The sequence below is a fragment of the Mytilus californianus genome, unplaced genomic scaffold (assembly GCF_021869535.1).
Source record: "Mytilus californianus isolate M0D057914Y unplaced genomic scaffold, xbMytCali1.0.p SCAF_14, whole genome shotgun sequence".
Lineage (NCBI taxonomy): Eukaryota > Metazoa > Mollusca > Bivalvia > Mytilida > Mytilidae > Mytilus > Mytilus californianus.
In genome coordinates, this window is record NW_026262626.1 from 14,668,445 (window position 1) to 14,740,533 (window position 72,089).

The 72,089-nt window shown below is 32.0% G+C and overlaps 1 protein-coding gene across 6 annotated transcripts; it reads right to left on the reverse strand.

Annotated features, from left to right (window-relative positions):
- Positions 1–17,899: 17,899 nt before the first annotated feature.
- On the reverse strand, positions 17,900–54,353 carry LOC127724232 (uncharacterized). 6 transcript variants are annotated; one of them, XM_052231145.1, is made up of 20 exons: positions 53,489–54,352; positions 43,222–43,282; positions 41,025–41,122; positions 40,332–40,371; positions 37,676–37,767; positions 37,029–37,083; positions 35,741–35,772; positions 34,596–34,659; positions 34,158–34,249; positions 33,242–33,287; positions 31,835–31,920; positions 28,941–28,986; positions 27,099–27,175; positions 25,897–25,942; positions 24,714–24,790; positions 24,204–24,249; positions 23,124–23,200; positions 22,757–22,802; positions 19,620–19,726; positions 17,900–18,668 (listed from the first exon to the last, which is right to left on the reverse strand). In XM_052231145.1, exons 1-20 carry the CDS (start codon positions 54,095–54,097, stop codon positions 18,603–18,605), a joined length of 1,863 nt encoding a protein of 620 aa, XP_052087105.1. In that variant the 5' UTR covers positions 54,098–54,352; the 3' UTR covers positions 17,900–18,602. The 6 variants fall into 6 exon arrangements, 5 of the variants coding, with proteins under 5 accessions (XP_052087105.1, XP_052087104.1, XP_052087108.1 ...); XM_052231144.1 differs by having other exon boundaries at positions 41,010–41,122; XM_052231148.1 differs by having other exon boundaries at positions 40,332–41,122.
- Between the last annotated feature and the right edge of the window lie 17,736 nt (positions 54,354–72,089).

A 72,089-nucleotide genomic window follows, 5' to 3' on the forward strand; every position in this document is an offset into this window, starting at 1 on the left:
CGCAGGAAGACATGTCACCTTATCCTGACACATTATTCTGAATCCAAGCCGATCAGTTTTTGATCTTACTCCCTAATGTCGCGTTCTTAAGGGAGAAGTAGCAAGTACTAAATTTAATCCTTTGGGTTGACACGGCCGGTATCCGAACCTACGAATTCCTGCACTCGAGGCTAACACGCTACGACGAGGCCAGCGAGGCGGTATATGTTTTTGGATGACGATCCGTACGCCAAACGTGTGCAATATGTATGAATACGGCATACGCATATACCCTACTGCGAGTATCAGGTATTTTATTACAGTGAATGTTACGTTCAAAAATACATGAATGTTGTCATTGTAATAGCTGTTGTCCATCATCCCAAACGATCTATATTTGGCACCAGGTTTTCGTTTTGGTTCAAGCCTTTGATAGTAAAGTAACTCATGAATATTTGTGAAACTGATCACCTGCATGTACCTGTTACTGAAACTAGAAAAAAAATTATTTCCCGTACAGACGAGTTGTCAACAATAACCCTTTAATCGACAGAATAATGATTTATTTTAAATTTAACAAATAAAAGCACACACACTAAAGGGTTGTATTTCTATGTATACAGTTTGGATCATTCCTAAACTCTCTTCGAATTGTCAGAAGATATTGCCATAGCATGTTAAAATAGTAAGAATCAGTTCTATAATATGTTGTCAAAGTTAATTCATGTTATAGGGTAGAACTGTACAAATTTGTTCAGACGTTGTTTAAGGACAAAACTCAATTTTTTATGACGTCAGTTAGAGATATTCTCTGATCGTGATTCAGAAGCAGAAAACTATAGTCCTCCAAGTAATTTATGTACATTATGTCTTCATTCATGATATTGATATGCCCTCACCTGCTTAAAATAATCTTTCATGCGCAGCTGAATTTCTATATTTTTTTGATAAATATTAGACATTAAAAAAAGGTTTTGGTTATTTTAGACGTTCACATGGCAACCTGATATCATCTAAAATGTCCTTCGCTGGAACGAGTACTTTGGAGAATACACTATATGAAATGTATGTATATCTGAAACGGAACTTTTAGGTTATAATATAGGTTTAATTTTTCGTTCAAGTTACAAATGTTGAAATATTAAATTTGACATGGTTTATATTTTTAAAACAAATAAGCCTTTTTTATACATGCAGGGCCATTCAAATGTTTAATTGATTTTTGTATGTTTTACGTTACAGTTTTTGGCAGTTTTATAGAACATTGTACTAGTGTTGCATTAATTACTGATTGTTTACAGTATACAAAACAAAAAGTGTCTACTCGCTAATAAAAAGATAAACTCAAATTATAAAATTATGTTCTACCTTCACGGTGTGACAATTGAAAATAGAGCATTTGCAAATAAACATACATTTTTAAAGATTTTTCATTAAAACTAGAAAATCGAAAATCTGACAAACAGTTTAAAAGATAACACCAAGTCACATTATAAGAAATACAAAGTAAACTAACTGGTGTTGTTTTTAACGTTTGTTTAGGGCCAGCATATCCATTTTTACTAAATCATCACTTTAGTTTACATGTTAAGGACTCATTTTGAAGCGAAAATTATCTAAAAATTATCATTCTATATTTGAAAATATATGATGATGTGTAGTTTGTTTGATGATAACAACACGTTTTAAGTTCTATGTGAATGAAGAGCTGTTTTGGATATACCTTCATCAGGAACGCACAAAGCCGAATGTTAAAAACCAAAAGATGTATAAGAACTAAACACGTTGAAGAGCTACATTACCGAAAAGGACCCTAAAAAAATCGCCAAATCCATCACGGGTGAACTTTGCATGAGGAAGTTCAAACCTTAGTTTCTAATTATTTCAGAATATTGTTGATTTTTTTAGTAATCTAATATATTTGTTTTTTTTATTGTTTTTTTGTTTTTTTGGTTTTTTGTTTTTTTGTTTTTTGTTGTTGTTTTTTTTAGATATAAGAAGATGTGGTATGAGTGTCAATGAGACAACTCTCCATACAAGTCACAATGTGTAAAAGTAACCATTATAGGTCAAAGTACGGTCTTCAACACGGAGCCTTGGTTCACACCGAACAGAAAGCTATAAATGGCCCAAGAATGACTAGTGTTAAACCATTCAAACAGGAAAACCAACGGTCTAATCTATATAAAAAACGAGAAACGAGAAACACTTATGAACCACATCAACAAACGACGACCACTGAACATCAGGTTCCTGACTTAGGATAGGTGCAAACAAATGCAGCGGGTTTAAACGTTTTAATAGGTACCAACCTTCACCCTTACTTGAATCAATAGTGTAACATCACATCATAGAAAGACACACTATTAAATATCAATTGAAATGGCTTAACTCAATCAAAAGACATATTAACACAAACAAGTGAACATACATTGATCTATGACACAACGTAAATACAAAATCAATAACATAAGGGGTGAGATGTTAAACAATTTCAGAAAGACAACCATAACCTTGAACAAAATGCATACAAATAGTATAATGTACACATGTAATTGAAAATAATTTTGTTGTAAGGTATACAGTAATTGAGAACGGAAATATTTTTTACAAAATAAATGATTTTGTTGTTCATAGTCATACCAAACACTTGAGAAAGTTTAGGTTCCTATTGGTCCATATTTCAAATTAAAACATGCAAACTCTGGACTTTAAATCTTCTTAGGCAAATTAAAATTAATTGTTTTTGCTTTCAACTCCATTATTAGGTCTTTCCACTTTTCCGTTGAAAAACCTATTGTTTTTCTTCTGATTATTATTTTTTTTTCTTCCGCCTAATTTTTTTCCTTCGCTGTTTTTTTGTTTTTTTTGTTTCGCAAGATGTCGCTTAGATATTCGGAATATGATATCGAACAGTTTATACGCTTTTAAAACTGACACCCCTTAACCAAAAGAGTTATCTCCCCGAACACTATTTTTCTTGTTATCTCTAAGGCTTTGCAACCGTATAAGAAACCGACAAATTTATTTTTCCAAATTGCTCGTTATAGCTTCAGGATGTTTCGTTTAATTTTTATCGAAGCCGTATAGAGATTCCATATGAGAGTTATTTCCCCTTTTGTATTTGATATAGGTGAAATGTTCCAAATATCTAAGCGACATCTTGCGAAATAAAAAAACAGCGAAGGAAAAGTGGAAAGACCTTAGAATGGAGTTGAAAGCAAAAACAATTAATTTTAATTTGCCTAAGAAGATTTTAAGTCCAGAGTTTGCATGTTTTATTTTGAAATATGGACCAAAGGAACCTAAACTTTCTCAAGTGTTTGGTATGACTATGAACAACGAAATTATTTATTTTGTAAAAAATATTTCCGTTCTCAATTACTGTATACCTTACAACACAATTATTTTCAAGTGATAGTGGCCTAGGGTCTTTTGATTTGAAGTCCTTGGTCCATAAAAATGAAAATGAGGTCAAGGTCAAAGGTCAAGGTCATGTTCAAAATTTTGATTTTTGCTTGTTATCACTAACTTTCAGAAATCTTATAAGATATCGACAAAATGTTTTTACGGATTTGTTAGTTGCGACATGTCGTAACACGTAAATTTGAGTTGAAAGGGTACGGAGACATTTAATGGGAGTTTTACACGTATGGTGATATAACTCATTTTTTCATATATAATTAAGAACTAGGTTCTTTTGATTTTAGACCCTTATTTCATGACCTTGAAATTGGGATCAAGGTCAAAGGTTGAATCGACGTTCTATATTTTGACCTTTGCTTTTAACTCATGTGTATACATGATAAAGTCATGGGACTTTTTGCATTAGGTTGCAAGCCATTTGAACTTGAAAAAACCAACCGGAAGTGACCTTTGCTAAACCGAAAGTAGCTATTTTTTGTACTAAATTAATGTAAAAGTATATAGAACCATATATTTTTGGAATCAGTGTCAAGTAAACTATTAAACAATACCGGAAGTAACAATTTCAAACCGGAAGTAAAAAATTATCTCCCTTAATTATATTTTTTTGTATAGAAACCATATATTTTTGGAATCAGCGTACAATAAGCTGTTATTTGACGCTGGAATTGACATTCAAAACCAAATCTGAATATTTTCATATGAAAATAGAGTCTTACAGGTGGAAAGACCTTCGGTTTTTAATTTAAATTTGGTGATCTTTTAAAATTACTCATGTGAAGAAGCTGAATGGTATGGACATTTGATATCAAGGTTGATGAATGTTGTTTCATTAATAAATGCATTAAAAATAATTGAGGTAGCTTTCCAGAACTACATAAATCCTACGATACGTGGTCAAATAAAAAAAAAATTGTAGGTTTCAATAAACACTGGTGTATATGAAGCTACTGCTATAGAGTTTAATGGTTTTTGTGGCTGATACTTTTATTATAACTAGAAGATTCCCCCAAAATCGCTGTATAATTGAGCAAGTGTTGAAACAAAGAGTGTGGACACAGTAATAAGGTGGACACAGTAAGGATTCGGACACGGTTAATGCATTTAATTCTATTTCTTTAAAGAGATGAAAATGAAGAACAAAATGCAAAAGACCACATTCAATTCGGTTGGAAAATAAAAAAAATATTAAACACCCTAAGAAAATTGTGATTTTCAGTAGTGTTTTACCCTTTTAACTCAATAATCGTATGAGCTACGTAAAATCCGTTGACATTACCGAAAGGGATCAAAATGAGTAACACAATGGAAAAAATTGACTCAGCATGCGAAAAAGCGTGTAACATACGGATCGATAACGGTTGTCGAATTTGGATAATATTTTCTGAAAAATTGGCGTTTTCTGTGGAAAAAGATTGTTTCAAAGACAAATTTAGGAAGTACAAAACACTACATTTATACGTCATATCACAAATATATCCGACTTTGTATGGTTTCAGAGGAGTTGTAGCTCCATGAAATCGATCACTTCGTTTAGCAGTATAGATATCGTCCATGCGTTCCATTAAATATCTATTCATCATAGTAATTAATATTCAGAATTTTTGATAGGAATAGAAATATTTTTACAGTCGTCGAAATAGTAGTTATGTACAAAAAGATATCTATTTTACAATCTTCATCAACTTGCATTTGCATCATACCTGAATCGTGTAAAATATCAACTAGCTATGTTTCAATATATGAGAAAAAATAAACGTTATAACCACGTGAAAACACCAATATTTTGCTGAAAAATAAAAGATCATTACTTTTGATTAGTTGTATATTATCATGTTCACCAGTACGCCATTAGATATTTAAAACTAATGTTTTTATCTTAGTCATTTGAAATCTGGTTGATAATTGTCTCATTCCACATCGTCTTGTTTTTATATTGCAGAGCTTTCGACAACAATCAGATTACTACATTGAAAAGGAATGACTTTAGTAATTACACAGTTTTGCGCGTTTTGTAAGTATTCACATATGTTTGTAACTTTACTGTTATATGCAAGCAAATTCTTTTTCTAACAATCTTAGATTCCATATTCCTTGCGAACACTGTTTTCCTTAACATTTCATTATCAGAATCATCCAAAGACAATGAATAGTTCATTTATATGTTTTGGAGTTTAGTGTGACGTCAATTTTCTCTGTACATCTTTGTTTAGGGGCCAGCTGAAGCCCGCTTTCGGATGCGGAATTTTCTCGCTGTGTTGAAGAGCCTTTGGTCGCCTTGTGCTGTTGTTTGCTCTTTGGTTGGGTTGTTGTCTCTTTGAAACATTATCCGTTTCCATTCTAAAATTTACCTAAAGTATAGTTAACTCAAGACAATGAAATATATCTTTGCATGATGGACATATTCCTTCAATTGAAGTTATTTCTGAAATCCAAAAAAATAAAATATATGTGTTTTCCTGTCTGCCCAACTTACTAGTACCAGTTATTTTTTTTTTTTTAAAGATCTGATATACCCATTGTTAGTTTTCCTCCTGAAGTCATCAGAAATGTGTTGTTGCCAATAACAGAGAGGCGAAAGATAACAGAGGGTTATTCAAACTCTTAAGTCGAAAACAAATTGACAACGCAGTAGTTAAAAAAAGAAAAAAAGACAAACAGACAAACAATAGTACAATAAACACAACATAGAAAACTAAAGACTGAGCAACATAAACCCCAACAAAAACTGGATGTGATCGCAGGTGCTCCAGAAGGGTAAGCAGATCTTGCTCCACATGTGACACGATAAACACTCGTACTTATTTCTACGATCATGAATAATTTGAATCCAAATTGTTGCATAGTTGTGAATGTTTATGTTGTTAATGCACCAGCCCTCAATATATTTGGACTCAATGCAACTGCAGTTGGTACCCTCAGCTGTCTATTATATCAAACTGAATAGTATATTACCTATTGATTGCACTTTATATTTTTAATATCACCAACGCATAATTATTAGAGAAGGTAAACAACAGAAAGTGAAAACAATCTGTCAATTGTAATATTAAGATATTTAATTATGTTACCACCCTTGATTAAGAATAAAATGCATGAATTGTTACACTACTGAAAGTCAAAGTTTAACTCTAAAATCAAAAAACGATTAAAATCAAACATTGGAAATTATCCAGATTCGTTCAGTTTGATTTTACTCAGACTGATAACTTGAAGTAATATACAACTACATCACACTTAGCGTTCCATATTAAATTTCATAAGAACTATCTTTCATGTGCTGTGCAATTAGTATAGTTAATGTTATTATGACGACCGCTATTAGTGAACTGTAATTCTCTCTGGGTATCACCAATTCAGGAGCAAGAACGTCGGTACAGGCATAAACATAAATATATTGTTCTAATTAAATGTGCTGACATACAGCTTATTGATAATTGAAAAATGTATTTCTCTCATGCCTAGCTCCGATTCCTTTTCTGGATTTGGTTTTACTTTTACCTTTACTGCTTTTTGTCAGCTCTTCAAAGTTTCGGGTTTTAAACTTTCAAATATTTGGCCTCAAGCTTCACTAAAGAGATAGTATTGGTCGAGACTGTCGAAGCAAGAAAAATAAACATTTTCACACGAGATAGAGCTAATATGACATGAATGAGTCAGCAAGGTTTTATGTTGAAGCTGTAATGTTGGTATGTCAACGTTTATCTGTTCTACCTATGCAAACTTTGCCATAAATAATGCCATCATATATGTTCCTGTTGGGACATATATTCCTTAACATTTATTCCGTTCGAAACAAATAATGTTCCAGTGGAAATGATATTCCATAATATTTCTTCAATTTTGGTAATTATATTATGAGGAACTACAATCATGAGGAACTTATATTTTGAGGAAATTAAATTATGAGGAACTTTTATTATGCGGCACTTATAGATATTACATGACAGATAGAGGTCAAGATAAGTTCAGATGCGTTTAAGAATAAGAAACTTAGAAATCAAAACTTCGATAAAGTCCTGTCACTATTCAGAATGCTATGTTTATCAGTAAAAAGTCAATTAACAAAAAAATAACTAACTTAGAGGAAAATTCTAAACGGAAAGTCCCTTATCAAATGGCAAAATCAGAAGGTCAAACACATCAAACGAATGATTACCCACTATCATATTCCTGGCTTGATAGTGGCATTTTCTTATGTAGAAAATGGTGGATTAAAACTGGTTTTATAGCTAACTAAACCTCTCACTTGTATGACAGTCGCATAAAATTCCATTATAATGACAACAATGTGTGAACAAAACAAACAGATACTGGCAATATTGTGTCATTTGTTACAAATCCAACATCATAACTATATTTGAAAAAAATATTTTATTCAGTAAATTCTGTTTTTATAATTAAGATCACTCAGCAAGAACCAAATAACAACTATAGAAATGGGTGCTTTGCCTTCTACTGGAAGTCTTGAAGTTTTGTAAGTAAAAATATCCGCAATTACGCAATGTTAAATAATCAATTGAAATATAATTGTGCTCCTAAATCTTGCGCATTGTTTTCTGTAAAGAAGAATACATGTTTTAAAGAATAGGCTTGAATTTGATAATTTCAGTGATTGATCTGTTTTAGTGTTTGCTGTTTCGTAGCATCCCGAAATTATAATTGAACGTGTTGAAAAGAAAACAAATTGCCATGAAAATAACCACTGATCTGCGGCAGGAAAACTGACTCTCCTAATTAAGAACGATTGTCGAGTCTAGCGCACCTGCAACATGCAGGATTCGAACTCATAACATATGATCGGAGATTGATACAGAGTTTGAAAAACCTAGATATTTCGACTATCAAGATCCTTCGATCATTTGAAAAACTTAGATATTTCGACTATCAAGACCCTTCGATCATTTGAAAAAAAGTAACGAAGAGTTCATATTTTTTTTATTTTTTTTACTTATTACTTTTTCGACCTGGTAATTTTTCTGTACTTGTCAATATATTCTTCACTCGATTTGAAAGTAGGCTTGTATGCCTGATAAAATTACATTTCAATCATTTCATGTATTATGTGTTGTGTATTTTTTAAAGAAATTGCCGATTATTTAGCTTGCTAAAGTTTTACCAGAGCGGTGATTTCATTTGTTATAATATATAAACCAGATGATGTTAAACAATATTTTGCAGGGATATTGGGAACAATTTACTTGATTCCGATAGTCTTTGCTATCTCAAGGATTTGACTATAGTGTGGGAAAATGTGTCCATCGTGGCTGAGAGTATGGCTGACGGAAACGTTGTTCCGATTGACAATTACCAACAGTGTTCAGACGGTATATGTAATGCATAACCAATAATGTTATATCCCATGTTTTGTATTGTAATGTCTGGAGAAGCTAGGATAGTCGCCTAATTGTAACTTTACTTATTGTGTTTTTATTCCATTTTGTGACAGTTTGAGTGAGACTTAATTCCAATGGCGGGTGATACATACATAGCAGCGTTTCCTGTCAACGCACCCTGTATCGCTGTTTGTAGTTGAAGCTTTTCTTATCATATTTTGTTTATGTTAGTTGGATGTGTATCGAACGTAGTTCTGGCTCTGTTGAGTTACAACTTTTCTCTTTTCACAGACAACAATGTATTCAAGTGAAATGATGGTTTATGTTCTGATAAAGTAAGATGTAGTTTCTGAAAATAGTATGCATGTAGCATGTCTTCTAGAATTTCATTCATTTTTATATAAGAACTTATCATGTAATTATGAAAATAATAAAATACTGTAAATCAGAAATTATTGCTTATAGATATAAGAAGATGTGGTATGAGTGCCAATGAGACAACTCTCCATCCAAGTCACAATTTGTAAAAGTAAACCATTATAGGTCAAAGTACGGTCTTCAACACGGCTCACATCTGCATTTATCATTACGAATTTTGAAGAATAGACAAAAATGCAAGATTAATTATTGCGATTTTAAGAAAATCTGCCCACAGCCATATGTGTCAAATAACAAAATGTAAGTTCTTATTATTGCGATACTCAACCAGTCGCATTAATTAAATCCTCGCAATACATTCTGAATTTACAGTATTGAATTGCTATTGCATTCTTTGGGAAGTATCAATCAGAAACAAGTTCTGTCGTGTTTCTCTCCACAACACCAGTAGTGCAATTTAATTGGTATCGTTGCCTTAGACAAATCAATTGATTTAACATTTCATGTCCTATATCAATTGTCTCCGAAGCGCTTTTTTATTTACTAATTGTAATTTTTTTATTTACTAATTGTAATTTTTAATTCTTAAGCTAGGGGTGTATAAATACGTAGAAACATTAGAAGCTACAAGATCAAAATGAACCTACAAAAATATTAAACATATTCTTAGGGCAACTTTGCTCGAAAAAGTTGAAACCTAAGTTCCTTATTATATTCCTGTGTTACAAACTTAAATAAAAAATATGTTATCAACCATGTCAGTACCGAAGTTTTAACTAACTAACTAACTATTAATAAATGATGTTTATTTTTTCATGTTATTGTTAGATATATTTGTCTAAAAAATGTCACTTTGTGAATACATTTTACAATGCACTGTGTCTAATGTAACCATGTGATTGTCTTTTAGGCACAGCAGTCAATGACAAAATTCCCACAACAATGCCAAGAGCTGCAATTACAGGTAATCTATAGCAAACCCAAAATTATTCCCTTGCATTATTAAATAACTCATGGAATATGTTACTATTCCCCATGGTTATATAGTAAAAATATAGAAGCAATAATGAAATGTGAAACACATGTTGAACATTCATTTTTGATCAACATGAAATAGTCCATTCTCATTTTTAACGGACAACTAGTATATGTTCCGGACGGTATTATCCCCGTGCATTATTAACTCGTGGAATATGTTACTATTCTCCATGGTTATAAAGTAAAATATAAAAGCAATAATGAAATGTGAAAAAAATGTTGAACATTCTTTTTTGATCAGCATGAATAAGTCCATACTCCTTTTATATGGACTACTAGTATATGTTCTGGACAGTATCATCTGCTATGTTTCCACGGGGTCAGTTTTTGTTTGATATTTTTATCTGTTTTTTTAAGGGCTATTGTTTACAAATACCACAAATTCAACCTTGCAGGTGCATTTGACAACAACTGTACTGATCTTTAGATTTACAGTATGATTTTGGACTACTGTTTTAGAATAAACATTCTACTAATGCACTTTATTTTATTGAAAGATGTTTTGAAGCATGCATGAGTTCATGCGATTCTCTCGGTTTTTGATTGTTACGTTTATTATCTCTTCCTAGTCGAATAACGAGATGTGAACATTGGTAAACTATATGTTCTGTCACCTTAATTGTAAACATGACCGTTGTCAAATGTTTTGCACTCAAAAGGAACAACTTTCGTAAGAATGAGTATTTTTCTTATCTGTATTTTTTTTTTATTTCTAAAAAAGAGCAGTTTATTCAAAAAAGCCATATCATTTTCTTTAAGCAAAAATGTTTCTGATTACTACGTGAAATTATATCAAGACAAGTTGCTTAGTTCTGGCCAATGTTTTGCCCAATACTCTTGTTAACGGATTGTGCTTCTGATGAATAGGATATATACAAAAATGAACTCGATTGATACCGAATGAACAACATAAGACGCTGATATAAATAGGAAGATGTGGTATGAGTACCAATGAGACAACTGTCCATCCGAGTCACAATTTATAAAAAATTATAGGTCAAAGTATGGCATTCAATACGGAGCCTTGGTTTACACCCAACTGTAAGCTTTAAAGGGTCAAAAAAAGGACAAGTGTAAAAATTCAAAGAGGAAAACCAACGGTTTTATCTATATAAAAAACAAGAAATTCTTATAATTTCAGGCGTTCAAATAATAATGTGTATAATTGGCTGCATATCTGGAATAGTTTCTGCTATTACTACCATAGCTTACATAACGAAAATGTTTGGTAATGGAAGAGTAGAAGCCCAGGAAATTGAAATAACGGAGGTAAACATCTGTCATTTAAATGGTACAAAATATGTTTACTGCAAACAATTATTACATCAAGGTGGAAAGATTCCAAATGAGATGTCTACCCAAAAAACCATGTTTAAAAAATTTGCATCTAGAAAACACTATATGACATACAATAATTACCAAATTATCAGACAATTCAGTTTGTTATTGAACTGAACATATCTTCATTGACTGCAAGCGAATTGTCTGATCAATACTGAATTTACTCAGTGGATAAGTCTGAAAATTGACCAATAGTCTAAACATGACTTTATAATTTGTATTACGGACTTTTTCAAGATTGTTAGATTCAAATAACTATTAGAGACCAACAATCATTCATTATTATTTATTTTTTACCGACTTATTCTTCAAATCCTAAATAGAACAACGGCGACCATTGCTGAATAGGCACAGAAACAGTTGGCGGGGACAATGTTCTAAGTAATTAGTCAAACGATCTTGTGAATCGTTGCAAAAGAAAATATGTTGTTATGAATTTTATTTAGTTAATTATTATGATTATTGAAATAAACGTCTGTTGACACTTTTAATTATTGATATTCCTTCTAGCATGTTCCTTAATTGTTACTTTGAATTATATATCAATACATTTTAGAAATTAATACCCTTTTTTTGAAATGTTAATTAAGAAAACGAGCACAAGCGTGTCTTTATTTTGTTAATTTGATCTAATGTACATGGTTTCTAAAATTATTAAAATGAAGCAAAATAAGACATTGTTTTGAATACGCGAGGCTAATATTATATAAATATATTGGAGCGGTAGTGGCAGTTAATAGTCAAATACATTTTTGTATATGTGGCATTTCATATAATTGTAAAACACCTTACATTGAGTGCGACAACTAAACACGATACAAAATACCACAATGTAAAATCACAAAATCATTACCATATTTTGCAACAAATTGTTTATATTAATGTGTATTATCCTTATTAAAAAAAAAGTAACCATTCTATACATTTTTGTCAAAGGTTGCAATGGAAATTGGACGAGGATTTAAAGACAAAACCGTTTTCATGTTCGACTTTGGAGATGTAAACAGGGGATCTGTTTTCAAAAACATACCTCCTTTGGACCACCACGACCTTTAGCATTATTTACAAAGAGACTTACTACTCATTTCTATCTTCTCGTACATTTTCGTTTACATTTTGAATATCTGTAAACTATGGTCGGCTATATTTATTGTATTATGTATATATAGATATTCATATGATGAAGACATAATCTTTCAATCAGTTTAATTGAAGTCTGGAGCTGGCATGTCAGTTAACTGCTAGTACTCTGTTGTTATTTATGTATTATTGTCATTTTGTTTATTTTCTTTGGTTACATCTTCTGACATCAGACTCGGACTTCTCTTGAACTGAATTTTAATGTGCGTATTGTTATGCGTTTACTTTTCTACATTGGCTAGAGGTATAGGGGGAGGGTAGAGATCTCATAAACATGTTTAACCCCGCCGCATTTTTGCGCCTGTCCCAAGTCAGGAGCCTCTAGCCTTTGTTAGTCTTGTATTATTTTTAATTTTAGTTTCTTGTGTACAATTTGGAGTTTAGTATGGCGTTCATTATCACTGAACTAGTATATATATTTGTTTAGGGGCCAGCTGAAGGACGCCTCCGGGTGCGGGAATTTCTCGCTGCATTGAAGACCTGTTGGTGACCTTCTGCTGTTGTCTGTTCTATGGTCGGGTTGTTGTCTCTTTGACACATTCCCCATTTCCATTCTCAATTTTATAGATGAAAGACTACGTGGTGGATTGTTTTATGTATATTTTTTTTTCTTACTTGAACATGACTTTGCTAATACTATTCTGATCATAAAAATAGCTGTAACATAATATATACTTTGTCCGTCATTTTTTATGTGATTAAAATATTTACAACTACATCTTGATCATTTAAAATATGATATCTCAAAAAGAGCATTGATTAAATAAAATTGACTTTACAGCGGTAATTGTTTTGTTAAAATAGTTAAACCTTTCAAAGTGATATTTTACACACACGCGGTGTCCAACTAAAGTGTATCAATAATTCCTATAAGTAACTCCAAGGAGAAAAAACAACAGAATTTGAGACATGCAATTGTAATTTAGACTGAAATTATTTGTTAAAATGATCTGAATGATGTTTTTTCTAGCGGTGTTTTGTTCTAATGCATTTCCTGACTTAATATGTTGCCTTCTTTATCGGACTCGGACACTAGGCATTATGAATGGTTTTACCTTGGAAGCAGAGTATTGTTATAAATCAGGATTTTTGAAAAACATGTATATTCTTGCAATTAATTGTTCTTTTCAAGTGCTATACTAGTTGTAACACAAGTCTTTGCCAATACAAGCTCCTGGTTAATGTATATAAAATAAGGAGATGAGGAATAATTGTCAATAAAACAACTATCCACCAAAGTTAAAATAAAGTCGATGTAAGCAATTATTGGCAACCGTACGGCCTACAACAATGAGAAAAACTCATACCGAATAGTCGGCTATAACCTAGTAGACCTAGTAGACAAATGTGACCTACAGAATTAGACTATTTATCCGCTATGTAATAACATGAACACGACGGGTGTCACATGTAGAGCAGGTACTGCTTACCCTTCCGGAGCACCTGAAATCAACCCCAGTTTTTGGTGGGGTTCGTGGGGTTGTTCACGCATCGTTGTCAATATAATAGAATTTGATCCTTCTGTCGTACAAGTGAGAGGTTTAGCGCTATAAAACCAGGTTCAATCCACCATTTTCTACATTTGAAAATGCCTGTACCAAGTCAGGAATATGACAGTTGTTGTCCATTCGTGTGATGTGTTTTATCATTTGATTTTGCCATTTGATTAGGGACTTTCCGTTTTGAATTTTCCTCGGAGTTCAGTATTTTTGTGATTTTACTTTTTTCTAGTAGTTTACATTGCAAGGTATGACGTTAGTTCAGAGTAACGAAGAGTAGAAATGTGATGTTCAATGATTCGTTGCCTTAAAAGTTTTAAGATTAAACAAGACAACGACGAGGGGAGTTTTTAACGACCCTAACTACCCATGAGGAGCTTGCTCGCTCTGCCTTGGCTTACGCCTTTCTTTTTGAAACAAGAGCAAATGTTCATATAACACCATACACCACTAACGCTATCACATTTCCAAGTTCAGTAAAGCGCGATCTTTTACACCCAAACCTTCATGTGTTATATTGTTAAACGATTAACATTAAATCAAAACGCATACACATTTAAGGCTGATAGTTTTATGGTTACATGTTACTACCTTTATCCAAATGTATACCTCATATATTTCTATCTTCCATGGAACTAAAAATTATGGTTATTGCCCCAAGTTGGCCAAAAATAGTTGCTCCGCAACATGAACATGTTTCTTTCTATTTCTTTAGAAGCATATACAACGAACATTTAAATTGTTAGCATTACAAATATATGTAATACCTTAAAGGTAGATTTACTGTATACCTCCATCTGGGATTGTACAACAGCAGTCCACAGTCGGTCTAGTTCTTTGTCTAAATCTGCACATTTTGAGACAGTTTTCAATTTATGTGTAAGACTTTTTACTTGTATAAAGAAAAAATAAGTGGTTTATCGCCTTATCCAAAATGTTTTAACAAATACCAAATATTTGTGTTTTTTAGAATATTTTTTTTTAACTTAGCAATTTAAGGAGAGATAACTCTTATGATAAAATTTTTAATACTGGAATGATAGTGATATGTTCATAATTTACTTGTAGCAAAAAAAAAACAAATTTCGGTGACACCATTTTTTATTTTTATCGTCTTAAAGCATTTATAAATCCTATCTTCTCATATTTTATTTCAAATTCCATCCCATAGATTTCTTTTTGTTCACCAAAATGTGCTTTTAATGAACAATCTATGCAAATTTGGGCAATTTTGCAGGACTTTTAGCTTAAAAAATAGCACGTTGACCCATACTTTTTATTGAATTATTGAAAAGAGCATAGTTAAACATTCATTTTGGAAAAGTATAAGAAAATTTTATCTGACGAAATATATACTGATGATCCATCTTAATTCAGACTTGATGAATTGTATGATAAATATATATACTCATACTTCATAATAAATTATTATACAAGAAGTCAACATATATTCATATGACGTAATTTTAGATTGTGTCAAGGGCCCTTCACAACTCGACTACCCTTAGGCTATATATATATTTATATAAACAAGTTTAAATTGAAAACAACGTTCAAACCTATGATTGCGTTGGATAAAAACCGCAATTTTTATACGTGTGCATGCAAAACAAATTTCTCGGTAGAGGGGTCTAATTACAGCACAAACAACATTTTCGAAAAGACCAAAAAAAAGTGAAAGGTATATTTTAACAAAACGCATTTGACTAGCAGGTCGAACAACGGATGTTCTCAAACCCTGCTGACTGCCATTGCGATTTCCAAGTAAACGGATCACCAGATATAACAAAATGGATCTTATTATTAATTTAATACCAAACAGAAAACAATAAACTTCCGGAAAAGATGGTATACCGCAAACATTAGGTGCAAAAATTTGAACACCATATCCGGATTTCGACAATTAATGTCTCTTCAGTGATGTTAGGAATCGAAACGGTATTTGGAAGGCCATATAATTTACCTCAATTTAGGATAGACTCTTGAATTTTGAAAGAGTCGAAATAGGATGAACGGATCATATAAACCCGAAGGCAAATATAATACAACCCCAAACGAAAAAATATAGACAAGTCTAAATTGAAAACAACGTTCAAACCTATGATTACGTTGGATAAAAACCGCAATTTTTATACGTGTGCATGCAAAACAAATTTCTGGGTAGAGGGGTCTAAATACAGCACAAACAACATTTTCCAAAAGACCAAAAAAAGTGAAAAAGTATATCTTAACAAAACGCATTTGACTAGCAGGTCGAACATCTGATGTTCTTAAACCCTGCTGACTGCCATTGGCGATTGCCAAATCAACGGATCGCCAGATGTAACAAAATGGATCTTATTATTAATTTAATACAAAACAGAAAACAAAACACTTTCGGAAAAGATGGTATACCGCAAACATTAGGTGCAAAAATTTGAACACCATATCCGGATTTCGACAATTAATGGTTCTTCAGTGATGTTAGGAATTGAAAGGGTATTTGGAAGGCCATAAAATTTACCTCAATTTAGAATAGACTCTTGAATTTTGAAAGAGTCGAAATAGGATGAACGAATCATATAAACCCGAAGGCAAATATAATACAAGCTCAAACTAAAAAATATAAACAAGTCTAAATTGAAAACAACGTTCAAACCTATGATTGCGTTGGATAAAAACCGCAATTTATATACGTGTGCATGCAAAAAATATTTCTAGGTAAATACAGCACAAACAACATTTTCCAAAAGACAAAAAAAAAATGAAAAAGTATATTTTAACAAAATGCATTTGACTAGCAGGTCGAACAACTGATGTTCTTAAACCCTGCTGACTGCCATTGGCGATTGCCAAATCAACGGATCACTAGATGTAACAAAATGGATCTTATTACTAATTTATTTATTTATATATATATTTCTCTAATTCTTCGTCAATTTATCCCTTTCTGCACCCATTGTATAAAAAAATTTAATCAACGTGTGGTTCGTTTGATCTCAGTTCTTCATTGGTTAAAATCCGATTATGACGTCGAATTTCTTTGTTTTCCTCTGAATTTTCTATGGTGACGGCATGACAAAAGGCGACCATGCCTGATGACGTCACATAGAAAGAACACATCTTTTTGCAGATCATTCGAAAAGAAGTAATAAGTTTGCCTGCATATAGTTAGAAAATCATTAGAGAAACAGATTCCACCACCAAATCTCGTGTAATACGATATGTATCCACTCTCGACAATTAAATTTTAAATATATTTAAAACGCTCGGCGAGTCTCGCGTTTTAGATTTGAAAATGTAACTTACTCGGTTGGATAAATATCGTATCACACTCGATGCAGTGGTAGAATGTTTACTTATACCATGTATATGTTGATATAAAAAGTGTGCATCGTCCATGCAATTGTTGACTTTTAATGAAACTTCAAATGTCTCAAAATATTGCCAAACATATCAATTGTTCTTACACGCTATGCACAATTCATTACTTGTAGAAAATAACATTTAAATTGTTTTAAATTGTAAATGGTGCAACTATGAAAGACTGGCTTAATTCTCCTCGAATTGGTAAATGTATAACAATATGCGCTGATACGACTATTTTTTATCATCATTAAAAATGTAATGTCTTATTGAAGCGATATAGCAACGTCGTCTAAAACCAAACCCCATATCCATCTCCTTATCATTGGGATATGGATGCTTATATCCTGTCAAATGTATTGGAGAATTGTCCGAGATTGATTTCACTCCAGTAGAATATAATTTAAAAGACACTAATTTGATAACTTGCAGATTTCACTTTTTTCACCTAGACAGGTGTATTCTGAAATGGAATTTATCTTATTTTATATAAACTGTTAATTGATTGCATTTGGAAATTGACCAACGTGATCATATTGTAATTTCGAAAATCGAAAGTCAATGCATATAAACAAAATTAAAAATGTTTAAATATACAACTTCTGCTTGAACTATTGAATATGTTGTCTAAACTAAATGAATACCAGTACTCATTATTGTATATGAACGGATGACAGCTTTCATATTTTCATATATTTGAATAGTGATGATATTTTGATAAATATTGGCGTACACAATTGCTATTTTCTTAAATTATGCTTTTGTTTCTCTGTATAATAATCTTCTATTTAAAACTACACGACTGAGATTGAATCTTTCTTCAGTCAAGTATTGTGAAAAAGAGATGACCCCATTAGCTAGCATTATTGAGGTGGCCTATGAAAACAACGATTTATTAGTTTGAAAATATTATACATGTTATACAGACATTTATTATTTTCCTGAACAGTTCATCTTTCACACTTGGTCACGTTTATTATCCGCTATATCTTATCTAAAGTGTATTGCCGTTTAATGACACTGTCGAAAACCTCCCTCGCGTTTTTTCCAAACCATAGATAATCCATAGTTATATTCAGACTCTAGCTGACGTGTTATTTAATAAGATTTTACTTCTGTACTACACTTCACAATCCTCAATTAAGTCTTTGTCGACTGCATCAGAAAATTTTTCTTCGAATTCGACCTGGAAGAAAATTGACAATTATAGAATATTAAGATGCATTAGTACACCAATACTGATAATTTTCCCCCAGTATAGTAGCCTTCATCTGACTAAGCTTGCGATAGCTATTTTTAACGTGTTTGAGGGCTTCAAATCCAAATTTTAATGTTTTTGTGTTATATGATTCAAAACTTGTTGTCAATATGTCAAAATAAAAGCAGTTAAAAGGAATATGATAAATCCGAGAACATGAAAATAATTGTGATTTTATTTTTCGGCTGGATTTCATTCATGTGGTTCATATGCTGCATATACCCTTCTCTATTGTTTAGTCTTGACATTTCCTTTTAAAAGAGGCGAGATATACCAAAGAGGCATTCAAACTTATCAATGAAAACATACTGCCTACGCATGTTAATGCATGTTTTGCTAACGTTTTTTTTTTCTATTTGGTTCTAAGTTTTAAAGGACATCATTTGGCATGGCTTTTGAGTAATCACTCATAAATATATAAAATCAGGATTATAATTTTATCCCTTTTTTTGTTACCTCAACAACTGCTAAAATTTGCAAGTATATCATTTTTCCTCTCTTAAATACTAAACTATAAATAACAGTTCAACTTTTTCAATGAAGATTGTTATCCTGAATATACATAAAACATTTTTCAAATGACGTTATGAAAAATAATAACCAATCAATTAATCGATGACGAATGATGATTAACGTTTACATTTCATGAATTGCAAAATAAAAGTTCTGGAAATTAAAAGCATCTAAACATCTCATAATAACATCAAATTTGTTTACAATTGATACACAGTAGGATTTTTATAAAACGTTTCTTGTGCCATCATTTACAATGATTTATATTAACAGAGAATCACAAGTGTGTACTTTTTTTTAAGTTCGTCATTTCTAAAGAAATGAGGTGTAATCGTTTGATGATGTGTAATTGTTATAAAATGTTACCCAATCTGATGATGTATTAAAATCGGACGTTGCAACTTGTGCTTTGACAACATCAGGAGACTTTTCTACTTCCGGTTCTTCACAATATTCAGATGAATCTTCAATATCTAATAACACATTACATATTTCATATTCATTGTGTAAGGAAACCATTTAAGAATCATACTATAGTAGTATACAAATTTGACTTAAAAAGTGCACTAATAATAAGGTAAATATGACAAATACAGGATTTATTCAGACTCAATATACCCAGTAGTAAAAAGATGTAATTTGTGATTTTACTTCGCAGGATCAAGGACTGGGATTTGGCAACGAGACGTACAATGTAGGATAAACAGAACTTGGTCAACTGTGACCCATATATTCGATAACGATCTACTTAGGACGTCGGTGACACTTTCGATGAAATTCAAGGTTATTACATAGAAGCCGAGAGTTAAAAAAACAACGTAAAGTATCAACCTCTACTGAGGAATTCCTTATCTAAAACGCAAACTCTGCCATACCGTGTCACTTGACAATATATGGATACTGCATTATGCATGTGCTGCTTAAATATTGATACAAACAATGGGAAGTTGACAATTAACATATTGAATTCATCTCTTTCGATTTCCATGAAAATCTTAATGTCAATGTCTAAATATCGAGATGCGAGACAGTACACGACCCAGAATCAATTATATCAGTGGGAATCTTTTATTTCAGGTTTAATGAGATAAATACATGCGATTAACGTTGTCAATCTTTTATTATTTTGAAAAAGGTCATGATCAATATAGCGGAACGTGAAGTTAATGGAGATTAATAGTTTCTCTCTATGATTTGAGCTTCTTTTTTATGTTTCATACGGAAAAAATACATGGACATCAAAACATCCGGAAATATAAACTTCAGCTATATATTTGTTTAAACATGATATAAAAAAGAAGGAAAAGGAGAAAGAACAGTATATCTTTAGAAAAATGCCATCTGTACTTAGTGTCTTTTTGTTGTTGGGATGTACAAGTACCCGTCCACGTCCACTCTGTGTTTTTATTAGATGTATTTCGATTTGTATCCATCTGATGAGATAAGCCTTTTTCAACTTATTTTTATAGTTTGTTTTTATGCTGTACTGTTACACCACTGTCCCAGGTTAGGGGGAGGGTTGGGCGCCCGCTAACATGTTTAACCCCGCTACATTCTGTATGTGTCTGTCCCAAGTCAAGAGCCTGTAATTCAGTTGTTGTCGTTTTTTGCTGTGTTACATATTTGTTTTTCGTTTATTACTTTGCATATAAATTAGGCCGTTGGTTTTCTCGTTTGCATTGTTTTACATTTGTCATTTCGGGGCCTTTTATAGCTGACTATACGGTATGGGCTTTGCTCATTATTGAAAGCCGTACGGTGACCTATAGTTGTGATTTCTGTGTCAATTTTGGTTTCTTGTGGAGAGTTGTCTCATTGGCAATCATACCACATTTTCTTTATACAAAACATCAATAGTGTCAACAAAAATGCTTCCTTATCAAACTAATTTACAAGTGTTTCTGAAACTTATACTGAAAGCTTAGACAATTCTATATTATTAATTGATTACTAGCTGCTTAGCAACTGGTCGAAGTCAGATTTCTACATTGTGACAAATGTCATCCATATCAATCAAAAACGGGATTAGATCTAAATTGGTTTAAATATCATTCTTTCATCATGCTAATGTATCAGGTTTTGTTAGATGCGAGGACACATTTCTTCGACATATCAAACCTGTTTAATTTGATCTTGACCTCCTTAGAACGGTCAACTCGTGTATTTGCTGACAATTGTCCCTCTTTAAACGGTTAATATTCACTTATAATATCATTAACCAGAATTATCGGTAAATATATGAAAATGGTAAAAATACAATAGCAATGTATACAATAAAATAAAGATGTGTCACACACAGTGATAAAAAGTAAAATGACAAAAATACCGACCTTGTTGATAAATATTTGATATCAACTTCACAAATAAAAGATTATGGTCTTGAAGTATAGATTCCTGATACTAACGCTATTTATTATCTTAATTACGTGTTATAGTGTTCTTTTTATTTGTCTTTGTATGTGTTTAACGTTTACTGTTTAGTCCAATTTTGGTAATATCCTTTTGGCGTGGCTTGGTATTTATACATTCCATCATTGTGTTATTGTGCTATATAGATATAAGAAGATGTGGTATGAGTGCCAATGAGACAACTCTCCATCCAAGTCAAAATTTATAAAAGTAAACCATTATAGGTCACAGTACGGTCTTCAACACAGAGCCTTGGCTCACACCGAACAGTAAGCTATAAAGGACCCCAAAAGATTACTAGTGTAAAACCATTCAAACGTGAAAACCAACGGTCTAATCTATATAAAAAACGAGAAACGAGAAACCTGCTTTATTTTATCTGTGCCTCATGGGAACTGTCAACTCTTATATACTTCGTGTGACTGAATTTTTAATATTAATAGACTATGAAAATGTATACGAAGAAATAAACAAAGATCGATATAATTACATATCATTTCGTAACTGAAACCGAGCCAAAAGTAGATGACAATAGTCATGCAGGTATATGTTAGCTTGACTAGAGATGAACTGAAATATCGCGCTCCAAAGCAAATTCTTCAAATGGGAAAGTCCATGAGCCCCGACAAAATCAAACGTTAGAGCATATCAACAAAAACAAACGAATGTAACAAAAATGAACAATGATGAAGTCATGTTCAAAAGGTAAAAAAAACGTGTTAGTGTCACAAGAAAAATTGTGTCGCATGCTGTCACTAACAAATAAAAAGCAGAAATGACAATTTCGTGCTTTTTTGTGAGGAAAGGACCTAGAATCACATAAACTTCCTTCTAAAAGGCTGCAAATACGCACAGTGTTGCAGATGACATGGACTACAACGCTAGACAACAGACATAATCCATATACGGGTCTTCGCAGATATATTCTGCTGGGCGTCAAAAAAGTACAAGACGAAACAATGTACGTTTACCTAACTTATAAAACTTTTAACACAAATGTCTTAATTTCAGTTAGAATCAAGCAAACGTAAATCTTTTTTTTTTCATTATGTCGATTATACATTTGCCTTCACTGAAATACTAAATATACTTACTGTTTATCTCATTGGTATTTGCAGGAATGTATCCTTCAGGAAAATCCTATTAAATTTAAGAACAAAAAGCATTTGATTGAAGTCTAAATCTATGATTTATTGTTAAATTAGATTTTTGATAACTTGCATATTAAGATTGTGCCAATATTATTATGTTCTAACAGTGAGTGCATAAAATCCAACTCATCCTATCATGCTTCATTCTTTTAAGCTTTTTTCTTTTTTTCATTAATGAAACGGTGTACACTAACGTATGACTTCTACTTTTGATTTACCAAAATACCTAATACAGGTAATATTCCCCGTTCCTGCAGCCTATGAATATTCCAAAACCATAATCTTAGAAATGAACTCTTAATATATGTACCTCTTCTTGAACATCAACACTACGTTGTGTATGTCTAGGTTCTATGGGATAACAATTGCTACTTTCTAGGTTCGATTCTAGAAATAAAAATTATTCAGCGTTGAAAAAACACATTAAAATAAGATCATTCATTTCTGGTATATGAAATAGTTCTCAACAAAGCACTAAAGCAAAAGGTCACAATACTGTCAAAAAAAACAATGGAGAAAACTTTAAACTATAAATGTCAAAAGATTGTGCTTATTTCAAAAACTTTTTTATCTGGCTTTTATTTACCAAACACACCTATTATAATCATCGCTTAAAATATCTTAATTGATTTAAATTCCATTATATCATTATTTTAATGTATCAGGTTTTGTAAAATGCGAGAACACATTTCTTTAAATAATGTGTGAAATGTCAAACCTGCTTAGTTTTATCTTGACCTCCTGGGAACGGTCAACTCGTACTTCGTGTGATTGATTTTTATTATTGATAGACTATGAAAAGGTATACGAAGCCAAAAGTAGATGACAATAGTCATGATAGTCATACAGATATATGTAAGCCTGACTAGGGATTAACTAAAATATAGAGTTCCATTAAAAATTAAGGGAAAGTCCATTAGTCCCGACAAAATCAAACGTTAGAGCATATCAACCAACGTAACGAATGTATAACATATAAAATGATGAAGTCACGTTCAAAGGGTAAAAAAAACGTGTTATTGTTCCAAATAAAAAAATGTGTCGAATGCTGTTACTAATAAATTATAAAGCAGAAACTGCAATGTCATTGTTTTGTTAAGGAAAGCACCTAAAACCATTTAAACTTTCTGCAAAAAGGCCGCGGATACCCATAGTGACGCAGATGACATGGACGACAACGCTAGACAACATGTATGGGTAGTCGCAGATATATTCTGTCGGGCGTCAGAAAAGTACAAGACGAAACAATGTACGTTTATCTACATTTTCTAAGTGTATAAAACTTCTAACACAAATGTGTCCATTTCAGTTGGAATTAGCAAACGTAAATCTCTTTATTCACTTTGTCGATTATGCATTTGCCTTCACTGAAAATACTAAATCTACCTACTGTGTATCTCATTGGTACTTGCAGGAATGTATTCTTCCGGAAAATCCTATTGAATTCAAAAACAAAAAGCATTTGATCGAAGTCTATAAATCTAGGATTTATTGTTAAGTACGATTTCCTTTACAGTGCATAATGTTTGTACAGGCGGTACGAAATGTGATGGAGGCAATCTCGAAGTACCTTTGATCCTTGGTCGTGCTTTCTTAACTTGCATATTCAGCTTGTTCCAATATAATGTTGTTCTGAACAATGAGTGCACATTGTGATCACTATTAATAGGCAGTTGATACATGGTATCTAATTGCATTAGCTATCTGCAAAAAGCCAATCCATCCTACCTTGCTCCAGTCAATTAAGCTTATTTCTTTTTTCATTAATGACACGGTGTACACTTAAGTGTGACCCTACTTTTGATTTATCAAAATACCTAATATATGTAATATTCTAAGTCTTGCAGCCTATGAATATTCAAAACCTTCAATCTTAGAAATGAACTCTTAATATATGTACCTCGTCTTGAACATCAACACTACTTTGTGTTCGTCCAGGTTCTTTAAAATAACGATTGCTACTTTCTAGGTTCGATTCTAGAAATAAAAATTATTCAGCGTTAAAAGAATGCTTTAAAATACGATCCTTCATTTCTGGTACATGACATATTTCTGAACAACACTATGCACCATTCTAATGATAGCTAGATTGAGACCTGTGTTATCACTAATTGTCCAAAGGTTTTTTACAGTCTCAACTTTGTTCTAAAAAGTTGCAACAATATTTGTTTTTATATCATAAATGTTCGCCACAGCCAAGACATTGATTAACCAGGGGATAGTCAGTGCAATTACCGGACATTGTGTTTTAATTATTACAAGGGGTGATTTTTATATTTGAGTTTCGACAAAAACTGCTATGTGATATTCTTTATGGTGTTATTTTACATTCTACATCTTGTTTTTCGTTTATATATCTTTTCTTTCACTTTTTCCTGAATAATAAATAATAGTGTGCATCAATCTTAATTTCGCAACATTTTAATTTTGCATTACTTCTACTAAATCTACGCCATTTCTGATAGCTTGCAAGTTACCAAGCGTATCACTAACCAGGTTGTCATTGATTTTGTATTTCAATGTTTTCATTTCGATATTTTTGTTTGATGGTTTGTTGTCTTCTCTCATCTGTTCATTCATTTACGATCCTTATAAGCTATTTTGTCATATATGCAACTTAGTTACATTTGTATTATCTTTTTAGTTTAAAATACGTATGGTTTGTACGCTCGTGTATGGTCACCTAATACGAACATCCTTAGCAAGAGAGTGCTCCTCACACAAAAACTGCTACAACAGATATATTAGGAAGAATGAATGAAATCGACATTACATAACTTTTACAGTCATTATCATTAATTGGTTGTCCGATACGATATGGTTATGAAGACTTTTAGGTCTTTAGATACCAGTAAAGTCGTTGAATTTGTAATTTTGCCGATTGATTCCTATTATTTTGACTAAGTGTGAATTCGCAATGCCGGGTAATGCATGCATACACTTGCTTTTATCCACGTTAATATTCCTTTGTTGGATAGTTGTCTCGTGAACAATCTTTCCACATCTTCTTTTCTATATAAGGCCGACTGTGTTGATGAATGATGAATTTTAATAGTGTAATACATCTTTTAAACATTACTTACTCCTTGTTTCAATACACGTTTTATGCTCATGTTCTTCTTGATTTTCCTAAATCAATCCGATTAAACATAATTATTAGTAAATTGATTAGCACAATAAAAAACTTAATTCGTAGGCTTGATGCTATATGAAAACACATATGACAGAAAACAATAAATAATCTGAAAATCCTGCCAAAACAAATTGTTCACCATAGCTTATTAAAAGTTAAATTATGATACAATTATATATATATATATATAATTATGTTGAAATGTTAGGATAAATTGTCCATTGATACAATAACATTGTGTTTAGGGTCTTTGGCGTGTTTTATATAAATAAATACCAAGGCTGTTATCATTTTACCATTGATCAGTGAAAACAATGTTTGCTTCCGTATATGTTTATATCGAAAATATTTTTACTGCAATAAGTCACAACCACTTCAGGAAAATGTCCCAGAAATAAAACAAAAAGCCCCATAAATGCATGTTATTAGGAACTAATAGTTTGTTGCTCTCCGTTAGCTTCGTTTAAGTAGCTCCTTTAACGCTTACCGATAAGAACATTGTGTCGTCATCATTTTAATTAGATGAATCTAGTAAACTTTGATTAAGCTTATATAAACTAAATATATCTGCGCAATTTAGTTAAACATAATCGGATCTTATCCTTGTAAAACTAAAGATTTAAGTTACCAGTTGCAAATTCTTTAAAAACATATGTAACCAGCTGAAAATGTACTGATTCAAAACAATGAAATGTTACGGGACGGGTCCTTAAATGTTCATTTAATCTTAATTTGGGAGGGGTTGTTACCAAGGGAACGTGCACTACGTAACAATGGTCTATTAATAGTCGTCATTATTAACACTACATGTCAGAAAAATAACATTGAATCAAGATAAATATTCCCGTTACTAAACCATGACTTCGGGTCGAAACCTTGAATTTTCCTGGAACTGTAATGTGTGATTGCTAATGTTATTGCTTTTAATGCGTAAATAGTAAATACTTATTGTTTTCTTTTCTAAACCGGTGTATAATTCGAACTTTCAATCAACAGAGCATTACCATATTTATTTATGAATTTAAAGAAATACAAATGTTCCTTTTATTTTAGACTTAGTAATCAATCCATATCTCCTTATTTTCTTATGAAAAATCAAAACGTACAATCTTTATAATGAACTCGATTTATATATTTTATCTTATAATGTACCTCATCTGGGTCGTCTGCAAGTCTGTTGGTGGGTCTAGATTCTAAAGAATAGAGATTGTCCCTTTCCAGGTTCGATTCTGGAAATAAAATTTAATATTCAAGACAGCATCGTGTATCATTTTTGGTATATTCAATAGTTCTCACAAACACTCAGCAATAAAAGAATGATACAGGAGGAAATATTTTACCGATTTAAGCCCAAATAGAATAGCAAAGTAATTGAAACCTTCAATAGTTACAACTTAAGTTTTTAACCAGTGTAAAACATAGCTTATTGGAGAACAATAAATACATTCCCCCCGACTATGTGTTTTAATCATTACAAAGTGTGCTTGTTATATTTCATTGTCATCAACTGCTTAATTCTATCCTTTAATATGTTTATTGTGTTACTTTGACCTTCTTCATTTTCTCTTTTGACATATAACTCACTTAAATTTGAATTTAGAATGTGTATGTGTGCTCTACTTTTATCTACTAGGTGTATGGCTTTGTGATTGACTACAATTCCTTAAGGTTAGCATTAGTCGTATACCCAGTTATTGTGCACTTGCATGCTAATACATGTATACTTTGGTGTAGATATTTGATTGTTTCTCATCAATTTTATACCCTATCACTACACTTTTTTTTATCATGTATCCAACTAATCTAACACATGAATTTTGTTGCTGAAGTGGTTTTCAAGAATGACGTTGTGGGGATGTGAGCTAACTAAATTTATCACCTGTCTATGTCAGTAGTATTGCAGCTCGTCATGACTTTGTTTATTGTTAAAACGTGCATATGTTGCACATAAATTATCTAATAAAGGCCGACGTCGCAATGCCACGTTTAACTGGACATTTAATTAGGAAGACCTATTCTAGTTTTTCAGATTTTATCCGCATCTTCGTAGTACCCATAGCGGAAAAAATTAGTAACGCTTTGACACTGAGTGAGAAAAAGTAAGATATTGCCGCAATTGTGCTGTGAACAACTTTTGATGAGTATCATTTTATGTTTTAATGCACCAAAGACTTTTTAAACTTTTTTCTTAACTCACAGAAACTAATTCTATTTGTATGCCCCACCTAGGGGCATTATGTTTTTCGGTCTGTGCGTTTGTTCGTTCATCCGTTCGTCCGTCTGTCCCGCTTCAGGTTGAAATTTTTGGTCAAGGTAGTTGATGAAGTTGAAGTCCAATCAACTTGAAACTAAGTACACGTGTTGCCTATGATATGATCTATTTAAATGTAATGCCAAATTAGAATTTTGACCCCAATTTCACGGTCCACTGAACATAGAAAATGATAGTGAGAGTTGGGCATCCGTGTACTATGGACACATTCTTGTTGATTTATACTTTATTGTTAACATAAAGATATCCGCTTTCTCGATAAGTAAATATTAATTGCTCATCCGATAAGTGGAGTGTTCTGAAGTAAACGGATGTACATACCTGTACAGAACAGAACAGCAGTCTATATTCAGAATGCATATTAAATTATGTCAACACTAAATACAATTAAACTGAAAAGAGACTAAACGATTCAGGATTGATTTGAAGTCAAATGTGTAAACATAAAAGATATATACTTTTTTATGTTCAGACATTTTTTATGACTTTGAAATCGAAATATCCTTTTCATAATAAAATTGAATTACGTTTTATTTTGTCCAAAACGTCACTTGTAATCAATGACATAATTTGTCTATGGTATACAGTCGATTGTATTGACTGTAGTAGGTGAATGGTAATGTAACCTTATGGTTTCCATTACCCCTTTAGTTAGTATTTTCTCTATCTTTTGTTTTGTTTATATTGTGTTAGATATGTACATATATTTAACATTAACTTACTTTTCGTTTCAATATTCCTTACATGCTCGTGTTCGTCGTGCAATTCCTTCAAAAATCCGTTAAACATAATTATTAGTAAATTGTTTTACGCATCAAATGCAATTTATGGTTTAAGGTTACTTGTAAACAAATATGACAAACAACTAATAACCAACAAAACCTGCAAACAACCAATTGCTATAACGCTTTAAAGAAATTAATCATTTTTTAAACCCTTCAGATACTATAGTTGAAAATTTGCCACCTTTAGAAAGAAACATGGCGGTTTCCATAACATATCAAGAAAATGTTGCGAACTTTTCGATGACAAAATGATATAAATGTTAAATAAATGTATATATGTAGGACTCGGAGAAGCGATGGGGACGCTGAAGTGCGATGGTCACGCTGAAGTGCGATGGTCTTCGCCGAAGTGCGATGGTCCTTTCGCTGATGTGCGATGGTCTCTAAGACGCGCGATGGATATATTTAAAATCTACAGATGTTTAATTAAAAAAATTTATTTCATATCGGTTAGTTTAAACAGTATTTATTAATGAAAAATTACAAGAATAAAATATTACAATACAATGTTAGATAAAGTTCAAATATTGGATTCGGAAACAAGTTTGGAAAAACTTATATAAAGCCGTCTTCCAAAAAAAAAAAACACCTATTTAACAAACAATATTACGTGCCAACAGTATATTCAGTTTAAGGTAGCATATGATAAATTGAATAAATACACACACAAAAAAAAAATAAATAAAAAAAAATACAACTTACAAATAAAATAAATTAAAAGAAAGAAAATGTGAAACAAAACAAAAAATGAAACAGTCAACTCTACTTTACTTTCTTGATAGACAGTCACTGGAACCAACACACATGTCCGATTATAGTCATTTACGACGGACAATCCACTCGATTTTACATCGTTTTTATTTATATATATATATACAAGATCAACTTTCAAAACGTTTTGTTTTATTTATGTATGCAGAAACTTTATGAAATATTTGCATATTGTCCTCGTCAGACTTTAAACTGTCCCCATATAAGATAATCTTAAGATTAAAACAAGAGACCGTCCCGATAGTATCCCTTCGAATTTCATTATATTTTGGACATTTGAGGACGTAATGAGTGGTAGTTTCTACACGACCACAGGAACAGAGTTCGTTTTCGATAAGATTTTTTTTTAATAGATGGTCCCTTAGAACACTGCTCTGGAGTCTGAGTCTTGCTAAACATATCTGTTCTCTTCTACAGCCTAAGTGAAAATATAAAGGTATTTTATTAATATTTTGAGAGAGATACGTCTTAAAACCCGATTTTGATTGATTTAAACGAATGTCGTCTGGAATATCATTCCAAAGGTTTATAACGGCTGGTAGAAATGACTTTTGGTAATAGCCTGTTCTGCAAAATATAGTTTGTAAAATATCGGTTAAGAATTAGCTTCTCTTATTGGAAAACAAGGGGCCAAATGACATTCGTTATTCTTCAGTGAAAAATCCCATCGGTCTTTAACAGAAAAAAAAACGGACCAGAAAACCAGTCGTTAACGGACTTTTACATGTTAATGACGTAGTTTTTCTGTTTAGAGTGATGTCCCTTTAATAAAACGCAATCGCGATTCGTCAATTATAAAATTATAGAAAACTTTATTTTGTTTTCATATACTGAAAAATTGCACTTAAATGAATGGCAGTGACTTATAGTTATCACTATGACTGGTCTTCATTCTTTCCTATAGAAATCGTACAATAACTCGAGTTTTCTTTAAACAATTTGAATTTATGAGAATTTTAAAAACATGGTTCCTCAATGACATAAACATAATAGTTATTGAAGAACTGGTCACTATCGTGATACATGGACTGCCCGTAGGACATTGGTATTGACTGCAACAGCGATAATGACCTCCCCTAAGGCTCAGTCATTATCGCTTTCTTAGTCAATACCACTGTCCTGTAGGCAGTCCATATATCACGATAATGACCAGTTTTTCAATAACTGTTATGTAATTTATGTAACGTATATAGCGGTCAATATCTAAAGGATTGTATGAACTATAATAAATAATTGCTTTTTTGTCTGAATATATTTACAAAGTACACTACAACGTTACAGTTAGGATTGAAAAGGCAATGACTATTTATCATAACTGTTTTGGTTAAACAGGTTATACTCCCGATATTTTACATTAAAAAACTGAAAAGCTACTTCCAACAAACAATTGACTTTAACATTTACATGTGAACATTGGTTTATGTAATCCATCGCACTTCAGCGTTACCACCATCGGACTTCGTTGTAGCTTTCAAGAAGATAGCGTCACAATCCCAACATCGCACTTCAGTGTGATCAAAAACGCACTTCAGCGGCAAACCATCGCACTTCAGCGTGACCATCGCGGTTCGGAGTACCATCGCGGTTCAGAGTCCTACATATATATATAAATATATGATAAACGCAAGAATTGATAACACCGGTTTCAATGAAACATGACTGCCTCTGATAATGAAAAAATAGTTATCCACATGAAAATCTAAAATTCCTGCAGCTGCTTGATTGGTATCAAACTTTTATGAAATGATAAGTGCAATCTTCACACAAATTATTGAGAATAACCCAAACTGATAAATGAGATTATCAAAATGTTTACTATATATAAATGTTTGAGTAAGTTCATTCCTTTTCATAACTTATAAATAAAGCCGATTGGACAGTGGTCACTACCAAGAGGTTTAACACATAAGGAAATGAAAGAATATGATATTTCTCAATCAAAAATGTTTCGATTTAGCATAATAAAGAATAGACAATTCTCTGGCAGCCTACATGTATTAATTATCAAAATATCCAATCATTTGTATGAACACTAAATATGTTCATTTTTTTTAATGTACCTCTTCTTGAATGTCGACACGTCTACTAGTACGTCTAGATTCTATCGCATTACGATCGTTTCTCTCAACATGCTCAATGTTAGAATCTGGAATTAAAATTCAATATACATGTTATACTTAAGGAACCCCACCAGGTCAAAGTATATTACGTTCGTGGAGAACTCTGTTACTCAGTGGCTCTAAGGTGCCTGTGCTGCTCACTTCGGTATATGTGCATCTTCAACAACGGAAACTCTCATACATCATGTACATTGTGGACTAGAATATAATGCATGACACAAATCTTTTTTGTGTTTATCTTGTATTGCTGATTATTTTTTCTATCTACAGTTTCTCTCTATCTTCTTTATTTTTGCCAAAAACATAACAAAAGGAACAACAAATCGTCATCAAAGGGCGATCATTTCTATAAAGTGTCAAAACATTAACTGGTTTGTAGATTTTGTCTCGCTGATCATGCTTGCATTGAAAGTATCTATCTATATTTTATAGTTGTCTAGATAAGAGGCAACAAAACCAGTTTTTTTTTTTCAAAAAGGTATAGCTAGTTCCAAACATTGATCAACTAACATCTGTTTAAGTCTTTTTCAAAATTATCAGTAACAGCTACGAACTTTTCAAATTATTCAAATAGTATCAAACTAACTTAGTCTGGGAAAATCTATTTATAAGTTGCCATTGTGCTTTGAAGTAGCTGTCAGTAACTTTTAGTACTCTTAAATTTTGTATTTTGTCATATTTATCTGATGATCATTTAAATACAAACAAATTATAATGGTATGATGTTACATCATAATTGTCCTGGAAAAGGAAGAGTGTTATGTTCTCAATAATAACATTATTGTACCTCTACGAAACGAACAACTTGTAGTCCTGTGATTGTCGTTATTTGCCGTCTGTCATTTAAAATCAAGCCCTTAATTTTCTTCTTGAAATTGTTTTACATTTTGTTATCTTGTGTCCTTTGACAGCTTATTTCACTGTGAGGGTTTTTTCATTGTTGAGGTTTACTTTCTTGACCTTTGGTAAATATTTGTCTCATTTGCAATCAAACCACTTTGTTTACATTAACTGATTCAGAAGTCTCTGTCTAGTCCCGGATTGAAAACAAGTAAAATGTAAAACAGTATCGCATTCATCGATAGCACTGGCTTAAATTTTTTCTTTGTTCAGACAACTTAGCTGATGTTGATGATGATGACGATGGATGTCTGCTTATAGTCCAGCAGTAGTTGATGTTGATATCGAAATGGACATTAAAGAAAAAAATATAATTTTTGAATTTTTTTTCTCCAAAAGTTTCATGTAATCAATGAAGTAATTCTTCTTGTATCAAAATGTCGAGATTATGTTGGGTGTTGTTAACGAATGTGCATAGTGATAGAAAGCTATGTAATAATTACGTACTTTTCATATCTTTATTCCTTTTTGACTCGAATTTTTCTTTATATTTCTATGAAAATTACAGATAGATTAAAATATAACACATCAAAATATTTTCATGTCATATTAAGATTATTTGCATTAATGAAATCAAAGAGCAATCAAAAAGTACAAATCGAAGAAATAAATTATAAATGAATCACTTGCTCCTATCATGGAAGCTCAAAAAAAGATAACCCTTCTTAACTCAGCGCCTGGTGGCCTGGTTTGTATCAATTTTCTACCGTTTCAAAAAATTTCTTCTTGTAATTTCAACTAAGATTTTTTTTATAGCCAGTCAGAAAGTAACATCTGGCGATCGAAATTAGATGAGAATCATATGTGGAATACTTTTAATACAGCATTCATGACAATCCAAAACTGACTAAGCTATTTTAGAGATTTTTTTATGTTTAGAATAGCTAATTTAAAGCAATTCATCAATATATAACCTTGTTTGCAGCCTATACATCTTATGTTTAGATGAATATCGTCTAAACGTGTTTGATAAGCACTTTAAGGTAATGATATATTCAGTTTTATAGATAATTGAAATTCAGTTTGTTATGTCTTACTATTCTAAAGAAGGAGGTTCAGTAAGGATCTTTTTATCAAAGATAATGCATTTTCTGTTAATTATGACGTCATAAACAGAAATCTAATACGTAAATTTTCAAATAAGAAATACATATTTTGTATCTAGTTATTATTTGAGGAATGATACAATGTGATATTGGCCATATAAGTGTAATTTAAGAATTAAGCTAGAACAAGCTGTAATGATTGGGTCTACCGATTATATTCCTATATTATAAAGTAAAAGGAAAAGATCGATTTGTCCCGATAATATATATCATCATGACCGGTTACTTTACACAAACTTTGATTCTACATGTACTACCTCTTGATCTTTCTCTTCTGAAACGTCGTGGTCTCTGTTGTTTTTATCCTTAATTACCGTAGAATAAGGAGGCGGTCTCTCACTGTTCGATTCTTGAGTTGGAAAAAAGATGTTACAAATAAAATAACACGTTACAAGTAAAGGAAAATAATTTTCGTGTTTGATAATTTTTTCATAGATATTCCCGGTTCTCCTGATTAGGACAAGGTAACGTAGGTACACTCTAAAGTCCAGGTTGAAATAAAATCCCAGCAATTAATAAGATGCACGATTAACCTGCAATGAAACCATCTTTATTTCTCCTCTTAAATACATTCTAATATATTGAAATAAAAAAAAAAACATGAGTTAGAAGTTATTTCTTTTGTATAATTAAGACATCTTATAAATTATTTGAAGTCAGTATTCGAAATCCAGAAATATAAAAAAAAAACTTACGTTTGTAAAATTCAGTGTTGTCTGTTTTTCTTTGTTCAAACTCATCATCATGATCATACGAATCCTAACACAAAACGTTAATGAAAAAAAAAAATATACATATACAATGTATGTATTACTTCAAAATGGCCAGTGTATGAACGCCGGTGCTACAAAAGATGCTGCCTTAACTTTTACAAATCTGGCAATTTATAGATTTAATCAATGATCCCGTTAACTTATAAGTGATCTCAAACATTATGGATAGATGAGACTCAAGTCTTAATCCTTTTCCGATTACATACTGTATTTGTATTACGTTTAAAATCTATGTATCTTTGTAAAACTGTGGTATATTCACACAAAAATGTATTTAGAAGTCAAGTAAACTTCTACCTTTAACTTGCTAGTAATCATATTCAATGATCTTTCTTGAGGCACCAACAGTGAAAAAAGCTAGTGTCCAATACTAGCAAACTTAAGGAAGCGAAAAGCTTATTGTGGTAATTATGTGTTTTGCATGATATGCTGAATGATGTTGTCCATGGATGTCTGTATAAGTATATGGCGGACAATTCTTACTTGAGATTTCTTATAGGTCGTAAATATATAAATACTATTTCACAGCAATTACCTTCATGTTTCCTCTCTTTAACAACAAACGCGTCGGTACAACATACATGGCTTCATCAAATGAAGGACACATATTTAGGAATTTTTAAAGTTTAAATATCTTGTGAAATATTATGGAACTTCTATGTACTAATTTGCAGTGCATAGTATATCTTAATCTGGCTTGTGAAATCAGTTTCTTAGTAAAAACAGAACAGAGAAGACATATGTAAATTGATTTTTTCGTATCATATTTTTAGTATTCGCAAAGGGGAGAATAGCGGTCACGCTATAATGTTCAACAATATGAATGGATCTGCTGCAGTTTAGCTAATATAAAATCAGGTTTAATCCACCATTTTCTACATAGGGAAATGCCTGTACCAAGTCAGGAATATGACAGTTGCTTTCCATTCGTTTGATGTGTTTGCATTTTTTATTTTGCCTTTTGATAAAGGACTTTCCGTTTTGAATTTTCCTGGCAGTTCGGTATTTTTGTAAGTTTATTTTTTTTATTATAATTAGTATTTTTGATTCTACCAGATTCAACGTACCGAAAACTTTTGCGGAATGCCATCGTGTGGACCTGCAACAGAAGTGTTTATCAAAAGACAATGTAGACATGTTTTCAAAAAGATTTTTACAGGAATGAAAAACAAAACATTAGACACTAATATATAATTTTCAAAGCAGATAATCAGACAAATAGTAACTGTGATATAAAAATCTTTTTTTTTTCTCACGCAGTGCACCAATTGTCACCGCTTTAAAACTTTACACTTTATATAACAAGCTCTTAGATAAGCCTTTTGTTTGTCTATTTAGGCTTTTAAAGTTGTACAGTTCTTTGTCGTACAATAAATGAAATAATTGAATAGATATTTCACTAAACTTACAAGTAATTTATTGATTGCTCATAAGGTAATCAGTAGTAAAATTAACCTAAATTCAACATAAAAGACTTATTTTTATGCTGAAAAGTATGATAGTTATGGTTCATCGTTGAAGTAGCTTCAGCAACAATACAGAATGATGAAATCTGCTAGACGTATTAGTATAATCTAGACATAGTATAACAAAACTTGTTTTTGACATGCGTCTCTGTGTACAATTGATTGAATTTTCAAACAGTCGGCAAACAGGAAGAAGCTGCATGGCAGGTCTGAATTACGTGCTATAACTCCACATTATCAAGCTTCAGACTAAATATGAAATCCTTTCTTGTCATGGAAGCCACGAAAAGTTTGAAGATTTTTCCCAAGATCTTTCAGACAGACAGAATGACGATCGGAGTCATGCGGTTACTTGACCTGGTTTCGCCGTTGGCGTCGCAGGTAAAAATGGAGATGTGGCATGATTGTAAATGAGTCAACTATTGATAAAAAAAACAGGGATTGACAAAATTAAGGTCACAGTACGACAATAAGCAATGATCAAATTCCATACCGTATAGAACGATATTAAAACCAGTAGATGACACAATATAATAAGATTCAAACGAGAAAACATAAAGCCGGATGTATCATGAGAACAAAAACTTTGCTATTTAATATGATATATAAATGCCAAAGAACACAACTTTCATAGAACAAAATTCGAACGAACAAGTTACAGTTTAATTATCATAGTAGTGGCAGTATTCCACATTACCATGTGTGAGTTAAAAAGCAAACAGTTACATATATAATATATGTGTCCTTTGTCTTTATTCTAAATTAAAACTGATTAGACTTAAAATATTGACTTTGCTTTATACACTTTTTATTTTTGCGTCGAACCTGAAATCAGCCTCCATATAGTGAAAAGAACTAGACAGTAAATATTGTGTAGATATTTTCTTACCTCTTCCTCTATCAAATAGATCTTGACTGTCTGTATGCATTCCTTGGTACGATGACTACACGGGTTAAACAAAAAACGAAATAGCGTGTATAGTTTTAAGAAAAGAATACATATCTTGTAAAAAAAAGTATTAAAAACTAAAAATTGTTCAATAAATTACTGTCAGTTATTTACATAATTTGGTCTATTGGGGAACTGTATTATTTGCGTTCATGTACATGTTTGAATTATAACGCCCAAACACTGAAATTTATTTGTGTGCACACTATTATATATTAAGGTTTTTGTTTTTTGTATTTTCAAAAACACTGATTTATACATTAAATCACTAATACAAAAAGTTTTGCTACCATACTTTTCACATGCTTTAACAGACTGTTGCATTTTAACTAATAACCTAAATTTCTCGCTCTCTCTCTCTTTCTCTATATTCTAAAATAAAATTATTCTAAGATCTAATTAAATATAGTTTTTAAGATTCCTTGAAGTTTGTTTTCTTCCAATATAAATCTAGATGGCCAATTCTATATATGTAATAGCAAACTCCTAATTATGTGCAGTATTGATATAATTTCGTTGAGTGTGTACTTTGGTTTTATTAATGTATAGAAGTGAATATATACGTGTTGTCTACATAAAACTTGTACCGTTTGCTGTAGACGGTTGTCTTTCATTGATCTTCTATCCACATTTTCACATCCCTGTAAGGTATGAGGTGGGTGCATTTCAAACTTTTGCTCTGAAATGATTAACTAAATTAAAGATGTATTCCAACAGATTTTGGACTTAAACTAAACTCAAATCTATTCTGTCCAACAAATTTTCTGACAAGTAATCATGGTATATATCAAACGAGTTTTAAAAAAATCTTTCGGGATGCATAATTACACATGTACTCGCTAAGGTACATAATAATGTAATAACTATGCATTTGACTTGAAGTTGGCCTTCTACTGTACACATTTGTTTGCCTATAGTCATCGTGGTAACTAATGTTGTATTGTGAGCGTACACACGTCTGGAAATTATATTCATCTCGTCTAAATGTTTAGCATAAGACAAATATGCAGGTTTTTAAGACACTTTATTAAAATACTTTAAAAAGCATGATTGTCATGCGATGTTAATCAATACTATGGCCAAGCTTATGTGAACCTTTCAGGTGGTGTATATGATTGATTTGAAATGTTGCTGTGGGAATAGTTCCACCCGTACCAATCTCAATTCATTTTATACTGGCTGTATACGTCACTTTCACAAGGCAATCTTTTTAATTTTTTTTTCAAATTTCAAATGTTACTTATTACATGTAGTATAGAAATTAACTCATTTTGCACTCATCAATACAGCATTTCAGAAGGACTTTGTCTTTTTCACTATGTAGATGATTTTGAACTTTAGGTGGTGAAGGCTACTTTTACTTAATTGTTATGGCAAACAATGTTATTATTAAAATCATACTTTCTTTGCCAACTAACTGTTAAGTTATGAATGTTTATACTCTTCCAGGGCAGTTATTAAAAAATGTATTAATAAACAATCCATGTGTATCTGTCCACATGTATGTCAACAAATATTCTGCCGTCCATAATTCAACAATGTTCCTTTAATTTTGTAAACTTGATATGTAATGCTACCTTCTTTAGTCATTTCTAATAATAATAAAAGATGAAAATGACACGTTACAAATAATATACCTTATTTCTCTATTTTTTTCATTTACTGAGGATATTATTCAAGATACTGGGAAAAAAACAACAAAGACAAAACAATTAATAAAAAAATGACTGTCGTATTCCTGTTCTAATACAGACGTTTTCTACGAAAGAATAGTAAATTAAATTCCAGTTATACTATTTGTGGCAAAATATTTCATCAACCACCAAAATAAAAACAAGTCAATAAGCATATCAAAGCATAATCACACAACAATTAAAAGAGGTCAAAGTCAATAAAGATTTTTTTTTAAATCTTAAAATAAACTTGTCGTCATGCATATGATAATACCAATTTGATACGGAATGACAATGTTTTATTACTACATGCCCTTGCTACGCTGAAATCAATGTAGTTAAATACAAATAAGACACACAAAAAAAAACACATTTAAAATTAATAAATCTTGTATCAATAACAAGAACATGAAACGAATCCGCTCCTTTGTCGTAGTTTTTGCAGTCATTACATTTGAGGTCAGAACATATGTCTCTATTATGTTGTTTTTTTCTACATGTCTTTGTTAGATGTAACAAATCACGTTTGTTTCGTGTTAACATTAATACAGTACTTGCTTAAATGACAACAAGGATATTTAGTTACAACGAAGTGATTTTATCATTTAACTTATTGACCTTTAAAAGTCTTAAATTGCAATTATCTTAATAGAAAATATTAGCCTACTGCATGGGGTATCATGGTAAGATAGCAGGGGCGGATTATGCCCCCCCCCCTCTCTTTCACCTTATGGAGCTACATAAATGGTAACTTCATAGACTTTTTACACGTCCCAATAATTACGTTGTCTTTGTGAGACCCTCTTTTTCAGGCCATGCTGTCATAAAATTTTCGAGCATGATTTTCATACTCAGACTCAGAAAACAACAAATTAAAATATTGAATTTGGTGTTTCGAGCAGACAATTGTTAAGCCAAGTACATACATTTTTATGACCGAGAGCCCTGGATTCGAGACTGAATAGTTTCATTTGGTTAGAACAGTGACTCCGAGAAAAGTGTTGCGAAATTCAATTTCACCGTCAATTTATAACAGGAATATATTACGAAGTCCATAAGATCATTCAGGATCACCATAAATATTACAATCGTCATTGATAATCATTTCAGAAGGTATCAATATGTAATCGGTTACATACATGACTAAATGTTTCTAAAATCATAGATAATTGTTTGTAAAGTAAAATCTTAATAAATGAAATATATTTCAAACATTTAAGGTGTCTCTCATTCAAACGAGAATATTTTCCTTGTCAACAAGAGATTAAACATTATTTTACACATTATTCTACAAAATACCGACACGGCAATTATGTGCGGCACGAAAATTACAATATGCTAATAATGAACATCTGCCCCAGAATAATGCAACACCATGTCGGGCGGTGTTTAGTATTGCCGGATATCTTCAAATGTACAATTCTAACAAGAGTTTGACAAATTATAACCTAAAAGTTTCGTTTTTTTTTTATATGTTAGGAAGCTCTTTTAAGATGCACAGTTACCTTTCCCCGTTAATATACATTTAACAATAATTATCATAATAATAATGTATTTTGTGAGTTCTTACCTTTCACTTTCTCGTGTACTTCGTGAATTACTCTGTGTGACTATAAGTGAATTATGAAACATAAAATCATTTATGATTTTTTTCTAATCAATTTTTACAACAACAAATCAGGAATTCAATTCCACCTTGGCCCCTCTTTAAACCACATACATCGTAAAATATGAGTGAGTAAGAACAATTTCCAATTTCTTACTACCGCCCTATATGCAAAGGCAATATTTTGCAGTTTCTGGATGAGCAAAAGTAATTAAAATTTATCTTAATATTAAAAAAATGTAAATATATATTTACTTGTTTTGGGGTATAAACCTTTTTTGCTCTTTCATTTTCGCTTCGGTATATGAATGAAATATGTAATTCTTATGAAAAGTAATAAATTAAAATATAAATTCACATTTTGCTTACAACTTACAGTACTTGAACTTATAACCTAATTGTTTACTTTTCTGAGAATCACGCAATATAGTTTTCTTAGAAATAATTAAATCGATATCCACATTTTTTGTTTTCTATTTAAATTTGAATAACAAATACACCCTTTTTCATCAAAATTATTCTACAATAAATAAATCTTTTCTCAAGAATTTTGTAGTTTATAGACGTAAGCATATGCTAAAGTATTTACCTACCATTTTCTGTTTTTAAACATTTGCAGATCAATATCTATTTGCTGTTTACATAATTTATATCTACCGATTTCTGCTGATAATCTGTTTCTCTATTTGACCTTCTGTTAACACTAGTGTCAGATAACGAAACAGTCTTAGGTGGCAGTCTTTCCAAATCTGGTCCTGAAATAAATATTCTAAATAATTTTAATTGCATTTAATTTAACAAACACCGAATAACGTTTGATGAAGCTTATTTAATTCTCTCTTAGAAACTTTCTGTAGAGAAAAATGCGGTGTGTTGTGTAAACTTGCTTTTAGACAATAATATATCTGAACGTATATTTTAACATACTTCTTCATCATTTGTAGATGCTGATGGGCTTAGCATTCTATTTGGCTATGTGAAAATAATAGCCAAGGTTTAAGTTATAATTATCGAAGACCCAAAGAGGAGTTCATTTTATCTTCAATCGAGACTACGAATTTGCTGTAAAATGCAAAGCCCCATGAAACTCTTAATTTTATCGTACTGATTCATAAACCAGTATGAATTAAATGTAATTTCAAATATCTCTTATTTATATCAGTGCATGAACCGTATTAAAATTTTTCATTCCGTAATTACTTCGTACGTTAGTTTTTGTTATAACTTTACGATGACAATTTTATCATCCGATTGTCATGCCAGTTCATGTATTCCTTTCACTTTTGCGCTCATGATCAGTGCAGCTTACTCTCATGAAAATAACATTAAATGACTGGTCGAACGAATTATATTTTCAGCAACTTACTATATTGCCGCCTACTAGCAAGAACATATTACTTTTGATTGACCGGCCAAACGCATACTATGCAGCAACAGTAATGACTACCCCCGAAAAGGTTCACTTAAATATTATGACAAAAATGAAGAATTTAAATTATTAGATAACATTCTAACAGATATGTATGAAAGAAATACGACGTTAAAATCAAGAATGTCAGACAGCAAAAGTCAAATGTTGCGAACATCTCGGGGAAAAAGTCTCTCATAATCTTTTCATAGCGATCAAGTATGCTATTGAAAACCAAATCAATATGTTATGTTTTGCATGTACGTCAATTTTCATTGAAATCTTGTCAACGAAGAAAATACTTTTTTCGAAACTAATATCATTTGATTTATATTGTATTTTTGTCCATTCTGTAGATGCCCAACATATAGGGATAATAGTACCAGTTAAGAGTTAAAACGTATGGTTCATGTATCGGAAAGCAATCCTATATTTTCCTTTGAAATAGCTTGTTCCCACTACGAGTTTTTATTTCATGTGTAATTGGGCTTCAATTAAAAGACAATGAACCATGTGTTTATACGACCCTGAAAGATCGTATTTCTCCTGAATACCCCTAAGATCAAAACAACTAAATGGCTAAGTAACTTTAAAATTATGTAATTGATCTGTTACTACAGCAATAAAAATTGACTTCTTATTTTATATTTATTTTTTTTTTATTTCGCCATGTGAAAAAGAGTAACGATCACTTATATATGAAAATGTTTTCAATGATATAAATTACATATGAATAAAGTATAAACAAAAGGTTTAAGTCAATGAGATAGCAACCAAACCACGTAAAAAATATTGCCCACGACGCTACAACCCAACGACACAAAAAAAGACATCTATCGATCAACAATAGACAAATACGACAGCTGTAAATCACATCGAGTTTTAAAGAAGTAGATCAGAGTCTCAGGCCGAAAAAATTTGTTCTGATTGATTAATGCCCAATGAGAGTTTATACAATTAAAAGTTCTTTAATTGTGTTAATATTAAATAGTTTCCTTTTTTTCAATATCATTGTATCCATTATCTAGATAACTTATCCCCTGGTTTCGTGATAGCGTGCATTAAACCGAAAACAGCCATCACATGTTCATGTCACGTGTCTTTCCATATTAAGAAACCATGTCATTGGTTGTGTGGTTGTCTTATATTTTATGGTTTTACTTTGTATATAAATCATGTATATAAATATATATATTGATTTTTTTTATTGACTTTTCTATCTTTCATTAATTTTTTTTTGTAATTCGGAGATCGGGTTTGAATTATTCTCGACTATTGGAGATTTTAAACTCTATTTTTTGTACAAACGTCTATCTGTTGTTAAATAATATTGTATCCTGTAAATGTCTTCTAGTTTGTTTGTTTTTGTCGTTCAGTTGCTGTCTCATTAACATGTCCTTTTTATCACAAGTAAAAGCATTATACTTGGTATATTACACATTTTACCTTCCCATGACACGCTTTCTTCTCTATAATCATCAATACGATGCATAGCATTCGATCCATCCTGTTAAATGCACAAAAATAAAACAACTGATAAATAGTTTAAGTCAATATTAAGGTCAAGACGAAAAACGCCTCTCGTTAAAATTTCTATCGATCGTTAATAATTGATATTTTCGGAAGGTTCGGTGACAAATACTTGAAGCACATTCAGGAGGATTCTATATTAGGCGCATTTTTGAAACATGTGGAAATAGCACATTTCCAGTAATTTCATGTCGAAAGGACAAATCGAGAGTTGGATGTTCGAAACACTATCGCAATTCAACATGACAAACAATAAATTAATTCGCACGGAAATCAAGGTTGCCATGTTTTAACAAAATAAAACCGAGATTCCTTTTCAACTTTGATTGATAATGAAACATAGAGGTAATCACTTATTTTTATATTTTAACTTTAACTTCGTGCTTCATTTGGCCTGTTGAACTCTTTTGATTTGAGCTCTTTCAAAAATTTAATTCAAAAAGTTTACTTTGCAAATTTGAAAAAAAAAAAAACTGTTTTCCTCTTTTCCAACACCTCTTCTTATTTCATTCATTAATATTTGATCGTAGAAATAATTGGTGGTTGTTATGCTATTTCGGAACTGGGCTGATATGCATGAAAAGAAGATAACAAAAATACCGAACTCCAAGGAAAATTCAAATCGGGAGGTCCATTATCAAATGGAAAAATCAAAAGCTCAAACACATCAAACGAATGGAAAACAATGTCATATTCCTGACTTGGTACAAGCATTTCATTATGTAAAAAATTGTGGATTAAACCTGGTTTTATAGCTAGCTTAATTTCTCACAAGTTAAAGGTCAGGACTGATATGCATAAAACCACTTAAGTTAAGTTATCCAATCGTAGTACAAATTTATCGCAGGACAAAAAGAAAAATCCGTCCGTTCGGAACAAATTTTAACTTAAGTAGTTTTATGCATATCAGCCCTGACCTCTATCTTCAATAATGATGTGCTAATAGATGCCTTTATCTTAATCATTTTCGGTCAACATGTATTAATTGATTACTAGTTCTTTATTATCATTAAATTGTGTAAATATATATTAGTACCGTACATGTATACCATGTTTAACCTCATACTTCATATTATGCGATACCATATTTCTAAAAATCATTATTCACTTGCATCGTTCCTATATTTCAGCAACAAAAAGAGGGTTGAAAAGATGGCGGCACTCACAGGCACTCGTCTCTGAAATTGTTTTACCTATATACTTTTATATCAATAAGGTAATTTGGTTCAGAGACAAGTGCCTGTGTCGGCACTGTGCATTATTGGAACTAAAAGATAAGACCGCGACTGTCAACTTTGCATAAACTACTTATATAAAGTTTAATAAGAAGGTATAAAGGTACAACGCAATTGACCCCTAAGGGTGACTGGGAATAGAAATATGATTACTTTTGTCTTTTTCCGACAGGCAGTAAAACTATTTTCAGATTAAGGTGTACGGGATGTAAAAGTACGTAGCAACGTTCGCGATCAGAATGTGGACGTTAAATCCATGCCACTTGTAGAGAGAATATTTCGCTCCCTGCACATTAAGGACCCTTGCAACAACTCGTTGAGGGGTCTGTAGGTGGCCTTTTGAAAGGTTAAATTCTATCCCTATATAATATTCTCTCATTTTCTACAAAAGTGGCAGTCCTTCTTCCCGAACTGCCTCTATTACAGGACCTAACTATTGTAAATATTGTTAATGTGTTCTCGTCCTGAACATACATGAAATATTTGTCACTGGACGTTAAGCAACCAACAATCAATCAATATAATGCATGCGTGTGAGAATAGAAATGGAATAACATTTCATCTCATTCCATTAGTTTATGATAAGATTATTTGATCAAAGATAATAGAATCAGACAAAAGTGTTGCAAACTGAAAAAGACGACTGTTATACACAATGATAATAACAGTATTATTATAAATAATCGTGTATATATACTAGTCAACAAAAGTAACGATACACAAGTTTGAACTCCAATTTATCATAACACATAATAAATAGGAAAAATTATTATACCTCAGTATGTTTTTTCTATGTAAAAAAGAATTAAATAGTTGTGCTATTTCATTCCACAGACTATTTTCCAGTCAATAGTTTCAAAGACTATTACCCCGGTTAATAGTTTAATAAACATATTTCCCGTACTTTTTCATACTAATTTTTCATTGGACAACATTGACGTCATAGACTATTTTTCTTGGATTTGTGTGCTTGTCAACGTTAAACAACTCTGAAATATCGTAAACGGTATAATCTGTATGTGTCTGTCGTCGTTATTTCAAATTTTCAAATTAATATATTACTTACCAGAAGCAATTAAAAAGAAAAAAAAATCTACATGACATATTTTAAGAACTAAAACATAACAAATATATGGTATGGGTCTGTCGTCGTCTTCATAATCTGAGATTGCTTTGGTGTATTTTAGCTAACGTGTATTATATGCACGGGAATTTTTACACAAGGATTCCTGATCTTGATTAAAGTAAATAAAATATTGACAAATACCACACGGGCAAAAAAAAACCCGATAGTTCATCTTGTGCATGTTTATGTGACTATTTGGGGTTTTTTTTCAAGTGGTGTATGTAGTCTTTTGAAAGTTGTTTTGTTCGGTATAATAAAACACTTAATGACTGGTTATGAGGGTAATAGCAAGTCTGTTGTCCCTTTGATACCAACTATTGCCATCGGCTTCGCCTCGAGCAATAGTTGGTATCTCAGGGACAACAAACTTGCTATTACCCTCATAACCAGTCAATAGGTGTATACTGTTAAATTATCCAATGAAAAACATCCATTTGCAAAGCAAATGCATATGATTAAAAGAATCTGACCAAACTGGAAAGTGAGAAAATACCGTGATATTGAACACAGGGGTCAAATTTATTTTGCAGAAAATGATGACAAAAGTCGTCACTTAATTTCGAAGATGAGAATTAAGTATTCAAATATCTGCAAAGGAAAATTTTAAGCAGACCATGTCTAAGTTTAAAGTTTTAAGTTCTTATATCGATTTTTGAATTTTTTGGTGAAAATACGATTTTTGAAATAACAAAAATTGCAAAAATATTTGCGTATTTGCCTTAAATCAATGGTTTTGATAAGAAAATAACACTCTGTAAATATTAGACCAATTGGGCAATTATTTACCTTGGTACAGCGTATCCAATTTCATTATATATGGAAAATACATTGCCTTGTATCGTTTCTTTTGTTGACAAGTATAGAAGAACTTAAAGCAAACTTATGTGTTGACATTTTTAAAAAAAAGGAAGTTGTAACTAAGGTAACAACCATTGATTTGTGTTGTTATCTTTAATCCTATTACATATCGTTATCAATAAATTGTTTGATTATTAAACAAATAAGTTTCAGAAGGAAAAAGAAAATAGTTTGTATGTATAAAAATTATTAAATAAAATCAACTTTGTTATAGATAAATCTTGATCCTAAATATTATTCAAAAAAATATTATCTTTTTTATTAAATTTGAAGAAGAAAAAATGTTTTGTCCGGATTCAAAAGTTAAACGCTTGTCCCCCAACACATTAATGGACGATGCCTTACATGTAATACCTTACTGTCGAATGTATTTTGTATATCTTATTGGACATAATTTATATATTTATATACCTTTATGACTCATTGACTTTTATCCTGTATTTCTATAGACGTATTTACACTTGTATGCAAATTTGTCCGCCATTACGTAAAATCACACAGGTTCCCGTAAACTTTGACATCATAATTTAAAACATTTGACGTCACAATTAAAAAGTGATTGTTGCCTGACGTCAAAAGGTGATTCGGATTAGATCTAAGGTCATTCGGAGGCAAAATATAGCTAAATACCGAAAGTGTAAATACGTTTATGTATTGATAACGTTATTCTTGTGCATAATCATGCAATCAATATTCAAAGAATAATCCTTCAATGCCGGTTAAAATAAACATGCCTTGTTTTGTATATGACCACAACACGATCTACCTCACAAAGTAACAAGCAAATGATAAGATATGTTACTGTACCCGGAATCATCACTTGGTTACGACAAAAACCCTAATATGAAATAATGAGATGTGGTATGATTGTCAATAAGACAACTAGCCACAAAGGCATGACGCAGATGTTAGCGAGTATAGATCATTGTACGGCCTTCAAAATGACATAGCAAGTTGAAAAGGCTCCTGACTTGGGACATGCGCAAACAGAATGCGGTGGGGTTAGACATGTTTGCGGACGCCCAACCCACCCCTAACGATGGACAATGGTTTAATAGCAGAACATATGGAAAAAATAGGAAAATCAGTGAGCTTGACTTCTCAGATCGATACAAAGCATAAAAACAACTAACAAAAATTCTAAGGACACAAAGTACCGATCTGAGAGTACTCGCAGTTACTGAAAGCTAGTTCTAAGCCAATAACAACTAAAACAAAAATCATGATCCAAGACAAGATATCAGTTAGTACACATCCAAACGATTTAGTGTAAAGATGTCATAAACAGTCGAAGACTTGGAGATCATCTAAATGTTATTGTAATTTTTGTTTATCATACGAATGAATAAAAGCAGGAGGATGACACAAAAATCACAAAGTGCCAGGTATTAATTTAATACCAGTAGAATTGTGTAGAAATATCTTATTATTACATGTTTTAAATACAATATTGAATTAGTGTTTTGAAATAGGCAAACTTCCCTCTGTATGGAGTAAGGGGTTAATAAAGTCTATACCTAAGTGATCTACATCGAACCCAAGATATCCATTGTCTTACAAGGGCATAATAACATATACTTCAAAAAAAAGTAAAATCACAAAAATACTGAACTCCGAGGAAAATTCAATCGGAAAGTCCCTAATCACATGGCACATTCAAATGATAAGCGTGATCACTTATGGCATGGTATTGGTTGCAAAAATTTGATATTTTTCATTTAAATGCAATATTTTTCATTTAATTGGTATATTTTTTCATTTATATGCAATATTTTTTCATTTATATGCAATATTTTTTCATTTGTATGGTATATTTTTTCATTTAAATGGTATATTTTTTCATTTATATGCAATATTTTTTATTTTAATGGTATAATTTTTCATTTATATGGTATATTTTTTCATTTAAATGCAATATTTTTTATTCAAATGGTATAATTTTTCATTCAAATGGTATAATTTTTCATTCAAATGGTATAATTTTTCATTCAAATGGTATAATTTTCATTCAAATGCAATAGTTTTTATTCAATTGGTATAAAATGTCATTTGAATGCAATATTTTTTATTCAATTGGTATAGTAGTTTTTTATTTATATGCAATAATTGCATTATGGGAAATTCTTTGACGTCATAAGGTCAAATTTGCAACAACGTTTGTGATTGGTCGGACATTGTTTGGATGTCTCCCCTTTCTTTCAAAACATGGGTGACCAAGAATTAAAAAACGCGTCAGAATATCGCCCCTCTAACTAAATCTAACGTTCGTGCGAGTCCTGCACTGGCTGTTAATGCAAATAATGGCCAGGACGAGCAAAAAATGCGAGTGACAAGTAATAATAATTAATTTGACACACAACTTGTTCATGGATAGCGCTGAAACAGATGCCTGCGTGCATGGCAAAAACACCTCCAATGAAAACCTTTTCTGAAGAAACTCTCCTACAGTCTACACATTGAAATAAAAAAAAATACATAGCTAGCTCCCCTCCCCCTTCTAAGTCCAGATACATGTAACCATGACGTTCTTTAGTGCTATATCATTTTTGACTTTTCTTGATCCTCAGAGACGTTGCAGGAAGGCACATGAAAAAAGAATAAAAAGCATCCAGGACGTTACAATTATTTGGACTAAGCCCCCTCTTTTTTACTACATGTAGAAAAAAAATCACCTTATTACGACAGCAGAACTAGAAACCCACAAGTAGAGACATAAGCTGTTATACTCCGGAACTAATTCTTTAATAAAGACAATTCAGGATAAATTGGAACCAGTTACTAACCCATGTTACAACAATAGTCCTATGACATAGGACTTCACTATATGAGGCGTGAACTTCATATTTAATACTATCTATGATATGTGCTCTCATGTCTTATGCTGCAAATCATTTTACATTTAGGATTCGTTGCTGAGCTTTTTTTTACTGTTCTCGCCTCTGAATCCCTTAAATAGATTTTTTTTCAAGCCCCACAGTAGTTCAATAATTACTATATGTCTTTGCATAAATAAGTATGCAGGGCATATTTCAAAACATATTTTATCTTCAGGACTTTTAAATGATTTACTTTTCAATACTGCATTGGGAAGGGGGGTATACAAGTTTATTTTGTGACACATTATATAATATAATTAGGTATCAACAAATTATATGATTGTACGTTTAGCTATTATCTAGACCCGTACACAATGTATAAAATTAGACACATTTAACAGGGGCGGATCCAAAACCTCGGTGTCTAGAAAGGGGGGGGGGGGGGGGGGGGGGGGGGGGGGGGGGGGGGGGAGTAGGTTCAAATTTAGATATTTGTATAGAGATGTATAATATGCGAATATTGGCAGTAATGGTTATGGTGTGTGTGTGAGGGTAGGGGGTTTCAGATCAAAGATCGTTTCTATAATTCTATATCTTTTAGTTTTTACCATTTGACTCTATTCTTTATCCTTTGATCTATATCATATTTGTTCTAAACATGCGTGACATATTTGCCACTGGACATAAGGCAACCAAAAGTCAATCAACGTATTCTGTATATTTCATCATTTCTTTATTATGTTTTCTATAGGTTTGGTCCCCGCCCCTTATCTATTTTTTTTGCACATTAGGGACGACATCAAAAGTTAAATGTAGGATAAAAAAAAAAATAATTCATATAGTTTTTTTCACTGACCCCCTACCCCCAACCCCCTCTTAATTTAGTTTCTTAATTTGGGAAAAAATTGATTGACCAATAAGGATATATATAAAATCGATGTTAATTAAACAAAACTTGCAGCAATTTTGACCCCCCCCCCCCCCCCCCAACTATTTGAAGTAAGTTTTTTATCCTTCATTGATTTTCTGATGTGTCCCTTATCCTCTCTATGTAAACCCAATTCATGTCCTGATAAATGGTGACCTCATGCATAGCATCATATGTGGTTATTAAAACAAGAAACATATTCATATTATAATAATTAATGTATGCTAGGACTTATAGATAGATGTCATTAGTCCCAGGTCATGTAATAAAGTAGGTCTTATAAAAATACAATAGCATTTTAATTTTGATGATTATATATATGTTATATATTTAATAATGCCATTTTTTTTGGAAAAAAAGGTAGGGGCAAGGCGTTTTTAAAACATATCAATGGGACGCGTTTTTTTTTTTGTTCTTCGGAAGTGAGCCAGAAGAAGTCCATTTCTGTTTTTTTTTTTGGCATTGGGAAGATCTTCTGGCTCTCTTCCACCTCTTCTTTTTTGATAGGTTGACGGCAGAGGCACATAACAAACATGGCGTCGTTTAGTCTAAATGAAATTAATAAATTTATGAATGCAGATATATTAGAATGTGAGCTGTTTTATAAACGTTTTATGGTATGACAGCCTTAGTAGGACATCCCTGTAGGACGATAAGCTGGATAAATATAAGAACTACACGGACAATAACAGTTAAGGGACGATTATTTGATATTCTAGGGAAGGGATTTTGATTGATTGGTGTTTTACACTACTTTCAACACTATTGGGCTATTCCGTGGTGGTCAGTTTAAATTTATAGATGAAGGATGGGGAAGGGGAGAGGGGGCATTATTATTTATTTCAATCTGTCGCTAATCATGCCTATTTTTCAGCTCTTACCAGGCAACCATATTCATATATGAAATCCTTCTGTCCCCCGACCCAACAAATAAATAAATATCAAATGGGTTTCCTCTAATTTAACACAAGTTTAAATTGATTGCTTGTTTGTTGCTAATTTTAACGCCTAGTGAAAATTATGTCATGCTTGTTCAGGAAAACACGAGTTTAGAAGTCACGTATATAATATAAAAATGAAGATATGGAATATGATTGCTAATAAGGCAACTATCCACCGGAGTTCAAATATGAAGTGGATGTAAGCAATTATAGATAAGATAAGATAAGAAAAATTTATTTTAATTCGGGTTACATGAAATACTACAAACATGAGCTCTGTAGAGCTTTTTGCCGTCATGTAGACAAATGATTTTTGTAGATAATCGTAAGGCCTTCAACAATGACAAAAACCTGATACTGTAAAGTCGTCTATAAAAGGCCCTACATTAAAAGTGTGACTGACAATTCAAACGAAAAAACTAACAGCCTAATTATACATAACAAAACAATTTACAAAATATCAAATATGAGTCGAGACAGGAACCAACGACAACCATTAAACTACAGGCTCCATCCCTGGGACAGGCAAATAAAGAATATGGCAGGGTGGATATAAAAACGAAGATGTGGTATGATTGCAGATGATACAACTCTCCACAAGAGATCAAATGACACAGAAATCAACAGCTATAAGTCACCGTACGGCCTTCGACAATAAGCAAAGCCTACACCGCATAGTCAGCTATAATAGGACCCGAAATCAAAAATGTAAAACAATGCAATCGAGAAAACTAACGGCCGAATTAATGTACAAAAAAATGAACGAAACACAAATATGTATAACAAAGCAACAAACGGCAACCACTGAGTTACAGGCTCCTGACTTGGGACAAGCACATACATACAGAATGTGGCGGGGTTAAACATGTTAGCGGGATCCCAATCCTCCCCCTAATCTGGGACAGCGGTGTAACAGTACAACAACATGTTTGTGAGCAACCCATCCCGAAGCTGGGACAGTGGTGTAACGGTACAATAAAATAACAACCTGCACAAATCAGCAAATTACTCAAAAGATCGGTAGGAGACACACACAAAAACTAACATTAAGACAATAGACACAAAGCACCGACATAAGAGTATTTGCAATTACTGGAAGTTTGCTCAAACCTAATTACAACTGGTACTGAAATAAATCTTGTTCTCCCAGACCGAGTTATCAATCAGTACACAACGCGCGGCAAAGGATTTATTAAAAAAAGAAAACAGTCTGAGAAACGTCTGGTTTACGTTGAATATACATATAAGAAGATGTGGTATGAGTGCCGATGAGACAACTCTCCATCAAAGTCATAATTTGTAAATGTAAACCATTAAAGGTCAACGTACGGTCTTCAACACGGAGCCTTGGCTCAAACCGAACAGCAAGCTATAAAGGGCCCCCAAAAATTAGTAGTGTAAAACCATTCAAACGGGAAAACCAACGGTGTCTAATCTATTTAAAAACCCGATATACTTGCATATAAATCCATATACAATGAAACGGTTTTTGAAAAGTGGACCGAACGTTTTGACCATCGAAATTTTGCAATAGAAATACTAGTTATGACCACAAGATTTTAACAGCCAGTGCAGGACTCGCACGAACGTTAGATTTAGTTAGAGGGGCGATATTCTGACGCGTTTTTTAATTCTTGGTCACCCATGTTTAGAAAGAAAGGGGAGAAATCCAAACAATTTCCGACCAATCACAAACGTTGTTGCAAATTTGACCTTATGACGTCAAAGAATTTCCCATAATGCAATTATTGCATATAAATAAAAAACTACTATACCAATTGAATAAAAAATATTGCATTCAAATGACATTTTATACCAATTGAATAAAAACTATTGCATTTGAATGAAAATTATACCATTTGAATGAAAAATTATACCATTTGAATGAAAAATTATACCATTTGAATAAAAAATATTGCATTTAAATGAAAAAATATACCATATAAATGAAAAATTATACCATTAAAATAAAAAATATTGCATATAAATGAAAAAATATACCATTTAAATGAAAAAATATACAATACACATGAAAAAATATTGCATATAAATGAAAAATATTGCATATAAATGAAAAAATATACCAATTAAAATGAAAAATATTGCATTTAAATGAAAATATCAAATTTTTGCAACCAATACCATGCCATAATCACTCTGGTCGTAGACGTTGTCTATTATACATTTAAAAAGGACTTTTAAAGATCATCATCAACATTAAGTTTTCATACTAATGATTATACTATTCATATGTTTGTTTTAAAATCACGTATCCTTACCTCTGGTATTTCAAACGCTGGATTATTTTCACTTGAACGATACTTATCGCTTCTTTCCTCGTCGGAACAGCAGTTTTTAATTAACACAATTACATTCAGTGCCACATCGGTACATAACACCGCCGTAGCCGCGATAGTAAATGCTGTTAATTTCCAATCTGATAAAATGAAACTATAAAGCAACACCGCAATGTCGAAAATAACATCCAGACATTTATACACCATCATGAACTTTTGATATTTTGAGACTTTATATTCAGCTTTAGAGTTGTCCACAATACTTGAAAATCTTGAAATTCTGTATACTAGTGAAAAAGTTATAAAGGCATAAAAACACACTGCAAAAATTACGATTGAACAAAATAACAGGAATCCGCCTTCCCCTTCGTCTTTAGTTTTTCTGTTGACAAAACAAACAATAAGAAAGCATGCTATGTTGATCAAATATCCAATCCCTAGCCGAAGTAGTAAGATCCTTACTTTTTTTATTAATATGTCCGTTTCTTTTTTATGTTTTGTTCCTACATAATTTGCAAAACTGTCGTAGTTATTGAGCATGAACGAACATAACAAATCTATATAAAATACACACGTAAACCTGCAGCACATCTTCACTTTCAAATAGAACAGATCTCAAACTAAATAGTATACATGTACACGTATAACACAACACTTTGAACACGTTTTTAAAAATCGTCAAAAATTAAAAGAATACAGTAATTCTAATAGCAATAGATAAATTTAAAACATGAATTTTTTAAGGAAATTCCAGATCTGACTCCAAAAAAATAAATATTTCTATTCTAATCTGATTTGATCTGAAGCGTTAGTTCCACGTCAGGAATTTGTAAATAAACACCACCACTGTTGCAGTTTAGTGGACATCAATATTGTTTCAGTCCATTTAAATTCAATGAAGTAAGTTTAGAACGTATGAAATTAGCCAATTTAAATTATATAACACGCAAGAATTCGTTATGAATTACACCTACTGAGATATTTTGAAAATAGTACAAGTAGTAGTATTGTGCTCAGTTAAATGCATGAGTGATCATAACAAAAACCAGTTTTCTTGGTAGCATATGGACTGTGGTTTTTCCTGTTATTAGAAACAAAGATTACAAAACGTTAATTTTAATTGTATTACACTCGAAATCATATGTTGTAGAAAAACATTGAATTCTAACTCAAAATCTGTCAAGACTTTATTTTAAAATGTGTTTTTCTGAAGATTTTTTGGATATTTCGTGTGCCATTCTTCTTGCGTTATATGAAATCCTAAAGTCTCCAAAGGATAAAATAGAAGAGAAGAAGTTAAAAGTTCTAATGATCCGCACTGCAATGTGATTATTGATCAATGTATGTGGATTTCTATTAATATGTGGAATAAACCGAACTGGCTATAGAGAGAGTGGATTATCCGTTACGATGTTCAGTATAATTTTATTGTATAATGTCTTTTTCTACGATGTAATGACATTTGCTTTATTGAAAGGATTTTCCTCCATAAGTACAAGAGAAGATTGGCCTGGATATTTCAAACGCTTTATTACTGTTTACCGCATAATGGACATAATTTTCGACACACTGCTGTTTGTATACAACCTGTTTACTGACCGTTGGAGATTCGAATTAACAACAATTTTGATGATCCCCGTTATTGTTTTTGATATTGTCTTAAATGTTACTTCTTTCGTAATTTTTTTGAGAAAAACTAAAAATCCAAGGCATAATGAATGACGTTGTTTGTTAGACATACTCTCATTAATTTCTTTTATATTTTGATGTCTTTTTTATATTTTTATATTTATATTTTTTAAAGGAATGCTTAACGAACTAATAGACATGAATATCATTATTTTTATAAATTATTAAAGATATACTCACAACAATTTTTTAAAACATAACTTCTCAATATTTTGTTTAGGAAATATTTATTAAAATAACAATAATATTATTATAATTATTATTTACATGACAATTATTATTATTATTATTAATATTATTATTATTATTATTATTAATATTGACGTAGCAAAATATGTAATTATGACACCAATTTTCGTGCGCACGTGGTAGCGTTCTGAGTTCAATATCTGCCCGGGTCAAACCGAGGACTTGAAAATTGGTATGTTATGCTACTTCGCTACATCACGCGGTATTTAGCAGTATCATGATCATCTAACGTAACGGCTGTTAGTTCAGAATAATATGAACAGATAGAGTGACATATTATTGATTGTGAAGTGTTGCCTTGTGAACATTGTCGACTTATATGGATCTTACATGTGAATTATAAAACAGATCACATGAATAATTTGCTGATTTAACCCTACAGTTATTCCATTCACATTCTGTATGTGCTTGTACAAAGTCAGAAGCCTGTAGTTCTGTGGTTTTTCGTTAGTTTCTGTATATATATTTTTTTTTGGGGATCATTGTTTTGCACATAAATTAGGCGATTAGTTTTCTCGTTTAAACTGTTTAACATTTGTCATGTCGGGTCTTTTATAGCTTACTATGCGGTATGGGTTTTGCTCAACGTTTCAGGCCGTACGGTTATCTATAGTTGCTAACTACGATATGTACGTCATTTGGTCTCTGGCGTAGAGTTTTCTCATTGGAAATCATACCACATCTTTTTATTTTTATACAGATGTAGTGTTCGACATTTAGCAAAAGATTCCGTTCAGAACATCTATACCGCTTCCACAGACCTAAGAAATTTAAAAGTTTAATTTACCAACATTTAGAAAAACACAAACACAATATTAAATTTATAGAATTCCGTCCACTTCCTAGGTCTAACGACAATATCATGGGCCAAGGGAACATATCTTAAACTTCCTCTGATATTATGACTATTGTTGATTAAAAAAAATACACAACGCAATCATAGGTCTCATTGCAATCGCATTAACCGCAATCAACGAAATAAACTTCGTGCTAATTTTACACTTGATGATTTTGAAATATTAGATGGTGAAATTACCAGTAGCGAAGTGTATAATGTAGTGAAAATATCAAAATGTGGCAAATCTCCTGGCGTTTTTTCTCAAAAAGGACCCAAATATCGTCCACCGTCGAAAATGAATTGGGAAGAGTATCGTCAGGCTATTAAAGATGTTCTTTCATCCTAATGTAAAAAATGGTGTAAACGGGAGAAATCTGACAAAAAATCACTTGATTTCTATTTAAATAAATGTCTGAATATTGTTGATTTTCGCATATCACATTTCGAAAACAATTTAGAAATAAATAAAAGAGTAAGTTATACGCCGATTTCTAGGATTAAAAACACAATTCAAGCGCTCGCAAAGCGTTTTGTGTTCGTACCGATTGACAAAGCAGCCAACAATGTGGTGGTGGCATGGCGTAAATACTGCAGGGCATTCGATCAGAATAATAATTATACATTAAACTACATAAAAGGCCATACGCTTCACAGAGAGTCATATTTTAAATGATCATGTCCCTATCACAGCTCAGCTTAAGGCCTTCTCTGAACATTTGAATGTCCCCAATATGTATTGGTAACATAAACTAAAAAAAAAAACAACGTAAAATATTGTTTAATCTCGGCCTCTTGTAAGTGTTCTACTACTAATCTTTCAGAGCTTTTAACGAGTTCCTTAACTATTACCAAAGCGCTTATCACTAATGTTTGTAATATTACATATAAAAATAGTGGAATTAACCGTTTTTAAAATGTAAATAATGCTTTGGATGTTTTAGATAAATTACTTGTTTTTGGTGGTCCTTTTGACTCGTTTGAGCTTTGACCTTTCCACTCTTTATATTACACTTTTACACAATCTTATCAAACAAAAAATTTGATATTTGATTAAATGGTCGTTTGATAAATCTGATTGCAAAATAATTTTATGGAACTCATTTAAAGCCTTGTTCTCAAATGAGAAAGGTAAATATGCTAATTATGCTTATTAGAGTTGTGATGAGATGATTAAAAATGTAACTGTTCTCCTTGACAACATCTATGTACGTTTCGGCAATGAAGTTTATCGATAGGTCGTAGGTATTCCTATGGACATTAAGTGTGCCCTTTAATAGCAGACTGGTCACTGTACTGTTAGGAATCACATTTTAAGGCAAAACAAAGAAAAAAAACCCCGTATAAATTCCATTTAATTGAAAAATTAAACAACACTTACCGTTATCTTAATGATATGTTTTCGTTAAATAATCAAGAACTCTGTAAGTATATTGCAAAACTTTAGCCACATGAACTAACTTTAAATAAATAGAATATTTACAGCAATAACTGTCCTTTCCTAGATTTAGATATTTCAGTTTTACACCTGAAACTCAACACAAATCATTACGACAAAAAGGGGGATTTTTCTTTTGCAATTGTTCATTTTTCTTTTTGGGCTGTGAGATTCCTTTGGCACCGTCTCACTGTGTTTATATATCAAAACTTGTTCACTATGCCCGTGTCTGTAGTTACGTTTAGATTTCAATGAGCGTAATATATGTATTACTAGTATATTATCAAGTCAGAGATTTCGTTACCACAAATTACTTTAGACCTTTACTAACTTCTTCCATAGATACAAAGATTTGGCTTTTAAGTTTGACTGTACCTGTAGAAAACTTAATTCAAACGGAATAGCACATCCTAAATTTACTGTGATGTTGTTTACCGAGCCCGGAAATTTAGATACGATCCGGGCAAACTTATCAGTCCTTGAAATAAACTTATTCTAAAAGGTATACACATATGCACTTTCACGGTAATGCAATCTGTCGATACCTATATTTTGGCATTGCACAAGGTCGTGTTTTTCTCTTACTAGTAATGACGTCTTTACACTAAATCCATTGGATCTGAAAATGTATTAATTGATATTTTAGTCTTAGATACATTTTTTATTAGTTGTATTTGGCTTTGAACTAGCTGTCAGAAACTTTGAGTACTCTCAGATCTGTATCTTTTTTGTTGTTAGGGATATATAAATACCCTGCCACGTCCGGTTTGTGTTTTTGTAAGATGTGTTTCTGCCTGGTATCGATCAGATTAGTTAAGCCTTGTTTAACTGATTTTTATAGTTTGTTATTATGGTGTGCTGTAACACCACTGTCCCATGGTAGGGGGAGATTTTAGCGTCTACTAACATGTTTAACCCCGCCACATTCTTTATGTGTCTGTCCTAAGTTCAGAAACCTGTATTCCAGTAGTTGTCGTTGGTTCATGTCTGTCATAATTTGTATTTTTTAAATTGTTTTATTATTATAGATTAGGCCGTTAGTTTCTCAATTGAATTGTTTCATATTTTTCACATCGGGCCTTTTATAGCCAACTTTGCGGTATGGGTTTTTCTCATTGTTGAAGGTCGTACGGTTGCCTATAATTGCTTACACTTACTTCATTTGAACTTGGTAGATAGTTGTCTCGTTGATAATCATACCACATCTTCATAGTTTTATAACTCATACCATTATGTCAATTTATGATATAAGGTATTACGTTTATCATAATGTTGTTTTTAAACTCATTGCGACTTATTCTGCATGAGAATTAACGAGGATAACATCATTGACCTAAAATGATTTGAACATATAGAGTACGTATACGTCACCATATGTGTACACATAATTATTTTGAATAAAACAATCGGTATAATATAGAATTTTTCGAAATTGCAAGTCACCTGCTGTACATCATAAACTATTAATTAAGCCGTATTTTCGGGCATCAAATATGACATTATCCTCGATCAATCAAAGAAACGATTGTTAACAACACCCATGCTGTTTCCATAAGTGAGCATCTTTGAGGTCAAAGATTTAAAAACAAACATTTTATAGAAAAACAATGCACCAGAAAAGCTGAACTTAACTTCGTCCTCGGTTAAGGGAGAGTTGAGCGCACAGAAACATGTTGAACTCCGCCACATTCTGTATGTGCATGTCCCAAATCAGGAGCCTGTAGTTCTGTGGTTTTTGGTGATTCATGTCTATCATATTTGTTTGTCGTAAATTAGTTTGCTATAATATAGATCATTAGTTTGTTCGTTTGAATTGTTTCACATTTTCATGTTGGGGCCTTTAGTCATGCTAATAGTTGACTATATGGTATTGGTTTTTTTTCTCATTGTTGAAAGTCATACGGTGATACGGAAGCCTATAAGGGTCATTCGAAAAAAATAATTGATGTCGTAATACATGTAACAACAACGCTATGTCGTAATAACGACATCGCTATGTTGTAATTACGAAATAGTTTTATCGTTACCGCGTACGATTTGACGTTGTCACGTGCATATTGACTTCCGGAAATGGCAGACAGTACAAAGAAGAAAGGTATGTTTAGAAATGCTCATTGTAAATAGCAAAAGATAGCCACGTTAATGGTCAGTAGACACAAATTTGTTCTTTTTTTCAAATTCTAGAAAAGAGAATGGACACGAGTAGGGGGGGGGGGGGGGGGGGGGGGGGGGGGGGGGTTACAAAGAGCAACCCTACCAAAGTAAATGATTACAAGACTAAGTTTGGCAAGAGGTTTTGGCGTGGACAGGCGCCCGGGGTATACTGTTGCGACGGGTTTAAGATCACTCACATTATCGAGTTAATTTAATAATTTTTTCGAGAAATGTCAGGATAACCTTTATTACGGTATAATTTCCCATATTTTTTGTTCATCTCCGTATTTTGAAACTCTAGACTTCAATGGAAGAGCAGTTTAAATTTGGTTGTTAGGCATTCGTTGCTACAGTCTTAATTTATACGGCATTCGGTACTTTAAGGGTAGATATTATACCCCATAATAATATAATTTTGGTAACGTTTAATTTGATTGTTTACTCGATCACCATATAATATAACCCGAATATATACTATATATATTAAGCCTCGATTACTCCTTTAAATGTGGAATGAACACGTTTAAGTAATATTCTTTCAAAGAATCAGACAAACTTTAAGGGTGGAATATCGACTATTTGATTTTGAAATGTTTTCTGCTGAATTATATATACGTTACAACTAGAAAATATCTTAATAAGAAGCATGAATACGCATGACACTTAAGATATGAATGCGCACGCGAAACCAAAGACTGGGTGTTTCCTATCTGTTTGTCCTGTTGATATGTTGTATATATATACTAGTTATATAGTATATCAGTGAATAGAAATTATATATTTATATGTGTTAATTTATTTTAATTGACTTTAAATTGGACACAAAAGGACATATAAATTACGTATCAAATACGGGGCCTCAAAAAGTGAAAATGAAATTAATAATGATTACTAATCTCCGTCTAATTTTCAATTTCAGAAATGGATATGGATAGAACATGTATCTGTAAATTCTATTTTCGTTTGGGATTTGAGTACAAATACATCTTAAGGTTCCTTCCTGAACAAAATGGGATTGTCATTAGTATGAGAACCTTTAAGAGGACCCTAAAAGGGGCCGGATTAATGCCACGAAGTCAAAGACAGATATATTGGAAGCAGCGCTCTTCGTAAAACAAGATTTCGAGTGGTGCTGATTACGGATACCGCTGGATGCACCTTCAGTGCACCCAGAGCGGACTAAACGTTCCTCGTGATACAGTTGAATTGACGATGAAACTACTTGACCCTGTTGGCGTTGAGATGCGCTCACAGAAAAGATTAAGACGAAGGCAATATTTTGCAAGGGGCCTGATTTCGTGTGGCATCTGGATTCGTATGATAAATTAAAACGGTATGGACTCTGCATAAATGGCTGCCTTGATGGATTCTCGAAACAGATTATTTGGCTAAATACATAGTACAACCAGTAGTAATCCAAGAATCATTACAGGCTATAATATGGAGGCTATTAGCAAGATAAAAGGTTGTCCTCCTCGAGTACGAGGAGACCATGGAACAGAAAACGGTCATTAAGCAGCTTTCTGTTCTAATTACATTTCATCATTTTTTTCAACAAAATTGAACCTCTGTTTGTAGGGTTATTGAGAACACCAAACCTTAAAACAATTGTCATTAGACATTTGAGTTTTTTCTCTCAAGATATTGTTTGTGCGTAACGATTGTATTTTATTATTCAGCTGGATAATGGTAGGTCACCAGACAAATTTTCGAGATATTTTGACTCAAAGTATGCATACATTATAATGTATTATATAAGGAAATCACGATTAAATCCATAAAATTTGCAATTAAGAAAAAAAAAAAATAAGTACAATTCCTATCTTATTTTATAAAAATGTAGGAGATTGGAAGTGTCTTTTGGCATAATAATTAGACAATATACGTAAATTGTCAAAAATATATAATTTATTTACGCGAGCTTTAGAAACAGGAAGATTTTCGAGCCTTGTCGAGCATTTTTCAACTGTTTCGAAGCGAGCGTAAAGTAATACAATATTTTTGACAGCATATGTATATTGTCTTTATACTGAAACCTATATCACGTAAACCGCCAAAAAGTCCCGTTCATTTAAGGAATGACTGTACTATTTTTTTCTGTCAAATAGATTCGAATTAACATTAAAAAATGTAGCAGGTTATCACATGTTAGATGTTATTTCGATAGACAGAAAAATATTACTGTCAGTCCTTATAAATTAATACTGAATTCAATTTTTAAGAAGTAAATCATGAAAAAACGTTGATGACACATTTCAAAATTATGTCTATGACCTGATAGACAAAAACCTTTCAGTCAATCAGAAAACGTGTTGCATCCAAAATTAAATTATTTCCCCGTGCTCATCATTCCATTTGTACCAGGCAAGCTTTATATGTCTATGTACGTACAAAGCTAATCTTTAAACGAATATCTTTTATCAGACAGAAAATGGGCTGATTGTAGCATAAAGAAAATTACGGGTCACCAGCTTTACGAGCACTGTAGCATGTGTATATTATTTCTGGCGAGGCCGAATCAGCAGGCTGTCCAGTTTCATATACCGGTGATATATGTTGGGGAGGAATATTGTTGCAACGTCGTTGTCAGGGGCGGAGTTTATAGTCATGAAAGGTCCGAAATAACTCATATTAAATGTTATTATTCAACACCGCGCTGAAGTACGTCCATTAATCATCTTTCATTATTCAAAATTCAATAATGAATAATGAAATAGTTTATTATTCACTATGCAACGTTAAGTGATATGAATAATGAATAATGAAATAGTTTATATTTCAGTATTCAAGTTGAAAAGTGAATAATGAAATAGAAAATTTATTTTTTGACTGTGACACTATATCCCGTATTTCTGAATTCTACATTTTGGTGATATTTAACAAATATTCAATTAATATAAGAACAAATAAATCAAAACACTCCGTAGTTGAAATTTTATCTTTATTAATTTATTTAGTTTCGGAGGATAAACTAGTGGGTTTCCCCAACTATTTTTAACAGAAATTCCTTATTTTAATGTATAGACGACGTGAATACCAAAACATATATTAAAATTAAAATACTATTTGTATTTTTTTTTATTTCCACTGGATCTTTCTATTCTTCATCCCCTGATTATAGATATAACTTGTCGATTGTGCCGCAATGCCCATTAGAGGGGTTACGGAGGACCTAAATGCCAAAATACGCGTGAAAATTAAGAAATAGCCAATTTTGAATAATGGAATGGATGTTTTGAATAATGGAATGGACTGCTGCGACCCTTTAACCCCTGATTTCAGATATACCGTATACGTCATTCGAAAGCTTATTAATAGAGGAACAAAAAGTATCAAGTCAATATGTTCCGCAACGCCTATTAGAGGAGTTACGGAGGACTTAAATGTCGAAATACGCGTGAACATCAAGAAATAGCTTATTTTGAATAATGGAATGGACTGCTGCGACCCTTTAGCCCCTAATTACAGATAAACCTTATACACCATTCGAAAGCTTATCAATAGAGGAACAAAATGGTTATAATCAATATGTGCCGCAATGCCCATTAGAGGAGTTACGGAGGACCTAAATGCCAAAATACGCGTGAAAATTAAGAAATAGCTAATTTTGAATAATGGAATGGATATTTTGAATAATGGAATGGACTGCTGCAACCCTTTAACCCCTAATTTCAAAATACCTTATACGTCATTCGAAAGCTTATTAATAGAGGAACAAAAGGTATATAGTCAATATGTTCTGCTATTAGAGGAGTTGCAGAGGACCTAAATGTCTAAATACGCGTGAACATTAAGAAAAAGCTTATTTTGAATAATGGAATGGACTGCTGCGACACTTTATCCCCTAATTACAGATAAACCTTTTACACCATTCGAAAGCTTATCAATAGAGGAACAAAATGATTATAATCAATATGTGCCGTAATGCCCATTAGAGGGATTACGGAGGACCTAAATGCCAAAATACGCGTGAAAATTATAAAATAGCTAATTTTGAATAATGGAATGGATATTTTGAATAATGGAATGGACTGCTGCGACCCTTTAACCCCTAATTACAGATATACCTTATACCTCATTCGAAAGCTTATTAATAGAGGAACAAAAGGTATATAGTCAATATGTTCCGCAACGCCTATTGGAGGAGTTACAGACGACCTAAATGTCGAAATACGCGTGAACATTAAGAAATAGCTTATTTTGAATAATGGAATGGACTGTTGCGAGCCTTTAGTCTCTTAATACAGATAAACCTTATACACCATTCGAAAGCTTATCAATGGAGAAACAAAATGGTTATAATCAATCTGTGCCTCAATGCCCATTAGAGGGGTTACGGAGGACCTAAATGCCAAAATACGCGTGAAAATTAAGAAATAGCCAATTTTGAATAATGGAATGGATATTTTGAATAATGGAATGGACTGCTGCGACCCTTTAACCCCTAATTAGAGATATACCTTATACGTCATTCGAAAGCTTATTACTAGAGGAACAAAAGGTATATAGTCAATATATTCCGCAACGCCTATTAGAGGAGTTACGGATGACCTAAATGTCGAAATACGCGTGAACATTAAGAAATAGTTTATTTTGAATAATGGAATGGACTGCTGCGACCCTTTAGCCCCTAATTACAGATAAACCTTATACACCATTCGGAAGCTTATTAATAGAGGAACAAAATGGTTATAATCAAAATGTGCCGCATTGCCCATTAGAGGGGTTACGGAGGACCTAAATGCCAAAATACGCGTGATAATTAAGAAATAGCCAATTTTGAATAATGGAATGGATATTTTGAATAATGGAATGAACTGCTGCGACCCTTTAACCCCTAATTACAGATATACCTTATACGTCATTCGAAAGCTTATCAATAGAGGAACAAAAGGTATATAGTCAATATGTTCTGTAACGCCTATTAGAGAAGTTACGGAGGACCTAAATGTCGAAATACGCGTGAACATTAAGAAATAGCCCATATTAATGATATAACCAATGAAAACAATCTTTAAACATTTTACTACTGTGGTAAATTTATAACCTTAAAAGATAAGTTTGTTGATATGATCAATTAGTTTACATTAATCGTATCTATTTTTACGGGCTTTATAAACAACATCGCCATTATAATTAGGGTGTGATATTCCACTTTTGATAAGAACTCTACAGAATACAGCCAGACTTTTAAACTAAATATTTGTATCTATGAAAGAATTTAGAAAAGGTTTTAATTAATTTTTGGTAACGAAATCCTTGGCTTAATAATATATTAGTTATACATGAATTACGTTCATTGAAATCTAAAACATGACTACATACATTTACAAAGTGAACATATTGTGAAATATACACACCGTTAGAAGGGGCGAAAGGAAAACCACCATCCTGAAGGCGAAATTAACAATTGGGAAAGAAGAAAAATCGTCTCTTTTGTCGTAAATTTTTGTATAGAGTTTCCCGTGTTGAAACTGAAATATCCGAATCTAGATAAAGAAAAATATTGTTGTATGTATTAAATTTATTAAAACTAATTACCTTTCGGTGAATTCGATCAGTAAAATTGGAAAATTATGGATTATATAAAGCAAAAATATCAGCAATCAGAGGCAGAATTAGGGGGGGGGGGGGGGGGGGGGGCAGGGGCCCGTCCCCCTTTTTGTTGGAAAAATTTGGTTGATTATATAGGGAATCACTGAAGCATGACTGGAGCGGGCTCCCTCTTAGGCAGTCAGTGGGCCCCCACTTATGAAAATTTCTGGATCCGCTACTGCCAATCACTGTAAATGTTTAAAATTTATCAATTAAATGCAATTCAAACGGATCTTTACTGAGTTTGGTCATAAACTGTGATTCATTACAGTACAACAACAAGTCTTAAAGGGGCGCAATTGTGCCCATCGGAATACCTACATAATTTCGGTAACCTTTATTGCCGAAACGTACATATGTGTTGTCAAGAAGACAGTTTAAAGCTTTAATCATCTCATCACATCATTTCAGTAAGCATATATAATAGAAAAGCAAAGAATATGGGGTATCCATCCATGACACAATGTCAGTACATGCATAGCAAAAAAAAAAAAAAAAACAAACACACAAAAAACAAAGGAACAGTGCTTTCATTGATGTTCTTAATCCCTAAATCATAGTGAAGCCTTCTACACGGAGTAGCATATTTCCCGTTTTCATTACAGAAGAACCTTTGTATGATTTGAAGCAATTTAATCTGCGACCATATGGTTATATAGTGTATAGAGTCGAAAATATCATAACTTTCAACCGAATTAAACGGACCATCAAAAGCACGGAATTTATCCAAAACATTCAAATAGTTTATGACACTCCAAAAAAAAATTAATTGCATTATTTTCATATGCTTTATTACAAAAATTAATAACAAGTTTTGTAACATAAATAAGGGGACAAATTAACAGCCAACAAAGATCAGAAATAGAACATTTACTAGAATCCGAGAGGAAACAAAATATGAACTCTCTTTTTTGTGTGTAGCTTAGGATGTCAATACATAGTAGGGACTTTCAAATATCAGAGGAGTCCTCTAGCTGTGCGGTGGTAGTGACATGGTTATTTACTATTTGACTGTGTATGGAGTGTACGGTCTTGAATATATTTGAATGAGTAATTTCATTTTTAAGGACTTCCGTGACGTATTTACGTCATACCACCACCACATCGTTGGCTGCTTTGTCGGCAAGTACGAAAACAAAATGCTTTGCGATTATTTAAATTTTGTTTTTAGTCCTAGAATTGGAAGTATTACTTACTTTTGTTTATTTCTTAATTAATTTCAAAATGTGATATGTGGATATCTACAATATTTAGACATTTTAATATTGAAATATGAATCAAGTCACTTTTTGTCAGATTTATCTTGTTTACACCAATTTTTACAATAGGATGAAAAAGAATCTTTAATGACCTGACGACACACTTTCAAATTCATTTTCGACGGAAAACAAAATTTTATCTCTTTTTTTTCCGAATGTTTATAACTTATAGGAGCATTAATTTCTATACTGACGTCTTATGTAACTGACGCATAATTAAAAATTAAACTTGTACTGGATTTTTGTATACGTATAGGAAATTATAGGTGGTTCTTAATTATCAAAATATGGAGGTATAATGTTATGAACGGTAGAGTCATTAAAAATACTAGAAAAAATAATGTAAATGTATTTTATTCTAAGAAAATACCTTGTATGATCTTTGTTTATTCGAGGGAATAGTCTATGGTGACAAACAGCTGTAATGATACATGAAAACATGTATATTAGACTAAAACACGATTTTTTTTCAAACTCGTTATAAATATTATGTAATTAACTAATTGGCATTTGAACCAGTTTGCACAATAATTGATGTCTACCATTGTTCTTAAATATATTATATAATATAAATAAGTCAAAATTGAAAACAACGTTCAAACCTATGATTGCGTTGGATAAAAACCGCATTTTTTATAAGTGTGCATGGTACATTCTTGGTAGAGGGGTCTAAATACAGCACAAACAACATTTTCCAAAAGACCAAAAATGTGAAAAGGTATATTTAAAAAAATTGCATTTCACTAACAGGTCAAACAACGGATGTTCTTAAACCCTGCTGACTGCCATTGGCGTTTACCAAATAAACGGATCACAAGATGTTACAAAATGGATCTTTATTATTAACTTAATACCAAACGGAAAACAATAAACTTGCGGAAAAGATGGTATACCTCAAACATGACGTGCAAAAATTTGTACACCATATCCGGATTTCGACAATTAATGTCTCTTCAGTGATGTTAGGATAGGAATCGAAACGGTATTTGGAAGGCCATATAGTTTACCTCAATTTAGGATAGACTCTTGAATTTTGAAGAGTCGAAATAGGATGAACGGATCATATAAACACGAAGGAAAATATAATACAAGCCCAAACAAAAAAATATATACAAGTCTAAATTGAAAACAACGTTCAAACCTATGTTTGCGTTGGATAAAAACCGCAATTTTTATACGTGTGCATGTAAAACAAATTTCTAGGTAGAGGGGTCTAAATACAGCACAAACAACATTTTCCAAAAGACCAAAAAAGTAAAAAAATATTTTTAACAAAACGCATTTGACTAACAGGTAGAACAACATATGTCCTTATACCCTGCTGACTGCCATTGGCGATTGCCAAATAAATTGATCACCAGATGTAACAAAATGGATCTTAATATTAATTTTATACCAAACAGAAAACAATAAACTTGCGGAAGAGATGGTATACCACAAACATGAGGTGCAAAAATTTGTACACCACGTCCGGATTTTGACAATTAAATGTCTCTTTAGTGATGTTAGAGATCGAAACGGTACTTGGAAGGCCATATAATTTACCTCAATTTAGGATAGACTCTTGAATTTTGAGGAGTCGAAATAGGATGAACGGATCAAATAAACCCGAAGGAAAATATAATACAAGCCCAAACAAAAATATAAACAAGTCTTAATTGAAAACAACGTTCAAACCTATGTTTGCGTTGGATAAAAACCGCAATTTTTATACGTGTGCATGTAAAACAAATTTCTAGGTACAGGGGCCTAAAAACAGCACAAACAACATTTTCCAAAAGACCAAAAAAAGTGAAAAAATATTTTTAACAAAACGCATTTGACCAACCGGTAGAACAACATATGTTCTTAAACCCTGCTGACTGCCATTGGCGATTGTCAAATAAATTGATCACCAGATGTAAGAAAATGGATCTTAATATTTATTTAATACCAAACAGAAAACAATAAACTTGCGGAAAGATGGTATACCACAAACATGAGGTGCAAAAATTTGTACACCATATCCGGATTTCGACAATTGATGTCTCTTCAGTGATGTTAGGGATCGAAACGGTACTTCAAAGGCCATATAATTTACCTCAATTCAGGATAGACTATTGAATTTTGAGGAGTCGAAATAGGATGAACGGATCATATAAACTCGAAGGAAAATATAATACAAGCCCAAACAAAAAATATAAACAAGTCTGAATTGAAAACAACGTTCAAACCTATGTTTGCGTTGGATAAAAACTGCAATTTTTATACGTGTGCATGTAAGACAAATTTCTAGGTAGAGGGGTCTAAATACAGCACAAACAACATTTTCCAAAAGACCAAAAAAGTGAAAAAATATATTTTAACAAAACGCATTTGACTAACAGGTAGAACAACAGATGTTCTTAAACCCTGCTGACTGCCATTGGAGATTGCCAAATAAATTGATCACCAGATGTAACAAAATGGATCTTAATATTAATTTAATACCAAACAGAAAACAATAAACTTGCGGAAAAGATGCTATACCACAAACATGAGGTGCAACCATTTGTACACCATATCCGGATTTCGACAATTAATGTCTCTTTAGTGATGTTAGGGATCGAAACGGTACTTGGGAGGCCATAGAATTTACCTCAATTTAGAATAGACTCTTGAATTTTGAGGAGTCGAAATAGGATGAACGGATCATATAAACCCGAAGGAAAATATAATACAAGCCCAAACAAAAAAAATATAAACAAGTCTTAATTGAAAACAACGTTCAAATCTATGTTTGTGTTGGATAAAAACCGCAATTTTTATACGTGTGCATGTAAAACAAATTTCTAGGTAGAGGGATCTAAATACAGCACAAACAACATTTTCCAAAAGACCAAAAAAGTGAAAAAATATATTTTAACAAAACGCATTTGACTAACAGGTAGAACAACAGATGTTCTTAAAACCTGTTGACTGCCTTTGGAGATTTTCCTTCGGGTTTATATGATCCGTTCATCCTATTTCGACTCCTCAAAATTCAAGAGTCTATCCTAAATTAAGGTAAATTATATAGCCTTCCAAGTACCGTTTCGATTCCTAACATCACTAAAGAGACATTAATTGTCGAAATCCGGATATGGTGTACAAATTTTTGCACCTCATGTTTGTGGTATACCATTTTTTCCGCAAGGTTATTGTTTTCTGTTTGGTATACAATTAATATTAAGATCCATTTTTTTTACATCTGGCGATCAATTTATTTGGTAATCGCCAATGGCAGTCAGCAGGGTTTAAGAACATCTGTTGTTCTACCTGTTAGTCAAATGCGTTTTGTTAAAATATATATTTTTTCACTTTTTTGGTCTTTTGGAAAATGTTGTTTGTGCTGTATTTAGACCCCTCTACCTAGAAATTTGTTTTACATGCACACGTATAAAAACTGCAGTTTTTATCCAACGCAAACATAGGTTTGAACGTTGTTTTCAATTTAGACTTGTTTATATTTTTTGTTTGGGCTTGTATTATATTTTCCTTCGGGTTTATATGATCCGTTCATCCAAATTCGACTCCTCAAAATTCAATAGTCTATCCTAAATTGAGGTAAATTATATGGCCTTTGAAGTACCGTTTCGATCCCTAACATCACTGAAGAGACATTAATTGTCGAAATCCGGATATGGTGTACAAATTTTTGCACCTCATGTTTATGGTATACCATCTTTTCCGCAAGTTTATTTTTTTCTGTTTGGTATCAAATTGACATTAAGATCCATTTTGTTACATCTGGTGATCAATTTATTTGGCAATCGCCAATGGCAGTCAGCCGGATTTAAGAACATCTGTTGTTCTACCTGCTAGTCAAATGCGTTTTGTTAAAATATACTTTTTCACTCATTTGGTCTGTTGGAAAATGTTGTTTGTGCTATATTTAGACCCCTCTACCAAGAAATTTGTTTTGCATGCACACTTATAAAAATTGCGGTTTTTATCCAACGCAATCATAGGTTTAAACGTTGTTTTCAATTAAGACTTGTTTATATATATATAATATATTTAAAAACAATGGTAGACATCAATTATTGTGCAAACTGGTTCAAATGCCAATTAGTTAATTACATAATATTTATAACGAGTTTGAAAAAAAATCGTGTTTTAGTCCAATATACATGTTTTCATGTATCATTACAGCTGTTTGTCACCATAGACTATTCCCTTCGAATAAACAAAGATCATAAAAGGTATTTTCTTAGAATAAAATACATTTACATTATTTTTTCTAGTATTTTTAATGACTCTACCGTTCATAACATTATACCTCCATATTTTGATAATTAAGAACCACCTATAATTTCCTATACGTATACAAAAATCCAGTACAAGTTTAATTTTTAATTATGAGTCAGTTACATAAGACGTCAGTATAGAAATTAATGCTCCTATAAGTTATAAACTTTCGGGAAAAAAAAGAGATAAAATTTTGTTTTCCGTCGAAAATGAATTGGAAAGTGTGTCGTCAGGTCATTAAAGATTCTTTTTCATCCTATTGTAAAAATTGGTGTAAACAAGATTAATCTGACAAAAAGTCACTTGATTCATATTTCAATATTAAAATGTCTAAATATTGTAGATATCCGCATATCACATTTTGAAAATAATTAAGAAATAAACAAAAGTAAGTAATACTTCCAATTCTAGGACTAAAAACAAAATTGAAGTAATCGCAAAGCATTTTGTATTCGTACCTGCCGACAAAGCAGCCAGCGATGTGGTGGTGGTATGACGTAAATACGTCACGGAAGTCCTTAAGAATGAAATTACTCATTCAAATATATTCAAGACCGTACACTCCATACACAGTCAAATAGTAAATAACCATGTCACTACCACCGCACAGCTAGATGACTCCTCTGAAATTTGAAAGTCCCTACTATGTATTGACATCCTAAACTACACACAAAAAAGAAAGTTCATATTTTGTTTCCTCTCGGGTTCTAGTAAATGTTCAACTTCTGATCTTTGTTGGCTGTTAATTTGTCCACTTACTTATATTACAAAACTTGTTATTAATTTTTGTAATAAAGCATATGAAAGTAATGCAATTAACTATATTTTTGACTCTATACACTATATGACCATATGGTCGCAGATTTAATTGCTTCAAATCATACAACGGTTCTTCTGTAATGAAAACGGGAAATATGCTACTCCGTGTAGAAGGCCTCACTATGATTTAAGGATGAAGATCATCAATGAAAGCACTGTTCCTTTGTTTTTTGTATGTTTGGTTTTTCTCTGCTATGCATGTACTGATTTTATGTCATGGATGGATACCCCATATTCTTTGCTTTTCTATTATATATGCTTACTGGAATGATGTGATGAGATGATTAAAGCTTTAAA

Coding starts and splice junctions, on each gene's coding strand:
- LOC127724232 (XM_052231144.1), bottom strand. CDS start 54,097: ATGTGCTGCAGGTTTACGTGTGTATTTTATATAGATTTGTTATGTTCG. Junction 33,288..34,157: donor CAGAAGAGAAAGATCAAGAG/GTAGTACATGTA, acceptor TAATTTTCATAG/AAATATAAAGAAAAATTCGA. Junction 31,921..33,241: donor AAGGAATAAAGATATGAAAA/GTACGTAATTAT, acceptor TTTTAATTCCAG/ATTCTAACATTGAGCATGTT.